Source organism: Schistocerca americana, chromosome 8, assembly GCF_021461395.2.
Source record: "Schistocerca americana isolate TAMUIC-IGC-003095 chromosome 8, iqSchAmer2.1, whole genome shotgun sequence".
Classification (NCBI taxonomy): Eukaryota; Metazoa; Arthropoda; class Insecta; order Orthoptera; family Acrididae; genus Schistocerca; species Schistocerca americana.
In genome coordinates, this window is record NC_060126.1 from 436,592,765 (window position 1) to 436,653,712 (window position 60,948).

The 60,948-nt window shown below is 42.8% G+C and overlaps 1 protein-coding gene across 1 annotated transcript; it reads left to right on the forward strand.

Annotated features, from left to right (window-relative positions):
• The first annotated feature begins 18,081 nt into the window (after nucleotides 1–18,081).
• On the forward strand, nucleotides 18,082–60,118 carry LOC124545032 (serine protease inhibitor 3-like). Its single transcript, XM_047123812.1, has 3 exons — nucleotides 18,082–18,232; nucleotides 43,744–43,848; nucleotides 59,608–60,118. Exons 1-3 carry the CDS (start codon nucleotides 18,106–18,108, stop codon nucleotides 59,640–59,642), a joined length of 267 nt encoding a protein of 88 aa, XP_046979768.1. The 5' UTR covers nucleotides 18,082–18,105; the 3' UTR covers nucleotides 59,643–60,118.
• The last annotated feature ends 830 nt before the right edge of the window (nucleotides 60,119–60,948 follow it).

The window sequence follows — 60,948 nt, forward strand, 5'->3', positions numbered from 1 at the left end:
TTCATCATTTCGATTAATGAATCGTTCAAATGATCAGTGGAACATGCGGCTATCTAAGTAACTAACATGCATCTTCCAATCGGGGAATCGTAATGTGATAGACTATTGTTTATGACAACGGGACTGATTTGATGATTGTTGAAGGATGACTGAATGCTCGCTGGTATCTGTCAAGACTGGTACTCCTTGGTGCGATATCCATCATGACTAGGGTACCATGGGTGGACCATCATTCCATCCTCATAATCGGCTGCAAGTCGTCACCACCGACACGCAAGCCGCCCAATGTGGCGCCACTTGAAGTAAGACTTGTAACCCGGCTGCCGAACTTCCCCCGATGTGGCCTTCCGGCAAACGATGCCACACGATCATTTCATTGTAAACAGAAACAATTTTAAGTTACACTTTGTGACAACATATTGGCGGGGCAGAGCTTCCTGTTTAAAAGTTCAGGCTCACATAGGTGTAGCACAGGAGTGACGAATTCTCACGTTCGTGGCTCTTCAACAATCACCATTTATATTTACATCAACACTGATACTCAAGAAATGTGCACAGTTGTCTTGGCTGCTCCGAAGCGCACGTTTTTCAGCTATATCTGTAGAAAGTTGCAGTAGTCTTTGTAAATAATTGAATATTAGCTCATGGCACTGACAGTCACTTTGCATTCACTACTAAGGAAACGCTCCCCAAAAATAACCAACATTTCGCTTGGAGCCACCTAGTTCGACGCATTCACATGTTACAAAATGTCGGCATCTCAACCTCGTATTTATTTACTGTCAAGTAGTTGAAGTTTTTATAAAGTACAATGTCATTGAGATCTTACAATGAGTTCAATTTAAGATACAACTACAGGAGTAAATGATTTATACACGCCGGCCTGCGTGGCCGAGCGGTTCTAGGCGCTACAGTCTGGAACCGCGTGACCGCTACGGTCGCAGCTTCGAATCCTGCCTCGGGCATGGATGTGTGTGATGTCTTTAGGTTAGTTAGGTTTAAGTAGTTCTAAGTTCTAGGGGACTGACGACCTCAGAAGTTAAATCCCATAGTGCTCAGAGCCATTTGAACCATTTTGATTAATACACGAACTTCCTCTACATCGGGACCAACAACCTACATTACACTCTCTCTCTCTCTCTCTCTCTCTCTCTGAAGCTCTTTGCATTGATACAGAGAAATATTGACATCTATAATAATCTCAATCTTCTTCACAAAGTAAATCAAGCCTTATAAGTTGCTAATGCAATTTGAATAAAATGAACATTTCAGTTTCTCGTGACTCGATTAGCTAGAAATTTGGTGCTGTGCTGTGTTGGGCACAAATGAATCGTCCTCCACCTGAAGGTTGTCTGGAAAACTCGGTTCTCCGCTAGGCCTGGCACTGTTTCAGGCGGCGTTTCCTGCCTCCCGTTGATCGTTGAACTCAGTTGTCTCGTTCTTCATAGATTAGTAACGAAGGGTTCCGATCCATTGTAAAATGGAGAAAGTCATTTCCGTTTTCAAGGGCAGACGCACATTATTATAGGCCTGCATTTCTGAAGACAGTCTGTTGTAGAATTGTGGAACATGTTTTATGCTTGCGTATTACGAACCTTTTGGAGAAAGAAAGCCGTTTCTACATGAATCAACGTCGATCTTATGAAACTCAACTCGACCGCTGTGTTCATGAGATGCACAGCGCCGTTGTGAGTTGCGCATAGGTTGATTACGTGTTCCTTGGCTGCCGGAAGGCATTCGATACAGTTACGCAATGTCACTTAGTGACCGTAACACGAACTTAACGAGTAACGGACCAGCTTTGTTTAAAGGGTCAAAACAACCCAGAGCAGTTTTCTGTACAACAGATCATGAGTGTTAGGGGCAGTACTATTGTTCAGATTGTTGACGGGTATGGAACGTTGTCCTAGTTCGAATCTACTGTGCCAGCAATTATATATTTTAATGACCGCATGAAATTAGGAGAAAAAAGAAATATGCACTTGAAAATGGCGTTTTGCCTGCGTCTGCTTACTGTGAGAAATAAATGAATGACATAACCATACAGCCAAGTGGGAAAACGAAAGTGTCGACCCCTGAACATTACAAATGGCGGAACTTGGTTGTTAACGGCTTGGGTGATCACCACGGACGGCAATGCATGGTCTGCAGCGTGCAGCGTGCTCACATTCTGGCTACAAGGTTGGTAAGGAGTTGTGGTCGGGCGTTCCATTCCACTACCAGCGCGGTTGCCAAATGCTGTATCGTATTGGTAAACGTGCTGCAATGCAGACGCAGACGTGCATGATTGAGAGTTGACCCTATGCTGGTGGCGAAGTATTAGCGCCTCTAGGGCGCTTCTCTTTCTAGCTTCGTGTGGTGGGAGGGGAGATGACATCGTGGTACTGATTGTGGCTTGGATTTGTGCGTTTTTTTTTTGGATGATAGAATAGTCAGAGGGATAGTAGAAGAAGCAGGAAAATGAACGGCCCAGCTGACTGGCCGGCGTGGTATTTAAAAATGATAGATGACAGGATAGTAGAAGGGACAGTAGGAGAGTGAGGAAAATGAACGGCCCATTGGCTAGGCGGTAAATTACAATTAAATGACAGATTAAAGGAAAGGAGAAGGGACAGTAAGAGTGGAATGAAAACGAAAGGCCATTATCCTGGCCTCATCTTCATGGCGGCGTCGGTGACGGCGGTGGCAGACAGTCTTGAGGCAGTGAAGTAGGGAGGGGGGAGGAGGGGGAAGAGAAAGAAGTCGGAAAGTGACAGATGGAGAAGTGAAAAGGGGAAGGGCCTGTAAGGATTAGGCCGACATTGGGGGGGGGGGGGGGGGGGGGAAGGGGCGTGGGGCGGTGGGGGTGGTGTGAGGGGGGGCTGAATGTCATGACGTGGTGATGAGATGGAGCGATGATATGAGGAAGATAAAGTGACATGAAATGAAAGTGGTTAGTGAATGGGGAGTCATGGGGGGGGGGGGGGGGGAAGAGAAGGTTAGGCCATCGGGTGGTGGCCAGATGGTCGACATGGGTGCCCAGGGATAGGATTAAAGGATTGGGAGAGTGGCGGGTTTGCTGGTAGAAGGAAGCGGCTGCGGAAAGGATGCGGGCGTGAAGGAGTGGCACCTCGGCCAGAATGTGGAGTTCTTGGGTAGGGAAGTCGAAAGGGAGGTGGAGGGCACGCCGGAGGGCCCGATTTTGGACGGTTTGTAGTCGGTGGAGGTGGGTGGGGGCAGCATTGCCCCACACCACCGCCGCGTATTCAAGGATGGGACGAACAAGGGAGGTGTACAATCCGACAGCAAGGTATGTAGGGAGCGAAGAAGTGGGATTGATGAGGAGGTAGAGCAGGCATAGCCACCCTATCGCCTTTCGACGCACGTCATCGATTTGGGGGCGCCAGGTGAGGCGCTGGTCCAGGGTAACGCCCAAGTACTTCGCAGTACGAGTCCAAGGGACTGGGGTACCAAGGACCAACACCTGTGGGAGCCGAATGGGAATATGGCGCCGGCAGATGATAAGGGCTTCGGGTTTGGGTGCTGCAATGCGTCTACCCAACGTATTGCACACGTGCTCCATTGGATTTCACTCCGGTGGAAGGGGTGGTGGGGAGTGGGGGGGGGGGGGCAGTTCATTCACCGAATCTCCTCTCTTTGCGACATCTCCTCTATCTGCGCTTTTCGATACGGTCGCGCTTTGGCAGGGCCGAATGCACCCCTGGAAAGTCGCACTCAGGGACTTAGTACAGTGTCACAATAACGTTCACTGGCGAGTGGTCCGTGTTAAAGATCTGGAGGGCAGTGTGTCCTTGCAATATGACGCCTCCCCACACAATAACAGGTGGACCACCAAAAAAATAATGTTCTAGAGTGCATAACGCATCCTCGTTAGGCGAGAGGTGGGAACTCGGCCGTCATAAAGCGTCGTGACTTGAGCGTAATTACAGCCTCTGAATAAAAGTGTCATTTCTGTTCGTCTTATTGCATATTTCTTTCAGTTACCTTCCGTACAGTACTGTACTGTGCCAGTTCATTCTATAGATGGGTCACGTTTCATCGAGCTGTCATACCTGGCAATGACGTATCATGCGAAAGCTACATTCGTATATGTCCAGGGTAAGTCACCTAACATTACCACTCGAAACACCTCCCAAACCACACTTACTAACCAATTCCGCAGACCGAAAGCGAGGAGAGGGGCTGGAGTAATTGGTTAATACAAACCATTGAGAAATGCACTGAAGTATGATTTTCAACACATACTTTTGTTTTTTTTTTTTTAATGGAAACCTGTTATTATTTTTCAGCACAGCATTGTAAAACGTTAATTACATCCAGAGTAACTTGTAATGTAAGGTTGACGATTGAGTAACTCCTCAGCAGTTCGATCGTGTGCATCAGAGAGAACCGAATTATGTAGGGATACAAAAAGAACAGTGATGTAACGTAGGTACAGAAGAGACATGAACAGCACGTTACGTCCACATGCTAACATTTTTATTAGTCTTTTTCTCTGAAGAATACTGTACGGAACTGATTTCTCAGAAGAAAATGTACGTTAACATGAGAATGTAGCTAAACTTACAAATTTACTATCTTATTTTCAATTACAGAATGTAAAAGACTGTGTCCTGACATTTCAGGCCAGTATATGTTCAGAGTGGTGCCCTTCATGTGCTACACACATTTGCAGTCTACCGCGTAATGAATGTCTTACATGACGCAGTCCGCCTGGTGTAATGTTGCCACTGGATGCCTCAATACGACGTTTCGTATCCTCTGGGGTTGTGGGCACATCACGGTACACATTCTCCATTAACGTACCCCACAGAAAGTAATCTAAACGTGTAAGAGCAGAAGAACGGGCTGGCTAATTTATGCATCCGCCATGTCCTATGAAACGCGCGTCGAACATTCTATCAAGGGTCAGCCTAGTGTTCGCTCCAGAATGTGCAGGAGCACCGTCATGTTGTTACCACATACGTCTACGTGTTTCCAGCGGGACATTTTCTGGTAATGTTGGCAGATCATTTTGTACAAACTCGATGTATTTTGCAGCTTTTTGGGTGCCTTCAATGAAGTGAGGACCAATGAGATCGTCGCCAATTACTCAGCACCGTACATTTACATTCCACGGTCGCTGTCGCTCTGCCTGTCGAAGCCAGCGAGGATTTTCCACGGACCAGTAATGCATGTTTCACAACTTCACTGCACAGTGGTTTGTGAAACCTGCTTCATCGGTAAACAGTTGGATCTGCAACTCATTCTCTGTTAATGCCCATTGTCATAAATTCACTCTATTATTAAAGTCATCTCCATGTAATTGCTGATATAGCGACACGTGATACGGGTGAAATTTGTGACGATGAAGTATGCGCATCACACTACTTTGACTCATTGCACTGCCTCTAGTGATATCATTGGAACTCGTGTGTGGGTTTACGGCAACAGCAGCACCCACCAACTGCACCTGCTTCTCTTGTGATGGGTTTGTTACGGACCCGTTTGCGTGTTATACGACCATACCTGTTGCATACAATTGTTTGTAGATGTTTTCAAATGTGCGGCGCTTTGAATGATCTCTGTCCGGGTACCTATCTGCATAGAATCTTCAGGCAGTAGCTGCATTTTGTCTACACTCACCATAGATGAGTATCATCTCTGTCTTTTCAGAGTTCTGGGAATAAACCATTTTCACAGATTTTTCAAGTCCGTCCCCGGTAGCTAAGTGGTCAGCGCGACAGGATGTCAGTCCTAAACACCCAGGTTCGATTCCCGGCTCGGTCGGACATTTTTCTCCGCTCAGGGACGAGGTGTTGTGTTGTCCTAATCATCATCATTTCATCCCCATCGATGTGCAAGTCGCCGAAGTGGCATCAAATCGAAAGACTCGCACACGGCGAACGGTCTACCCGACTGGAGGCCCTAGTCACACGACATTTTACAGTTCTTACAACAATGTACACTGTTGTACTTGCGACCTTCTCACATTCCTACTGTGCGTACTTATGTTCTTACTTGTGTACAGTACACTATCACAGACGTCCGGTAACAGAGTGTTCTACAGTTATTCTGAGTACAAGGACTAATTCAGCAAACCCTGCGTGCAGACACGGAGACAGCTAAACTCGTAAACATCGTAGTCTTCGTAAACATACCCCTACAGATCTTGTTTGTTACAACACGCGATTGAACGTCTGAGGTTTTAAGCGTCAACTTTAAGTTACAAATTACTCCGTCAGTACTTAACATTTTACAGTGTAACAAACGGCTTTGACTAAGTATTTCTTTCTATTTTCAGTTGTGCTAAAAATGATAACAGGTTTCCATTTTATAAAACGTAAGTACGTGCTGGAATTCATACATCCGTAGATTTCTCAGTGGTTTGTATTAACCATTTCCACCAGCCCCTCTCCTCACTTTCGGTCTGTGGGATTGATTATTCAGTGTTGTGGTTTGGGAGGTGGTAATGTTAGGTGACTCACCCTGCAGTAGCCAGCATCCAGAGCGCCTTAAAGTGAAACGTCAGCATAAAACTAGTTGTCGAAAAAGCGGTTATCAGGCTGAAATTATTAGAAGAAGTCTAAGAAAATCTATTCCAACCATTTAAAACCTACTTAGACCAATTGGTGAACTTCCCTTTTCACTTTTTGACCCTTAGTATAAAAAAGTGTTTTTCGGCCTCTTAGAATACGCGACCCCTTTCCCAGTAAAAAAAAGAAAATATTTGGCGACCCCCCCCCCCTCCCTCTCCCCCGTATGTCATTGGTTTCAGAGGCAACGTATTTAATTTACTTTTTGTTGACACTAGACCAACGAGAAATCAAGCGCTCTGTGCAAGGTAGTCGCATAGCTCTGCAGGCAGTTACAGCCTATATTTTTTTGCCGTCGTGGAGGCGTGGAAGCGAGAAGGGGTCGCAAGTCGCACAGCCGCGTGTTTTCGCTAGTTTGTCCGAGTGTACGCCAGCGAGTATCACTGTCACTATTGTGTCTTTGCCTTTCGCTCCGAGAGAGCATAAAATGACGAAGTTTCTCCAGTGATCTGCGCAGTTCTCCACGTCTGGTACAAGTGTCAGTGGCGAAAGCGAATCAAAATCGAAAAAAATAGAGTTCATGACGACAATTTTTCGAAGTATTCAAAATTTTTGGTAACGTTTTTGCGAAACAGCGATCTTGTAAGATAAACAAATTAGTGAAAAAACAGTCTAGGTCACGATGGTTATTTCATTTAAAACGACCGGTTGCGCCCTAGTTTTAGGTCATTTTCAGAATAGCACCATCTACTGAAGTTGACGATGTCCAGAACAGTGACTGAAGTAGCTCATATCTAATTTGAGCTACTTCAGTCAGTGAGGTCTACTGACTGTTCTGGACATTATCAACTTCAGTTGATGGTGCTATTCTGAAGATGACCTAAGGCTAGGCTGAAACAGCTCATTTGAAGTAAAATAACCAACACGGTCTAGACATTTTGCACTAACTTTATTTTTGAAGTATGTTTTACTATCATGAATAATAAACCGCAATGTATAATTTGCGGTGAAATAGTGTCACGTGCAGGCATGAAAGCATCAGATCCTATGCGTCACTTCTCAAATAAACATTCCAAGGAAGCCGATAAACCGTTTGATTTCTACGAAAGGAAACTGAGAACCCTTAAACAGCAGCAAATTTCTATGATTCAGGTAATAACATAGTACTGTTATTCGTTCGTTAAATATAATATTGCGTTAGTGATTATTTATTTGCTTTTATGATTTAACGATATTTATTATTTTATTTTAGGTATCAACTGTGTACGAAAAAGCGTTATTAGGTAGTTACCGAGTTGCTAAAGTAGTCATGCACAGATGTCAGGAATTTTATTTTACCAGCAGCGCTGGATATGTTTGAAATTAAGAGCAAGCTAAAAAGCACACCGCTTTCTGATAATATCATTGAACACAGAATTAATGAAATGGCTGGTGACATTCTAGAACAATTAATCGAGAAATTAAAGAAGAGTCCACATTTTGCTTTGCAATTTGATGACTCTGCTGATGTTTCTGATGCGTGCAATTTATGATGTTTTTCTTCTCTGAAGCGGATGAAAGTATCATGCCCGATATTTTATTTTGCAAAGTAAGCACTTCCTGCGAACGCTGCTGACCAGTGTTTGTACGACACGTTTTTAGAAAGCACCCGCAACTATGGGATTGATTAGACAAAATGTATCGCCATTGGGTGTAGTGAGTGTGCTAAACTCATGACTGGCAATAACATTGGACTTTTTTGCAAGATTAAAATCAATAATGCAAAATGTTTCGTGGGCACATGCTTTCTTCATCAACAAGTTCTGGCAGCCATGGTTTTACTTTCTGATTTAAATGATGTGCTTCAAGAGGTGATGAAAGTAGTGAACTCTATTAAAGGCGAACCGTTGCAAACTCGACCGTTTAGAGTCATCTGTGAAGACATGGGTTCGCTCCATCAAAATCTCCTTTATCACACAAACGTAAGGTGGTATTCCAAAAGAAAAGAACTGAAAGCTGAATTGTTGATGTTCTTCTAAGATTCTAAATCTGGATATGCGAATTAATTTTGTGGCCGTGTTATGGTTATTAAAATTAACAGTTCTCGCCTATTTTTTTCTGCACCTAAATATTTTAAACAGGAGCCTCCCAGGAGAAGAAAACGTTATAACGCCCAAGGATAAAATTTAAGGATTCCTCGCAAAACTTCGTTTGTGGTCAACGTCTTTACAGAAGATGATATTTGTCTCATTCCCTTGCGTTCATGAGACCGTCGAAGAAATTGCAATGGAGGAGTCGGTTGTAGAAATTCTCGCATTCCTTGAACGACGTAATGTTTCCATATTTTGGAGGAGAAATTATTAAGTTACTTTCCTGACCTAAACTCTGGCGTTGACAACTGGCACAGATGAACACTAAATACTCTTTTGGATATATCAGTACGGCTGGCTGAGCAGAGGACGAGGTCGAAAGAAACATATAGACTTTGTTGCTGACGACATTCTTAAAACAGACATCCTCTGGATGAAACAAAAATAAGAATATCCGCAGCTGGCAAGGGAAGCTTTATAATTATTAGTTCCCTTCGTCATTTCCTGTCTATGTGATCTAGCCCTCTCTGCAATGGTGAACATAAAAACTAAGAAGAGAGATAGGCACCTGTTAGAAAATGATTTAGTTATTTGTGACTCAAAAGTATAACCAAGATTTCACAAATTATTAAAAATAGGCACCACCATCTCATGGAAACAGTTGTATTTTTATGTAGTGTAGGACCTACAAACCTTGCTTACTTTTATCTGGCTAAGTGGCACCAGTGACGGCTTTCACTGCTGTCACACAGTGAATAAAAACTGTTAAGAAATAGTAAATTCCTAATACGTTTCATGTATGAATTTAAATAGTACAAATGAGAGACTTTAGTCCTTAATGGTCAAAGAGCAGTTGTACCGATAAAGGGTTGTGCATTTGTGTATAATCGCTGAATCTTACCATTATTGCTATTGACTTTCCTCTCGATGGTATGGCTTATGCTCCACGGGAGAGAAATGACGATGAGATAACAGAAAAAGCGGGAGAATAAATAGCGTAATGTTTACATTAGTATTATTATTACAGCGAACGAAGTACAGTGAAGCTTCGCTTAACAGGCACCTTCTATAAACAGTAGTTCGTATAACGAGCCATACACAACGTAATTTTGTAAAAGGTGGAATCGCTTCAAGAGCGCATAACGAGTTTGATCACTGCTTTATTTTTTTATTTTTTGGAACCAATTCGAAAACCGCTTCTGAGAAGACAGACCTCTTCAGCTGCTTACGAGTAGTTGGGCAACAAGTCACTCACTGTTGTATGACCTTCCGCCTTTTATAACAGAGGCTCCAACAAATGACAATGCCGCCGACAATGCAGTATTCGGCTGTACTGTTAGCGACACTGCTCACGTTGCAATTGTTGTCTCCGGTACCTCCGCACCCACCTGCTCGACGACGTTGCAAAAAATGAAATGAAATGATCGTATGGTACTGATGTTCGGAGTCTCCACCCGTGGAAGTTCGGCCGGCAGGTTGCAGGAGTTTTCATTTGGCGCCACAGTGGATGACTTGCGTGTCGGTCATCAAAATGATAATGAGGACAATGCGACACCCAGTTGCAGAGCGGAGAAAATCTCTGGCCGGACCGGGAATCGAACCCGGGCCGTGTTCATGGCAGCTAGACGCGTTCAAAAATGGTTCAAATGGCTCTGAACACTATGGGACTTAACATCTATGGTCATCAGTCCCCTAGAACTTAGAACTACTTAAACCTAACTAACCTAAGGACATCACACAACACCCAGCCATCACGAGGCAGAGAAAATCCCTGACCCCGCCGGGAATCGAACCCGGGAACCCGGGCGTGGGAAGCGAGAACGCTACCGCACGACCACGAGATGCGGGCAGCTAGACGCGTTGACCACTTTTTTTTTCATTTTGTTTGTTAGTGTTCGAGACATCTAATCTGGGCGATCGGGCCATAACACTCGTTCCAGTTCATTGTACATCCTTTCACTCAGTTTTTTGGTTACAGAGGGCAGGCAGCCCACTCATTGAATACGCTGAGCTACCGAGCCGGCAACCCCTTAGATAACGAGAAGGACCTACGACGTTCCGAATTCTCTGTGACTTCTAAACACTCGTGTTAATTTATGGCCTTGAAATGCCTATTTATGAACTCCATTTTAGATTTGTCGTCTTCAGCCAGCATGAATTCAATAAAGCTGTCCATTAATCAACATGTACAGAGATGTTTCGTTTAACTAGACGTCTTCTGCATTTAGCACTCATTTTGAGGAGTAAGTAAAAACAAATATATTTAGACATGTAAAAAAGAATGTACAGTATTATACGTAATATTGCTATTTTATATAAAATGTGTTTCGGTATTTTTTGGGAATGGAAAGCTTCACGCTATTTTTACGTGATTTCCCACAGAGAAATATGTTTCGCATAACAGTTTTTTGCATTGCGGACATCACTCACAAGCGAATTATGCTCATTAAGCAAAGTCCCAAGGTATAGTCAATTTGTAAAGAGTGAGATCTATTTTCGGATTCCTCAAACTTACATAGGATATTGTTCATTTAATTATGTATCGATTACTGAAAACTGTTTTCAGGTTTTGCGTTTATTCATCGCAAAGACGGTGTATTTATTCTAAAAATCTACATTCTGTTCAATTCAGAATTAATGTTAAACATGGAATTACGTAATGTCAGTAAAAATTGTTTCACTTTTCTTAGACCTATTTGTGTATTACAGAATGCCTAGTCTTCTGACATGCAGTGGGCTGGTTGTTTCATTCACTTTCATCCAGTTTCAAAAGAAAACAGCATTTCTTTTTAATTAATTGCGACAATATTTAGTACATTTTGTTACAAACTATTGTACCACTTTTTATACGATATTTTACAACTCTTTCATAACGCGCTATCAAAATAACAGTGATTCGCTACATGGAAATCACAATTAACAACAAGAAAGAAATGAGAAATGAAACATAGGACAAGCATCGATGATTTTGTGGGAATCTCGATCGATCAACAGAGCTACGAAAAGAGATGCAACGTCAACACAGTGTGTCAATTACTGTGTGAGGTGAGCTGACGCGTCCTGGATCAGCTGTACTTCGTGCCTTCTCTCACTGCTGCCAATCCTGGCGAGATATTGTTTTGTTCGAAGAACATTTACTGAAATGCATTCCAGTAACTGTGGTCCGATGCACATGAGATGTGTGTGTGTGTGTGTGTGTGTGGTGTGTGTGTGTGTGTGTGTGTGTGTGTGTGTGTGTGTGTGTGTGTGTGCGTGTTGCTGCAGCCATTTTGTATCACATTTCAACGTGGGCACCTTGTAAATGCCCTTTTACGATTTCTCTAGTTACCTGAGATGTTTTTACCACAGCGGGTGATCGGCACGAAAACTTAGTTGTCAGTACTGCTCAAGACGCTGCCCCTGCGCCACCGTTCCCACCCGGAAGTTAATTTGGTTCTTCCCCTCTCTCCGTAAACGTAACAGAGGTTAACTTGCCCATTTAGTGACCCTCGCAGCACTAGTTCCGTTCCGCAGATGTCGGCAGTGTTCAATACACATCGTGTCACTTCTTTCCGCTGCAAGTCTTTGGGAATTTGAGGTGTTCCACAGGCTTAAATTAAATAAATATTCATCACTACAAATAAGTTCTACATCTGTAAGTGTGTTTTCACGAAACCCTGTCTCTTTCGTGTTACTTTTCTATCACAGCAGATGATTGTTACGAAACGCACGTTAGAGACCATGCTGCAAATTCTGGTTGATCCATTTGAAGTCATTAAATTGAAGTCATGTTGCAACCACGACAAGGTCACTACCCAGAAGTTGAAAACCACTGGTATACACGAGCGCGTAGCCAAAAAAAAAGGGGGGGGGGCTCCAGGTAGTCGAATCCTCCCTATCACTTAAATGAGATTACACACAATCTTGTTGCCATGTAGTGAAATTGATTTTCAATCATACGACGAAAAAGAGGTACCTACTATCGGTAGTCAGCAAGGCCAACGATAGATTTAAACTGTCTATACATCCAGAGCACAATCGGCTATCGCCCATCCCTATTTTAACCAAGACCAGTTGTTGACCTTGCTTGAGCTCAGTTAGTGTTTTCTTAATCAGTTCAGTTCTCACTTGCAGTTGAATTTAATGTAAGTGCTACCATTTATTGTTTTTTTACAGTGTGCTGTTGTGATGGTTTCTAATTTGTGCATATGTTTGTAACAAGAAAGAAGAGGAAAATCGATTATTGGTAAGTTCCTATGGGACCGAACTGTTGAGGTCATCGATCCCTAAGTTTACACACTACTTAATTTAAGTTAAACTAACTTATGCTAAGGACAACACACATACCCGTGACCGAGGGAGGACTCGAATCTCCGACGAGGGAAACCACACGAACCGCGGCAAGGTGCCTCATACCGCGCGGCAACCACCCGCGCCAAAACCGATTTTGATTCGCCCACTAGTGTTATGGGAAGTTAAAAGTATGTATGCACTATTGTAAGAGCTTAATCCATCTATAGGAGGGCTGGAGTCGTTATTCGGAGGCCGCCAGAACTTTGGGGTTGCAATATTTCAGTATTTCACAAGGCCGTGTAGCGGTAAATATCATTGCAAATAACATTAAATTAAGAGCAGTGCATGCGAATACACTTGGGTCTGTCCGTGTCGGGCAAGAAATACCTTGATCAACAAAAATATCACCCAAATGGCGATGGTTGCATTTCTTTCAAATATTTTCATCATTCTCTATCATTAGTAGCGCAAATGACAAAATATCGCCCGATCTGGTCATCCGTGGGATACTCAGTGATGAAAAACAGTTCCGGTACGGAACGATGAGGAGGGGTTTGTGGAAAGTGAAAGGAGTGTGTCATGACAGTACATTCTATAGTTCATTCGTTTCTAAACTATTTTTACGGTGTACTGCGTGAAACCATCCGAACCACCTGCGCCCTGCATCCCTCCCTCCCCGTTCCTTCCAAAATTTATTTATGCTCTTGCAATACAATAACAACTGAAGCAAGCGTTTGACTTTCGGTTCTTTCTTTAACTCAGATAGTGATATTACATTGTAATAAATGGCAGATTCATTCATAAATGAGAAAAAAATATACACTACTGGCCATTAAAATTGCTATACCACAAAGATGACGTGCTAAAGACGCTAAATTTAACCGACAGGAAGAACATGCTGTGATACGCAAATGATTAGCTTTTCAGAGCATTCACACAAGGTTGGCGCCGGTGGCGACACCTACAACGTGTTGACATGACGAAAGTTTCCAATCGATTTCTCATACACAAACAGCAATTGACCGGCGTTGCCTGGTGAAACGTTGTTGTGATGCCTCGTGGAAGGAGGAGAAATGCGTACCATCACGTTTCCGACTTTGATAAAGGTCAGATTGTAGCCTATCGCGAATGCCGTTTATCGCATCGCGACATTGCAGCTCGCGTTGGTCGAGATCCAATGACTGTTAGCAGAATATGGAATCGGTGTGTCCAGGAGGGTAATACGGAACGCCGTGCTGGATCCCAACGGCCTCGTATCACTAGCAGTGGAGATGACAGGCATCTTATCCGCATGGCTGTAACGGATCGTGCAGCCACATCTCGATCCTTGAGTCAACAGATGGGGACGTTTGCAAGACGACAACCATCTGCACGAACAGTGCGACGACGTTTGCAGCAGCATGGACTATCAGCTCGGAGACCATGGCTGCGGTTACCCTTGACGCTGCATCACAGACAGGAGCTGCTGCGATAGTGTACTCAATGACGAACCTGGCTGCACGAACGGCAAAACGTCATTTTTTCGGATGAATCCAGGTTCTGTTTACAGCATCATGATGGTCGCATCCGTGTATGGTGACATCGCGGTGAACGCACATTGGAAGCGTGTATTCGTCATCGCCATACTGGCGTATCACCCGGCGTGATTGTGTTGGGTGCCATTGGTTACACGTCTCGGTCACCTGTTGTTCACATTGACGGGACTTTGAACAGTGGACGTTACATTTCAGATGTGTTACGACCCGTGGCTCTACCCTTCCATCGATCCCTGCGAAACCCTACATTTCAGCAGGATAATGCACGATCGCATGTTGTAGGTCCTGTACTGGCCTTTCTGGATACAGAAAATGTTCGACTGCTGCCCTGGCTAGCACATTCTCCAGATCTCTCACTAACTTAAAACGTCTGGTCAATGGTGGCCACAATACGCCAGTCACTAGTCTTGATGAACTGTGGTATCGTGTTGAAGCTGCATGGGCAGCTGTACCTGTACACGCCATCCAAGCTCTGTTGGACTCAATGCGCACCCGTATCAAGGTCGTTATTGCGGCCAGAGGCGGTTGTTCTGGGGACTGATTTCTCAGGATCTATGCACCCAAATTGCGTGAATATGTAATCACATGTCTGTTCTAGTATACTATATTTGTCCAATTAATGCCCGTTTATCAACTGCTTTTCTTCTTGGTGTAACAATTTTAATGGCCTGTAAAATACATTAAATGAGGAAATTTGGTAAAATGTTGTTTTGGGCTTCAGTCCAAAGTCTGGTTTGATGCAGCCCTCAGTGCTATTCTATCCTGAGCGAGCCTATTCGCCTCCGAGTAACTACTGAATCTGCTTAATGTATTCATCTCTTGGACTTTCTCTACGATCTTTACCGCCCAAGTGTCCCTCCAATACTAAGTTGGGGATCCCATGATGTCTCATAATGTGCCCTACCAAACCTACACTTCTTCTCGTCAGTTGTGCCACAAATTTCTCTTCTCTCCAACTCTATTCAGCACATCCTCGTTAGTTATTCTTCTGTTGGTTCAAATGACTCTGAGTACTATGGGACTTAACTTCTGAGGTCATCAGTCCCCTAGAACTTAGAACTACTTAAACGTAACTAAGGACATCACATACATCCATGCCCGAAGCAGGATTCGAACCTGCGACCGTAGCTGCCGCATGGTTCCAGACTGTAGCGCCTAGAACCGTTCGGCTACTCCGGCCGGCCATTCTTCTGTGTCACCACGTTTCAAAAGCTTCTGTTCTTTTCTTGTCTTAACTATTCATGTTTCACTTCCATACATGGCTACACTACATACAAATACTTTCAGAAAGTACGTCCTGACACTTAAATCTATACTCGATGTTAAGAAATTTCTCTTCTTCAGAAACGCTTTTTGTACCATTGCTAGTCTACATTTTATAGCCTCTCTACTTCAGTCATCATCAGTTTTATTGCTTCCCAAACGGCAAAACTCATCTACTACTTTAAGTGTTCAGTTCCTAGAAGTCAGAAATCCGCTCTTTGGTCACTGAGCCATTTGAGAACCGCTGAGTCAATATATATATATATACACACACTCCTGGAAATGGAAAAAAGAACACATTGACACCGGTGTGTCAGACCCACCATACTTGCTCCGGACACTGCGAGAGGGCTGTACAAGCAATGATCACACGCACGGCACAGCGGACACACCAGGAACCGCGGTGTTGGCCGTCGAATGGCGCTAGCTGCGCAGCATTTGTGCACCGCCGCCGTCAGTGTCAGCCAGTTTGCCGTGGCATACGGAGCTCCATCGCAGTCTTTAACACTGGTAGCATGCCGCGACAGCGTGGACGTGAACCGTATGTGCAGTTGACGGACTTTGAGCGAGGGCGTATAGTGGGCATGCGGGAGGCCGGGTGGACGTACCGCCGAATTGCTCAACACGTGGGGCGTGAGGTCTCCACAGTACATCGATGTTGTCGCCAGTGGTCGGCGGAAGGTGCACGTGCCCGTCGACCTGGGACCGGACCGCAGCGACGTACGGATGCACGCCAAGACCGTAGGATCCTACGCAGTGCCGTAGGGGACCGCACCGCCACTTCCCAGCAAATTAGGGACACTGTTGCTCCTGGGGTATCGGCGAGGACCATTCGCAACCGTCTCCATGAAGCTGGGCTACGGTCCCGCACACCGTTAGGCCGTCTTCCGCTCACATCCCAACATCGTGCAGCCCGCCTCCAGTGGTGTCGCGACAGGCGTGAATGGAGGGACGAATGGAGACGTGTCGTCTTCAGCGATGAGAGTAGCTTCTGCCTTGGTGCCAATGATGGTCGTATGCGTGTTTGGCGCCGTGCAGGTGAGCGCCACAATCAGGACTGCATACGACTGAGGCACACAGGGCCAACACCCGGCATCATGGAGTGGGGAGCGATCTCCTACACTGGCCGTACACCACTGGTGATCATCGAGGGGACACTGAATAGTGCACGGTACATCCAAACCGTCATCGAACCCATCGTTCTACCATTCCTAGACCGGCAAGGGAACTTGCTGTTCCAACAGGACAATGCACGTCCGCATGTATTCCGTGCCACCCAACGTGCTCTAGAAGGTGTAAGTCAACTACCCTGACCTGCAAGATCTCCGGATCTGTCCCCCATTGAGCATGTTTGGGACTGGATGAAGCGTCGTCTCGCGCGGTCTGCACGTCCAGCACGAACGCTGGTCCAACTGAGGCGCCAGGTGGAAATGGCATGGCAAGCCGTTCCACAGGACTACATCCAGCATCTCTACGATCGTCTCCATGGGAGAATAGCAGCCTGCATTGCTGCGAAAGGTGGATATACACTGTACTAGTGCCGACATTGTGCATGCCCTGTTGCCTGTGTCTATGTGCCTGTGGTTCTGTCAGTGTGATCATGTGATGTATCTGACCGCAGGAATGTGTCAATAAAGTTTCCCCTTCCTGGGACAATGAATTCACGGTGTTCTTATTTCAATTTCCAGGAGTGTATATAAAAGAAAGTGGGCGTAGGTTCCGTATGAGACCGTGTGACATGAATTACATATAAACTGTGTTTTAAGGTGTAATAATGTGACAGATCGTTCTTGATTATGTGTAAAAGTAACGCGTTGCACTGCTCAGTTTCCTCCCAATGGAGTCAGAAACATCACAGTAAATTTAGAAGTGGAATGTATGCCGTAAATGACACCAGATTTAAGAAATTAACGTGAAAGGAATTCAACAGAGACATTTCAAAGTAAAACTTGAATAATTATTTTGGAACATTCAAAGAAATTCATTTTTATTAATCTGCAACAGAATATTTCATACGTAAAGTAATAATCACAGATGAAAAATTTATTGCAACCTTTCACTTCTCGTGTCCATCTATGTATATGTTAAGTTCAATCTCAAAGGTTTCCCAATCAAATTAAACGCAAAAAAGCAAGGAAAGTTCAAAACCAGACGGTCAACTCCCGAATAATTAAAACAGACAGAATCGCATTGAAGATACCGCAGACACGAACAACAGTTGCGTCCCTGAGTCTGGACAGTTAATGACGACCTCTGCTCCTCGTCGTTCTCTCTTTTTTCTCCCTTTGCCAAAGACGAGCACGAACTATCGGCGAGAAGTCTGCGGGTAGAGACAGGCAGACGTTCGTGGGCGGCCGCAGCCGATGACACGAGGTCATATGACGAGGCGATGGCTCACGCACTGATACCGCTGCAGGCCGCTACTGGAGCGCGCCGTAGGGCAATATATATATGAGGCGAGGGACTCGGCGAGCCGATGACGCACCTCCGTCCCACTCGGCGGGGGGGACGCTGTCTGCGATGAGGCCGCTGCCGGCGCTGCTTCTCGCCCTCGCCGCTCTCTTCTGCACAGCAGCAGGTGAGCACTCGCACTGGCTCCTCCAGCACTACAGCCGTCGTTTCAGAAACTACTCGCACACTTCCGATTATATTCGTGTGGGCTAGCATACCAGTGGTACGTGTCGCGAAAGCTGAGTACATCTACATCTACATGATTACTCTGCAATTCACATTTAAGTGTTTGGCAGAGGGTTCATCGAACCACAATCATACTATCTCTCTACCATTCCACTCCCGAACAGCGCGCGGGAAAAACGAACACCTAAGCCTTTCTGTTCGAGTTCTGATTTCTCTTATTTTATTTTGATGATCATTCCTACCTATGTAGGTTGGGCTCAACAAAATATTTTCCCATTCGGAAGAGAAAGTTGGCGACTGAAATTTTGTAAATACACCTCGCCGCGACGAAAAACGTCTTTGCTTTAATGACTTCCATCCCAACTCGCGTATCATATCTGCCACACTCTCTCCCCTATTACGTGACAATACAAAACGAGCTGCCCTTTTTTGCACCCTCTCGATGTCCTCCGTCAGTCCCACCTGGTAAGGATCCCACACCGCGCAGCAGTATTCTAACAGAGGACGAACGACTGTAGTGTAAGCTGTCTCTTTAGTGGACTTGTTGCATCTTCTAAGTGTCCTGCCAATGAAACGCAACCTTTGGCTCGCCTTCCCCACAATATTATCTATGTGGTCTTTCTAACTGAAGTACTTAGTTGAATTGACAGCCTTCAGAATTGTACTATTTATCGAGTAATCGAATTCCAACGGATTTCTTTTGGAACTCATGTGGATCACCTCACACTTTTCGTTATTTAGCGTCAACTGCCACCTGCCACACCATGCAGCAATCTTTTCTAAATCGCTTTGTAACTGATACTAGTCTTCGGATGACCTTACTAGACCGTAAATTACAGCATCATCTCCGAACAACCTAAGAGGACTACTCAGATTGTCACCCAGGTCATTTATATAGATCAGGAACAGCAGAGGTCCCAGGACGCATCCCTGGGGAACACCTGATATCACTTCAGTTTTACTCGATGATTTGCCGTCTATTACTACGAACTGCGACCTTCCTGGCAGGAAATCACGAATCCAGTCGCACGACTGAGACGATACCCCATAGGCCCGCAGCTTGATTAGAAGTCGCTTGTGAGGAACGGAAAACTAGAAATACGGAATCAACTTGAGATCCCCTGTCGATAGCGGCCATTACTTCGTGCGAATAAAGAGCTAGCTGCGTTGCACGAGAACGATGTTTTCTGAAACCATGCTGATTACGTATCAATAGATCGTTCCCTTAGAAGTGATTCATAATGTTTAAATACAGTATATGCTTCAAAACGCTACTGCAAGCCGACGTCAATGATATAGGTCTGTAGTTCGATGGATTACTCCTACTAACCTTCTTAAACACTGGTACGACCTGCGCAATTTTCCAATCTGTAGGTACAGATCTATCGGTGAGCGAGCGGTTGTATATGATTGCTAAGTAGGGAGATATTGTATCAGCGTAATCTGAATGGAGTACAATGTGAATGAGCCGCATCGTAACTGCGTTAGCACTTTCTCTGTTAAACTGGTAGCGTCCAGTCGCTTTAGTAATGACTCCACATTTCCTGAGCATGTACTGAGTGAAGGTCACTACTACCAGCCAGAGTGCCGGGTCCTTCACTAAGCGAAAAAACAAAATAAAAAAAATAAAAAATGCCAAAAACTCAACCTGCTGGGAGCCCTGAAAGTTAGCAAACATGTAGCTTACAGTCCAGATCTAATCTTATATGACCTGACACAGCGTAACACTTCTCCTCTCCTAAACTTTACATAATCCGCTCTGTTTTTCATTACTTCCCAAACTGTCTGTTCCTACATATTGCCCAATTTTCCTGTATTCACTGTGTTCTTTAACCTTATTAAAATGGTCTGTGTAATCCATATATACTTTAGTAACATCTGTTAAGTCTTTCTTTTAATTTTTACTTCTATTACTTTCCATGTTTAATACCTCTTGTAGTTGTCTCTCAAGTACTGTTTTTATTTTACTTGTATTATTTATTTAATGCAAAGTGTTAAACAGGTACAGGTTTGAGTATAGTGTTAATGTTTTTCCTGTTTGCTCCTTTTGTATTTGGATATTGTTTCAACTTTTTAGTTTTCTAAATGCAGTACCACCACATTCACAAAGATGGCATTTGCTGTATGTTCCCTCAGACTTCTCCATTTTCCTGTACTTATTCACTTCTGTTAATCTTACTGATATTGTTTAAAATGCTCATATATTCTGAGGCTACACTGATAATTCTTTCTTCTTTCAATTGGTTTGTGTATCTCTCTCCATGTTTTATACCACCTGAAGTACTCTTATCAAGTACTAATTTTATGTTAATGCTTTTGTTTATTAATATAAACTGTTATGTAGGCTTAATCTTAGCTAACACTTGGTTCAAGAATCATAAAAGAAGGTTGTATACATGGAAGAATTCTGGAGATACTAAAAGGTATCAGATATATTATATAATGATAAGACAGAGATTTAGGAACCAGGTATTAAATTGTAAGACATTTCCAGTGGCAGATGTGGATTCTGACCACAATCTATTGGTTATGAACTGTAGCTTAAAACTGAAGAAACTGCAAAAAGGTGGGAATTTAAGGGGATGGGACCTGGATAAACTGACTAAACCAGAGGTTGTACAGAGTTTCAGGGAGAGCATAAGGGAACAACTGACAGCAATGGGGGAAAGAAGTACAATAGAAGAAGAATGGGTAGATTTGAGGGATGAAGTAGTGAAGGCAGCAGAGGATCAAGTAGGTAAAAGGCGAAGGCTAGTAGAACTCCTTGGGTAACAGAAGAAATATTGAATTTAATGGATGAAAGGAGAAAATATAAGAATGCAGTAAATGACGCAGGCAAAAAGGAATCCAAACGTCTCAAAAATGAGATTGACAGGAAGTGCAAAATGGCTAAGCAGGGATGGCTAGAGGACAAATGTAGGGATGTAGAGATTTATCTCAATAGGGATTAGATAGATACTGCCTACAGGAAATTTAAAGAGACCTTTGGAGAAAGGAGAACCACTTGTATGAATATCAAGAGCTCAGATGGAAACCCAGTTCTAAGCAAAGAAGGGAAAGTAGAAAGGTGGAAGGAGTATATAGAGGGTCTATACAAGGGCGACGTACTTGAGGACAATATTATGGAAATGGAAGAGGATGTAGATGAAGATGAAATGGGAGATACGATACTGCGTGAAGCGTTTGACAGAGTCGAAACAAGGCCCCGGGAGTAGACAACATTCCATTGGAACTACTGACGAGCTTGGGAGAGCCAGTCCTGACAAAACTCTACCATCTGGTGAGCAAGATGTATGAGACAGGCGAAATAATTACCGAACTATCAGTTTAATAAGTCACAGCTGCAAAATACTAACGCGAATTCTTTACAGACGAATGGAAAAAGTGCTAGAAGCCGTCCTCGGGGAAGATCAGTTTGGACTCCGTAGAAATATTGGAACACGTGAGGCAATACTGACCTTACGACTTACCTTAGAAGAAAGATTAAGTAAAGGCAAACCTACGTTTCTAGCATTTGTAGACTTAGAGAAAGCTTTTGACAATGTCGACTGGAATACTCTTTTTCAAATTCTAAAGGTGGTAAGGGTAAAATACAGGGAGCGAAAGGCTACATACAATTTGTACAGAAACCAGATGGCAGTTATAAGAGTCGAGGGGCATGAAAGGGAAGCAGTGGTTGGGAAGGGAGTGAGACAGGGTTGCAGCCTCTCCCCGATGTTATTCAATCTGTATATTGAGCAAGCAGTAAAGGAAACAAAAGAAAAATTCGGATTAGGTATTAAAATCCATGGAGAAGAAATAAAAACTTTGAGATTCGCCGATGACATTGTAATTCTATCAGAGACAGTAAAGGACTTGGAAGAGCAGTTGAACGGAATGGACAGTCTCTTGAAAGGAAGATATAAGATGAACATCAACAAAAGCAAAATAAGGATAATGGAATGTAGTCGAATTAAGTCGGGCGATGCTGAGGGAATTAGATTAGGAAATGAGACACTTAAAGTAGTAAAGGAGTTTTGCTATTTGGGGAGCAAAATAACTGATGATGGTCGAAGTAGAGAAGATATAAACTGTAGACTGGCAGTGGCAAGGAAAACGTTCCTTAAGAAGATAAATTTGTTAACATCGAGTATAGATTTAAGTGTCAGGAAGTCGTTTCTGAAAGTATTCGTATGGAGTGTAGCCATGAATGGAAGTGAAACATGGACGATAAGTAGTTTGGACAAGAAGAGAATAGAAGCTTTCGGAATGTGGTGCTACAGAAGAATGCTGAAGATTAGATGGGTAGGTCACATAACTAATGAGAAGGTATTGAATAGAATTGGGGAGAAGAGGAGCTTGTGGCACAATTTGACGAGAAGAAGGGACCGGTTGGTAGGACATGTTCTGAGGCATCAAGGGATCACAAATTTAGCATTGGAGGGCAGCGTGGAGGGCAAAAATCGTAGAGGGAGACCAAGAGATGAATACACTAAGCAGATTCAGAAGAATGTAGGTTGCAGTATGTACTAGGAGATGAAGAAACTTGCACAGGATAGGGTAGCATGGAGAGCTGCATCAAACCAGTCTCAGCACTGATGACCACAAAACAACAACAATGTAGGCTTACTGTTCCAGTTTTGTGTTGAAGTTTTCCTGTTTGCTCCATTTATGTTGTTTTACTGTTCAATTTTTTACTTTTTACATGCATTACCACCACACTGTCAAAGATATTATTTACTGTACGTTTCTGGTTCAATCTAGATGTGTAACTTATTTTCTAATATCATTTACAAAATGAGATTTTCACTCTGCAGCGGCAGATTAAAACTGTGTGCCGGACCGAGACTCGAACTCGGGACCTTTGCCTTCCGGGGGGCACGTGCTCTACAATCTGAGCTACGCAAGCACGACTCACACTCCGTCCTCACAGGTTTACTTTGGCAGTATCTCGTCTCCTACCATCCAAACTTTAGAGAAGGTTCGCAGGAGAGCTTCTGCAAAGTTTGGAAGGTAGGAGACGAGATACGGGCAGAAGTAAACCTTCGAGAACGGGGCGTGAGTCGTGCTTGGGTAGCTCAGATTGTAGAGCACTTGCCCGCGAAAGGCAAAAGTCCCGACTTCGAGTCTCGGGCCGGTACACAGTTTTAATCCGCCAGGAAGTATCATTTACAAACATTGTAACTTCTTTGGGGACAATAGTAAATGCCTCAAGATGGCCTTGAAAGCCGAAGACTAGCGCTTTTCGTTTACCGTTTGAATAACATTTGCTCTAGTCTTCATCGATCTCGTCGTTGTTACGGTCTTCAGTCCAAAAACTGGCTTGACGGACGTCGGAACGCCCTATCTCGCCAATGTTAAATTAGCTAAATTTATGTACTTTTTTTTTCTCTGAAATTGTTATATCTAGAATTTGAAATTTTGACAACTGTTCTCAACATGTATTATATCTCACTTAACTACAATCGATGCTCCTTTTGATATAATACTTTTCAATTTTTTACCCTTTAGGCATTGTTAGTTTGGGTGAATTTCATATAAATCTCCCTTATTCAGAGAAAAAGCCGGTCGTTGTCATGATTCTAGTCCAGTGGCACCTTTTAACTATTTTATAGCACTTCCGAAAATTTGAATGTCGTTGGTTTTGTAATTTGTGAGATAAAGGTACATATTTCAAAAGTTTGAAAATGAGGTTAACATTATGTGTTGTGAAGATTCACAAACAACTTTCATTTCAATATCAGAATTGTCCAGGGCAGTTATCAGCGTCATATTACGGTTCTTCTTCTTCTTCGTCCAGAAGCTCTCTTCTCCTATCTGCCCTTGATTTCTTTATATTATATTCAGCTCCATACTGATCCGTCCGCTGCTCGTTGTCTCGCGGTCGCGTTCTCGCTTCCCCAGCACGGGATCGATTCCTGGCGGGGTCAGGAATGACTGGGTGTTTGTGGTGTCCTCATTATTTCATCATCATTCATGAAAGTGGCGAGTTTGGAGTGAGCAAAGGTTGGGAATTTGTACGGGCGCTGGTAACCGCGCAGTTGAGCGCCCCACAAACCAAACATCATCATCCATACTGATCCCTGCTTACTCGCACTTTGGCCAGAAGTTGAAGACCTTCGTTGGTGTTAACATCATGTACGATGTCAAGCCTTTCCACGACCTTTAATCCACCTAGACGAAATAACAGCATCAGTGAACCCCCCCCGCCCCGTTTTAAATTCTTAGGCACACGAGTTCACAAATTATGAGGTTTTTGCACAACTTCTAGGATGATGAGGCTGTCCGAAGCCTCTACACATTAGCTGGATTGCTTCCATAGCAGCCACTGGGATAGAATTTTATGGTGACAAGGAACTCGCTGTGGGCTGTTGTTAAGAAGTCGTGTCTATAGTGCGAGAGCGATAAGATATCTCAGCAGAATCACTTACACAGAAGGTGTCCGTAAATCAGTTCCCACAGAACTTACGCTTTTTAAATAAATATACACTCCAAGGCGTCGTAGAAAGTAAGTCGCTCAGGCAATGAAAGTAGTAAGAAGACACGTAACAAACTCCGAACGAGGTGCAAAAAGAAGCTCTAGACTTAAAACATTAATTCACAGATCGAAAACTGTACAGCAAACACAGCTAGTTTCTATGACAATGGCACCAAACGAAATGTCAAAGTTTCTACAACAGAAGAGTGAATTGCATTTGTATCTCCCGAAGTAAGAGTACTTTCAGGTGTGCCGCAGGGGAGTGTCGTAGGACCGTTGCTATTCACAATATACATAAATGACCTTGTGGATAACATCGGAAGTTCACTGAGGCTTTTTGCGGATGATGCTGTAGTATATCGAGAGGTTGTAACAATGGAAAATTGTAGGAGGATCTGCAACGAATTGAAGCATGGTGCAGAGAGTGGCAATTGAATCTCAATGTAGACAAGTGTAATGTGCTTCGAATACATAGAAAGAAAGATCCTTTACCATTTAGCTACAATATAGCAGGTCAGCAACTGAAAACAGTTAATTCCATAAATTATCTGGGAGCAGGCATTAGGAGTGATTTAAAATGGAATGATCATATAAAGTTGATCGTTGGTAAAGCAGATGCCAGACTGAGATTCATTGGAAGAATCGTAAGGAAATGCAATCCGAAAACAAAGGAAGTGGATTACAGTACACTTGTTCGCCCACTGCTTGAATATCGCTCACCAGTGTGGGATCCGTACCAGATACGGTTGATAGAAGAGATACAGAAGATCCAACGGAGAGCAGCGCGCTTCGTTACAGGATCATTTAGAAATCGCGAAAACGTTACGGAGATGATAGATAAACTCCAGTGGAATACTCTGCAGGAGAGACGCTCACTAGCTCGGTACGGGCTTTTGTTGAAGTTTCGAGAACATACATTCACCGAGGAGCCAAGTAGTATATTGCTCCCTCCTACGTATATCTCACGAAGAGACCATGAGGATAAAATCAGAGAGATTAGAGCCCACACAGAAGCATACCGACAATCTTTCATTCCATGAACAATACGAACAATAGAAGGGAGAACCGATAGAGGTACTCAAGGTACCCTCCGCCACACCCCGTCAGGTGGCTTGCGCAGTATGGATGTATATGTAGATGCATACCTTTTATACCTAATGTTTTCGGAAATGTGAATGTTTGAGTGCGTACACATCACAAGTTGGGTAATTTTCCTGGGCGCACATACCATTTTGGAAAAGGAAATAAAAATATTTCTAATTACAGTTTATTAAGAAAGTCTGCACCATTTTAAGCAGAAAATTCCAAATTATTTTATAGACTTAAAAACTGAAAATGTAACTTTTTGCCGCTTTTCGGTATTCCAGCCCCCCTTGAAGCAGCGCTCCACGTTGGACTGTCCTCTGCAAGCTGCCTCATGTCCCAATAACTTCTGCAACCAACATCCATTTGGACACGCTTACTGTATTTATTCCTTCGTTTTCTTCTACGATTTTTATCTCCTAAATTCTTTAATGCCTCAGGATGTGCACTATCAACTTTTCCCTTTCTTTTAATCAACTTGTATCATCTCTTTTCTCCAATCCGACTGAGCACTTTCTCATTAGTTACTCTATCTACCCATATAATCTTCAACATTCTTCTGCAGGACCGCATTTCAAAACCTCTTATTCTCCTCTTTTCTTAACTGCTTACGGTCCACATTTCACTTCCGTAAATTTATATTAGATGGTCATAAATTCCTCTTTAGCGGAAATACCTGTGTTGCAATTACTACTCTGCGATTTATAGACTGTCTGTCTGGTCTGTCATCATTTACTACGTTGCCGAAATAGCAAATACCATTTACTAATTTTAGAATCTCATTTCCTAGTCTAATTCCCTTAACGTAGCCCGATTTAACTCGACTACATTCCATTACATTGTATTAATTTGTTGATGTTCGTCTCATAACCTCTTTTCAAGACACCATCCATTCCGATCTACTGCTCTTCCAGGTTCGTGCTGTCTCTTACACAGTTCTGCTGGCATCGTCAAAACTCGAAGTTTTTATTTCTTCTCCCTGTATTTCATTTCCCCTCCAAAACTTCTAACTGATTGCGTTTGCTACTTCCATAATGTGTAGATTGAATAACATCCTGTCTCGCTCTGTTCTCAATCACTGGTTCTCTGTCATGTCCTTCGATCCATATGACTAGTCTGGTTTCTGAAAGTTGCAGATAATCCTTATCTACCTCTATCTTACTCCTGCTGCTTCCATACTTTCAAAGAGTGTATCCCAGTCAAAATTGGCAAAAGCCTTTTCCAAAGCTGCAAATTCTATAAAAGTTGGTTTTCCTATCTTTAACTTATCTTCTTTGGTAATTCGTAGAGTCACTATTTCCTCGTGTATTCCCATTTATACCATTTTTTCTCCATTATTCTGTAAATACCTCTTGTCAGTGTTTTGCAGCCATGGCATATTCTGATATTGTGATATTTTGGTAATGTTCACACCTGTCAGCACTGCCTTCTGTCGAGATGGAATTATTAGATTCTTCTTGACGCCTGATCAACAATTTTACTGCTGGAGTCCTATCAGCAATGTTACTGCCTTGTAAGAGGGAGTCAGTGTTCAATTCATGGAAATACGAGTATTTACCGGTCGCTTACTAGTAATATAAGAACTTTTGTTAAACTTTTAGAAAATGCTCTGACAGCATCCAAGTACGTATTTTGTTGCATTTACACTTTCGATATACAAGATCATCATAAGGCAACAAAGCATCACTTCGTCATACTTTTTTACAATCCAGTATGAAACGAATAATGACAAATTTACCTAAAACTCAAAATATTTCACGCTCAGAGCTGCTTCAAATTTATTATCTTGATGTGTCAGATACGTAAAAACTTAACAGGTTGAACGTATGTCGTGGATATGACCAAGCAGCTAAATTTGAAAAGTCAACACGTACTCAAACACTTCTCTATTATCATCAAATGCCAGGGGCTGTTGATGGGCAAGATGTACAGTGTATGTCACCTCTGTCGTTATTTGGAATGTCCCGCATGCAAAACTGTCAGTACCAGAATTCGCAGGATTACATTTTCACATACAAATTCCCATCCCAAATAAAAATAAAAATAGAACAATACTTGTTACACAGTTAAGACCGATAATCATCAAAATCGTGATGGATTATATATTTACGTGCTAAGGAGATTTTAATGGTTTGACAGTGATCCTGTAGCTCGAAACTGACATCCTAACAAAAAAAATTCGACACTAGTTTCACAAGATACATTCCAAAAATGAATAAAATCATTTGCAAACTCATGACTTTTAAAAAGATTTTATTTGCAAAACCCGACTAAAATGAACACATTATCTAGATATGTCTAGCTGTTTCTGTCCTTATGGTTTTGTTTCGACCGTGGTAGCTCCATTCGGCATGGATTTTTTTTTAGTTTATTTTGTTATCATTGATCCATTTAATCGATACTGCGAATGGGAAGTGTACTCAATAGTTCAGTCTCAGAAATATAACTCATGCCACAATTCAACAATTTAGACCAATGATTCTTAAGCTTTCTTAATGGTGGACCACATTTAACCATAAAAACGAAATGCCTAGCCCATCAAAATGTAAACGTTTCTAAATTTTCGGCACAACATACAGTTTACAGATGCAATTCACTGTTTAACTGTTCATGATAGCGTTACGTATTATGGATTGATATGTGTACTTGAGGAAGGCATGTTAGCAATTAGTAGGACAGAAAATAGAGCAGATGGCTCTGGAAGTGTAATACGTGACTAGAAGCGTAATGAAAATGATATGGTGGTAAATGGGACGTATAGGTAGGCGAATCGATAGTGGATGGAGCATGGAAGCTCTGTTGGATTCCAAGAGAGGCAGACAAAAGAACCAGCTGAAAGAGAGCAGATAAAACACGCAGCAGTCTTATGAATGCGTACAGGTGATGAAGCTTTGCATGAGTACAGCATTAGATGTCGGGTGGCTGCTGCTGCTGATGGTGAGAATGACGATGATGATATGATGATGATGATGATGATTATGATGGTGATGATGATGAAGTAAGCCGCAAATAATACAATATCTTCTTCGTCTCAGCGATCACAGGCCCTGTAGACCACGCGCTGCATCAACAATCTGCTTCCATCGCCTTCTATCTCTCGCAGCCTCTCTCCACCCTGTGCAAATTCCTAACGCTGCGATGTCCTCCTCTATGTCATCTTTCCAACTTGTACGGAGTCGGCCCAATGGTCTTGTTGCCTGAAGAGTTCCTTCAAATGCTTTCTTGGTTCAAAAAAATGGTTCAAATGGCTCTGAGCACTATGCGACTTAACTTCTGAGGTCAACAGTAGCCTAGTACTCAGAACTAATTAAACCTAACTAACCTAAGGACATCTCACGCATCCATGCCCGAGGCAGGACTCGAACCTGCGACCGTAGCGGTCGCTCGGTTCCAGACTGTAGCGCCTAGAACCGCACGGGCACTCCGGCCGGCGTCGCTTTCTTGGTGACTGTGTTGTTTTCCATTCTAGCCACATGTCCAGCCCATCGCAGTCTCCTACTTTTTAATTTCTGGATGATAGTGGGTTACTCCATTAACTGATAAATTTCGTTGATCTTTCGAATTCTCCATACACCATTCTCCAACACAGGTCCTCATATTTTTCTCATTACTTTTCTTTCGAAAACATTCAGTTTTTCTCTTTCATTCTTTGTATCTGTCCACCCTTCTGAAACGTACAGTACTATGGGGCAGATAATAGTGTTGTATATCTTCATCTTTGTGGTGGCTGACAAAGCTTTACTTTTTAGTGGATTGCCTAGTGAGTACAGACATCTTGAACCTGAGACTATTCTTTCATTTATATCCATTGTTATGATATTTTTACTGTTGAAACGTGATCCAAGGTATTTAAACTGGAGAGCTTTCCTGAATTTAGAATGCTGGTCAATTTCAAAGGAAGTATTTGGGTTTATGACTCGACCTATTTCCATATATTCGGTTTTCTCTTGGTTAATCAAAAGCCCCATTTTGCTGGCACTGTGCCTGAGAGATCTGTACATGTCTTTCAGTTCTTCTTCAGTTTAACTCAGCAACACCATATCATCTGCATAGACCAGGAGTTTTACTTCACTGTGTTCGAATCGGAGACCATTGCATAAATGTAAATCACTCTCCCGAACCATTTCTCTAATGCAAGGTTGAAGAGGACACATGAAAGAACGTCTCCCTGTCGTAAGCCTGTTTTAATTGGAAAGGTGGGGCATATGGATCATCTGAACTTCACAATACAATATCTAGTAAGATTAATACAGATTTCGATGGCGAAATAAATTGTGTGAAGGTAAAAGAAGAGTGGAAATGCAAACGTTCTAAGTGGAAAATCTCACATTAATTAGGGGAACCAAAAAGAATGAATCGCCTATTTGAATCTAAGTAATTGAGAAGGTATTCAGATACCACAGAATTGTGCTGCTCACCTCTTTACTGAAAGAAATGAGAGGCATTAGAAAATATGTAATTTATTAAGAATTTTGAAAGTGCCTTAATAGCGAAATGACGAGGTCTTAATCTCATACCGGAGAACTGATTCGTTCTAAGTGACAATCAGAATGTTTTAGTTTCACGTACCATTAATACTGAGGCACTACGTTTTATTTGTGGTATAACAAGAACAGAAATACGGCAGTTATGTTTTGAGCAGTAGAACTGTAGAAGACAAAAAACATTTTCCCCATCTTTTAAATTTCTACACGAGGACAAAAAATTAAATTCAAGAAAAAACTTTCAGCACTGACTTCTGTTTCTTACACAAATCCATTCCTGGGATCAGATGTTGCAAAGTTTCCTGTAGAATTCCCTGTGATATTGCGGAAGAAACGGCAATATCATTAACTGGACTTTCTATTCTGCAGCTGAGGAACATGACTGCTCTTTCAGACGAAGTACGGCATGGCCTTCGAGTATATCAGCCTGTTTTGAAGACGTTGGAGTTTATGCTTTCTTTTGTTTCAGAGTAAACATTTTTAATTGCTGTTTGAGATGGATGAGTATGAGACACTTGGATCATATTGCGCTTAGAGATATTAGGCCCTACCATCGATAACAATGTTCCAGCAACATCTTTAAAACCAAAGAAGCCGTTTGTATGCATTTGGATTATGTGGAATGGCTTCATAGTTTCAGCTCACTCAACAGTCTTGTAAATCTTTCGAAACAAAGTCCTTACTTACCTTTCTTCTACCATGCGCTATCTAGAAACGAATGTTTTAAACATTTTCTCCGGTAATTGGCACTCTGAATAAGTCTAAGGACACGCAACAGAGTAAGGAGAACATAACAGCACTGAAAACACACTGTGTTATAAAACGACACTTGCGTTTGACATTTCCGCTCTTTATAGACTCTTGCCTCATGAGCCATAGTGGTGAAACATTTGAGCCATAACTTGGGACAGATTGCTGTCTAAATTTCCTGGTTATTTTAAAGTAGTAAGTGGACGTAGTCCACTCCTGCTAGCTGAGTGGTGAGCGCGAGGCAATGTCATACCTAACGGCCCGGGTTCGATTCTCGCCTGGGTCGGAAATTTTCTCCGCTCGGGGACTGGGTGTTGTGTTGTCCTTATCATCATCATTTCATCCCCATCGACACGCAAGTAGCCGAAGTGGCGTCAACTCGAAAGACTTGCACCAGGCGAGCGGTCTGCCCGACGGGGGCCCTAGCCACACGGTAATTATTTAGGTTGACGTTTTAACTTTTCAGATATAGACTAGAAAGGAAGGAAGGAGGATTAGGGTTTCCGACCGTCCACATCGAGGTCATTAGATATGGAGCACAAGCTCGGACTGTTTTAGGGATGGGAAAGGACATCAGCCGCGCCATTTCAAAGGAAACATCCCGGTATTTTCCTGGAGCGATTTAGGGAAATCACAGAAAAGCCAAATCAGGATGGCCGGTAACGAGTTTGAACCGTCATCTTACTGAACGCGAGTCCAGTGTTTTAACCACCTCGCTCGGTGTAGACGAAGAGATTTAAGTCATTAGGAAGAGCTGAAGGGACAGGGAACAGTATGAAATTGTTATAAATGTCTTATCCGGAAATTTCCTACTACTACTATTTAGAGAGTAGGCCCTTGAAGTCTCCTGCTCACAAACGGGCCTGAACGTTTCAATTCAGTGAACGATGAAAAGGGAATCAGTGATAGTTAGGCTTTTATAGCATCATTTCATACGGCTGCAAATAGAAATGCCAAGAAGTGAAGGAAGATATTTCCGCTTAGGAAGTGCGACAAGAAACAGGACCGCGCGAAGTAGCCGCGTGGTCTTGGTCGGCTTGCTACGGTTCGCGCGGCTACCACCGTCAGAGGTTCGAGTCCTTCCTTGGGCATGGTTGTGTGTGTGTTGCCCTTTGCGTAAGTTAGTTTAAGTTAGATTAAGTACTGTGTAGGCCTAGGGGCCAGTTTGGTCCTATAGGAACTTACCACAAAAATTCTAAGAAACAGGTGGTTTCAGATACCTGAGAAGTCAGAATGAAACATTCATCTCTGAGAATAGCGATCAAAGACTGAAACGCCATATTTTTATTCATCTCTGAGACTGAAAATGTTGACTATAAATGTACAAAGTTCAAGAGTATTGTACAACGCTTCTTAGTTATGTTCCGACTGAAGTTGCGAGGGATGGGAAGACCGCAGTGGCCGAGCGGTTCTAGGCGTTTCAGTCCGGAACCGCGCGACTACTACGGTAGCAGGTCCAAATCTGCCTCGGGCATGGATGTGTGTGATGTCCTTAGGTTAGTTAGGTTTAAGTAGTTCTCAGTTCTAGGGGACTGATGACCTCAGATGTTAAGTCCCATAGTACTCAGAGCCATTACAACCTCCTTTTTTAATTTTTATTTTTTATTTTTGGAGACCCGCACCTGTTCGGCAGCAGTGTTAGAAAAAGAAGAGAGCTTCACTAGTGATTAAAATGTAGGCAAAGCCTCTTAGACAAACAAAACTAATGAAGCGAAAATTAGCTTCAGGAGAGCCAAATGAGAATCGTTCAACGAATTCGAAAGAAAAATTCTGTCTATCGATCCAACAAAAAATCCTAATAAGTTTTGATATTGTCTTAAATCAGTAAACGGATCAAAGTCCATATGATTCGCGAGCTTACTCGTATCGAAACCAAGGATGACAGAGTGAAGTCCGAAATGCTAAATTCCTTGTTCCAAAATTGTCATACTGAGTAATAACGCACTGCGATTCCTCTTTTAAATAGTCGCACCAACGTCAGAATGACAGATACAGAAATAAGGGACCTTCGAGACATTAACGAAAATCTCTGAACAGAGAAAAAGACTACTGGACTGATGGGGTGCCAGGTCGGCTCCATATTAATTATCCGAAAGAACTAGTTCCTCTTCTAGGAGCTACGTAACTTACGTCGCTGGAGGACGCAGTGATCGGAAAAATGCATAAGTCATTCCCATTTCCGATAAGCGTCGTCGAAGAAATTTGCAAAACCATAGGCCTATATCGCTGACGTTGTAGATCTTGGGAACCCACTTTATTTCGCATACTACAAGGTTACCGGAGCTCAAAATCTCCTTTGCAGGGATCACCACAGGTTCCGAAAACAACGATCGTGTGGAACACGCGTCGTTCTCTTCGTCCACGAGACGCAGGCCACTGCCATGTTCCTCGACTTCCAGAAGGCGTTCCATGCAGTTCCGCACTGAAACTGCCTGAAAGATTACAGCTGTGTACCGGATCGGGACTCGAACCCAGCGACTTGGACTTCAGGGACAAGTGCTCTGCCCATTGAGCTAACCGAACATGCCTCAGGACACGTCCTCGCAGGTTTACTCCCCTAATAATTCATCTCCTGCCTTCCAGACTTCACCGAAGTTCTGCGAAACTTGTGGGACTAGCATTCCTGGAGGAAAGGACGTTCCTGAGACATGGCTTAGCCACAGCCTGAGCGACTGTTTCCAGAATGAATTTGCACACTGCAGTGGAGTGCGTGCTGCTGTAAAACGTTTGGCTAAATTAAAACTGCGCGCTAGAGCAGGACTCGAAATCGGGAGATTTGACTTTCGCAGGCAAATGCTCTACCAGCTGAGCCATCAGTGACCTGTTGAAACGTCCCCTTAGACAAATTATGAATTACTGTGCTGGTAAACTTCTACGTTATATGATACAAAGACAGCTGAATAAAACTGAACGTACTCAGACATTTCTCTCTTTACTTATTCTGATCATCACTAAACTGACATACAATATTTTTCGCGCAACGCAGTCTAACTTTCAATAGTACCTACAAAAGAATGGCCCTGACTAACAATAACCTATACCTTTCATGAATCACTTACCTCACAAAAATATTCTTTACTCGAACTACTACAATACAGCGAACGCCAATACTGCCAGCTAAATAAAAGATTCTAACTAACTGAAGGCACTAACTGCTGATAGGCGTAGTTAGCAAATGACAGATTTTGATAGAGAACAAATATGTATTTACCTTAATAGCGTTCAAAAGTCATTATATATATAATATTGTGACATCCAATTAAACAAATTTCCTTTTTCTGACGGACACACGTCTAGATCGTCCGCTCAAAACACTGGCTTCTCTATCTCCATATCCACCACTGCTGGCGGCTCACCTCCAACTGCGCAACGCTACGCGCTGTTACCATCCAACTCCCAACACTGCAATAGCGAATATTCCAACAATGCCAACCAGCCACAGACTGCACACAGCACAGTCGGTGTTTTTCATACAGAGCGCTACGTGGCGTTACCAACATAAAAACCTAAACAGCCTACTTACTCTGTTAATGGATGATAACAAGATTGCTAAACAATTATTGTAAGTATTTACATCAGTAAAATATCTGGAAGTATGCGCACGAAGCGCTTAAAAGTGGAATGACGGCGTAAAAGTAATCGCAGGCTCGGCAAATGCCAGAAAGAGGTTCGTCGCAAGAATCCTCGGGAACTGCACTCCATCCACGAAGAAGGAAGCTTACAAAATGTAGTTCGACGAATACTTGAATATTACTCGTGAGGCTAGGATCGACCAACAGGAGTGATCGAGAGAAGAGAGAAGATCCAAAGACGAGCAGCACGTTTCGTCACAGGTTCGCTTAGTAAACTCGAAAGCGTCACGGAGATGCTAGTGCAACTCATTGGCAGACGGTACATGAGTCGCGCATTACGTTGTAGTTTACTGTCCCATTTCCGGGTGTGTACGTTCCTAGAAGAGGCAACCGATGTATAGCTTCCTCCTACGCATATATCGCAAAAAGACTATGAGATAATTAGAATGGTAAGCCCTCACGCGGGGCCGGCCGGTGTGGCCAAGCGGTTCTAGGCACTTTAGTCTGGAACCGCGCGACCGCCACGGTCGCAGGTTCGAATCCTGCCTCGGGCATGGATGTGTGTGATGTCCTTCGGTTAGTTAGGTTTAAGTAGTTCTAAATTCTAGGGGACTGATGATCTGAGAAGTTAAGTCCCATAGTACTCAGAGCCATTTGAACCATTTTTTGAACCCTCATGCGGGATGTCATCAACAATTATTCTTCACGGAATCATTCGTGATTGGAATAGGAAAGATAGGAAGTGACAGCTGTACACGAACATCACTCCGCCACACTCCATAAAATGGCTTGCGGTGTATAGATGTAGATCTAGACGAAGCGTATAGGAGGCTGAGACGGGACAGTAAGGCCAACTTCCATACTAGTCTGTGTTTTATGGGGGAAGAAACCCAAAAGAGAGGCTAATTTATCATCTATATAACTACATTATAAAAATATATTAATTAACAGGATTACAGCCGGAGACTTAAGATCACGATAACAAATTTTAAATACCTGTGAGAAAGAAAACTGCAAGCAGCTACAATATATCTGGATGAATCATTTTAATGCTTAACAAGTAGTTCCGGGAGTTGGCCCATCATTAGACAACAGCGACGATTTCTCGAACACAACCATACACTATTATATTGATAAAAATGTGTTCATCCGAAATTGCGACGTCCTTTGATGTGTGTCATGACAGACTTCAGAGAATTTGACCTCGTTGTTGTAATTGAAACAGAACATCTCGGTCTCACGATATAAATGTGAAATTTTTGTCTAGATCCTAACTGCCGTTTGACGGGGGACCTGGATTCGAAACACTTTATGTAGAAAGAAGAATTATTATTTCAAAAATGATGTTGCTGGTTACAGCTTTCTTCACGGCTCATATTCTCAAAAACAGCCGCGGTTTTATGGAGTCACCAAGGGTAAAATAACCTACAGAACAAATTAGTGAGAACCCTGGATTTTTCATCAAGGTATCAACATTGTAAACAGCAGATTAAATTATTGACAGCTGTAACTTCAGATCATGCCTGGACATTTTATATTCCGTTTCTTTGTTTATTACTGTTGTAAACTAATTCGGAGAACGCTGTTTCACAGAACTATGCAGTGACAAATTGCGTCACAACTTATAATGCACAATAATCATCATGTAGAGGAACTCGAAACTACGCAATGTTTTGGTCATTGAACGTACATTTTACATCCGCGTCTGTTGGTAATTCTAACGAGCTCTGTTAACGTACAGATGTCAATTCTTCACTCACGTCGACAGAAATCTGATCACTAATAGAAACGTTACATGAATAACGATCTGGGTTTTCTTGAAAACTTTTGCGTTTGTAGCGACATTTCTACGCAGACTATCTATTAACAGGGTTGATGTTGAACATTATTGTGTTCGTGTACACTAGTAAATTATGGAGACTGGTACTTGACAAAAAATAGTTCCTTCAGATCTAATTTTATCAGTGCTTCAGTTTTTTCTTCCACTTCCAGCGCTGTTACTTATTCTCCATTTAGATGTCGGTTTTAAAGTGAGGACATGTGCGAGGAATAGAAACAGGATGAGATTATACGCATGAACATTTATATTATAGATGCAGGCTCTTTCGTTATACAGACCACTATTACTTATCTCAAGAAAAAGTAATGAGTTAGCACGTTAGTCTCTGATAGCCAACTGACTTCACACTGAAATAATAATTATTGATGTGTTTGTTTATGCCCTTACAAAGACGTTCAAATAATTTTGAGTTAAAAATAGAATTTTAATAAACTTTAGGATTCTGACTACTTACTAGTCTTTGTCTTAATATTTCTTTAATTACTTAGCTGTGAAAGGTTTTTTGTATATAAAGCTGTTGTATTAAGTTGTCGAATTTACTTAGAGATCTTTCGTTCGGCGAGTACAACTCGGAGAGCTGGGGATATTAAGAAAATTTCTGAGACGGCGGCAAAGGCATAGTATGAAAATTTTCCTCCATCTGGTATCAGCATGAAAAAAAAAAATTACATTTTTTTCTGGGGACTGTGGCAGTGCAACCTCAGCTTCCGAGTACGCCAATCCACTGAGGCAGCTCCTAATTGTGTTAAAGGAAGGAGGCACCTTAAATGTGACAGAGGGGCAAATGTACGGCTCTGAATAAAGCTTGGCTCAAAAAAGTCCTAGGGCTGAGCTGTACGCATTCTCCTTTACGTCCTGTTGCTGTATTAGCAAATAATGTATAAGAAAGTGGTACTGCAGTCGAATAATTCAGGGTAGACTAGTTACACGAATCATACATTAATGAACATAAACAAACAGGGAAACATTTGTAACAAATATTGGCAACACCAAAGATTTAACTTTTAAGAACAGATGATTTTTCAGTTACTTCTAAACTCTTACCGAATGGTAGTTCTACAAGCAGTCTTACGTGTAAATAAAGTTAATTATTGAAATATTTCAGCAGCCCCTGAATTATCTAATGTGACACGAAGGATGACAGAATCCCCTCTAAGACCCAGCCGCGACGTGTTCTCAATACATTCGCTTCACCCTTATTCTTAGATGCTCTTAACCAAGACCCGATAAGAAACCCGGAGTGTTTCTACACAAATAAAATCGCGCCACTCAGCCTTACTCTTCGATGGCTCAAATCTAGAGTCTCTCTATCTCGATCGACATCCTGTTCTTACTTTTTCTCCGTCCCTCCTGCTCCCAAGAGTACCTCTGCCACCACCAGCTTCCCCCAACATCGTGACACATCAGCCAATGAGAACTCGGGCTGCTCCCCAGCAAACTGTCGACTTTGTACAACATTTTGACTTTTATGCAGATTGACCGTCATTCCTACGCTAATGATTCTATAACTAATACATATTCCAATTGACATGTTACATCATGAGGTGTCTCCTGACATCATTTTTTTCTCATTTCCAATCACATATGTCATTGGCATCGACGTATTTGTGCTTCTAGCGCACCGTCATACATATTAAATCAACGTTGATCCTAGATTAATAAATCGATTCACGATTAACTACACACGCTTCATTTGTCAGTGTAAGTGTGGAGAACTGTATAGTTCGACCCCCTTAAACACATAAACTTAATATTATAGAATGTTTAACAGTAATACAATGCTGGTTGTTCCTCGCAATGATGACTACTGTGCAATGCTATTACGGGCATGTGGTTTATTGTGATTCCTACAATTATTTATTACTCAGTAAAAGTGAGCATTTGCGGTGGGGCCGGACGGAGTGACCGAGCGGTTCTAGGCGCTACAGTATGGAACAGCGCGACCGCTGCGGTCGCAGGTTCGAATCTTGCCTCGGGCATGGATGTGTGTCATGTCCTTAGGTTAGTTAGGTTTAAGTAGTTCTAAGTTCTGGGGGACTGACGACCTCAGATGTTAAGTCCCATAGTGCTCAGAGCTATTTGAACCATTTGTGGTGGAGTGAAGGGGTTGATTGTAAATATGTTTCTGTTTACAGTTGGTAATTTCTTGTATAATGTATTGCATTCTGTTTGTGAGTTGAGCATAGCTGCTCTAAATGCTGAGCATTGCTTTCTCGCAATACAATTTTACAGTTTCTCAAAATTTCATTCCGATTAAGACACCCTTAGTAGGTGTCGAAACTTAAGTCAATCGTACCAAACAGTTGCCGGCCGTTGTGGTCGAGCCGTTATAGGCGCTTCAGTCCGGAACCTCGCTGCTGCTACGGTCGCAGGTTGGAATCCTGCCTCGGGCATGGATGTGTGTGATTTCCTTAGGTTAGTTAGGTATAAGTAGTTCTAAGTCTAGGGACTGATGACTTCAGATGTTAAGTCCCATAGTACTTAGAGCCATTTGAACCAAACGATTACTGGCAAACGGTTGCTGTATAATTCCTATGTTTTCAAAATTGTATACCGTTGCTGAGAAACAGCCGTGTCTAAAACTGTCTGTTTATTGACTTAATGCTCTTCCATTTACTGCACCAGTCTTCCTGGCCTCATGTCGGGTTATTAAAGAGTGTGCCATTTCTGTCGTTGTTGTTGTTGCGGTCTTCAGTCCTGAGACTGGTTTGATGCAGATCTCCATACAACTCTATCCTGTGCAAGCCTCTTCATCTCCGAGTAACTACTGCAACCTACATCCGTCTGAATCTGCTTACTGTATTCATCTCTTGGTCTCCCTCTACGATTTTTACCGTCCACGCTTCCCTTCAATACTAAATCGGTGATCCCTTGATATTTCAGAATGTCTGGTACCAACTGATCTCTTCATCCAGTCAGGTTGTGCCACAGATTTCTTTTCTCATCAATTCTATTCAGTAGCTGCTCATTTGCTACGTGATCTAATCTTCAGCATTCTTCTCTGGCACCACATTTCAAAATCTTCTATTCTCTTCTTGTCTAAACTGCTAATGTTTCCCTTCCACACATGGCTAAACTCCACAAATACTTCCTTACACTTAAATCTATACTCGATGTTAAAATATTTCTCTTCTTCAGAAACGCTTGTCTTGCCATTGCCAGTCTATAATTCATATCATCTCTACTTCTATCGTCATCAGTTATTTTTAGTTAGCCATCCACACACGCTACTTACGGCTCACCTCTCTTCAGTCCAGCGCGGCTGCCCTGCGGCCGCCTGTACATGCCCTGCCGGTAAAACTCGGCCACTCTAATCTTCTCATTCTCCGTAGGCCCTCTCCGTACCTGCTCAGCGGAAACCATTTCCAACCTTGTACATGCCTGTTCATATTTACTTGCATTCAAACCCCACTTGAACTTCATAATGAATGGAAGTAAAGTGAACTCCAAGACAGCTGTAATTGGTGATTTCCTAACTGTCACAACTGGTTTCGCTGCATTGAAACAACATACACAGGTGAACAACATAAGGAGGAAAGAATCCCATGTAACATATATGATCAAAATACTATAAGAATCTTTTAAAATCCTTGCAACCGCCACACGGTATGTATAGATTCACGTTTCAAAAAATGGCTCTGAGCACTATGGGACTTAACATCTGTGGTCATCAGTCCCCTAGAACTAGAACTAACCTAAGGACATCACACACATCCATGTCCGAGGCAGGATTCGAACTTGCGAGCGTAGCAGTCGCGCGGTTCCGTACTGGGCGCCTAGAACCGCGAGACCTCCGCGGCCGGCAGATTCACGTTTCATGTTATTTCAAGTTGCCTTTATCCTTTGCTATCTTATTATCTTAAAATTCTGTCATGGTTAGGTGACCTTTCATTTACTATGGTACGCTTGCCTAAAAGTTTTTAACGTGTCAATAACTGTATCAGTATGTTGTGGTTTTAATTTTGTGTCCTGCATTTCATGATTCGAAGAGGGTACGCTTATCGGCTTTTCGCTCAATGAAGCTTAGTCTTGACATTTATTCATAGTGATATGAGGATGAGTGAAGAGGGAAGGGGGCGGTGTGAGAAAGCGTCAAGGTGGGGGGGGGGGGGGGGGGGGAGGGAGGGTGGTTATTTAGGTCGGCTGGAGGCCCCAATTTTTGTCTTTCCGTATTTGTGTTTTTTGTTTTCACTCATTTTTCCCGTAGTGCATCCTCGCACTATTTCGCCCCGATGTCCTGTTTTATTTATTCTGATAACTTCCCATTTTCAGGGATATGATTTTTGACTACGGACTTTGGGGGCTTCTTGGTGTGCTAATGTGACCTTGTTGCAAGCGCGTCTTAATTTTTATTTTTACTGCCTGTTTAAATGCTTTACATAGGATCTATAAAAATATTAAATGATCTACTTTCTTAAAATTCTCAATAATTTTAGTTCAAAAAAATTAAAAGATTCTCTCTACATACCCTGTGGCCATTGCAAGGGTTTTTAAAAGATTCTTGTAGTATGTTGATCATATGTATTACATGGGGTGCTTTCTTTCTTATGTAATTCACCTGACGATGCTGTTTTAATGCAGCGAAACCAGTTGTGACAGTTAGGAAATTACCAATTACAGTTGTCATTTGGTTCATTTTACTTCCATTGATTATGAAGTTTAACAGGCTGCCACATTACAAAGTTCTGTGTCCACTTTATGTTCCTCTGCGGCCTCGGTATTGTCCCACCACTCGTTAAGTTGCTCCCTTCTATTATAAGCGTGTCCTGGTCGCAGTTGCCAGGCGGAAACTATACGGCGATCGCTCAACAGACATTAACGACTTTCGATATTGCAGTGCGTGTGTTCGTAAGGAGGACCAAACAATGCTCCCTCGGTGCATGCACGAATGTCCGAAGGAACAGGCACTGCAGTGATTAGAGGGGTTATGAAATATATGAAATGTATTCGCAGTGACGGATATGAACAGCCATAGGGCAATGATGACAGTGAAGATTTGTGCCGGACTGGGACTCAAATCCGGATTTCCCACTTAACGCCAGTGGTCGCTTTATCTGCTTTGGCTAAACGTGCACGACTCACTACCTGCTCCAAACTTCCGTATGTCATGCATGTCTGAAGGAACAATGCACCGTTCTTTTCAACAACATGGGCATTGCAACATCGTATTTATTAAAATGTTTTCTCCTGTGCGGGAATTAAATCATGTTTGTACGAGCACCGGTTGCGACACAGGAACGACGGCATGTGGAAGTTCGTGTCTGGCCGTGAGTTGTGACCAAAGCGGTTGAGGCGTAAAGCGGGATATCTGGGTTGGAGCCCTGGTCTGCTACAAATTTTCACTGAATTTACTCATCATGAGGGTATCTCAGAAAATGTTTCTTATTAATGAAAACCGTTTCAACACTTTTAGCTCTCATCTTTAGGTCGTAAACTTTTTTTGTAGGAAAACAAGATGTTGAGTGGGTAATACTTGTCTTGTGCGTGACGTTCAGCGTAAAATGAACATGATTTACCACAGAAAAAGTTTCACATCTGAATATGACAGCAAAGACTGTTGATACCGGTTGTCTTGAATAAAAAATACTTCGTACGATTTTGGCTTATGGTTTTTATCAAATTTTTATTGTCGTCATTCCCTTATACAGCTGATGGTTGTTCCCATTGTTGTTGTTGTCGTGGTCTTCAGTCCTGAGACTGGTTTGATGCATCTCTCCATGCTACTCTATCCTGTGCAAGCTGCTTCATCTCCCAGTACGTACTGGAGCCTACATCCTGAATCTGCTTAGCGTATTCATCTCTTGGTCTCCTTCTACGATTTTTACCCCCAACACTGCCCTCCAATACTAAATTGGTGATCCCTTGATGTCTCAGAACATGTCCTACCAACCGATCCCTTCTTCTAGTCAAGTTGTGCCACAAACTCCTCTTCTCCCCAATTCTATTCAATACCTCCTCATTAGTTATGTGATCTACCCATATAATCTTCAGCATTCTTCTGTAGCACCACATTTCGAAAGCTTCTATTCTCTTCTTGTCCGAAATATTTATCGTCCATGTTTCACTTCCATACATGGCTACAACCCATACAAATACTTTCAGAAACGACTTCCTGACACTTAAATCTATACTCGATGTTAACAAATTTCTCTTCTTCATAAACGCTTTCCTTGCCATTGCCAGTCTACATTTTATATCCTCTCTACTTCGACCATCATCAGTTTTTTGCTCCCATTAGCAACTGCGAATACATTTCATGCCTTAACTGCTTGTTACGATCAGTTCGAGCCAAGCATTTCTCCCTCCCATCATTATGGTTCTTTTTTTATTTTTTTATTTCAGTGACTATCTTGGGCGGGCTGGCAGGAGCATATGCGCTGTTTATCATCCGAAAGACATACATCATACAATAGAAGACATTCAAAATAACATAAAGGAGACGATATGGGGTACACAGACATAAAAAAAGGTAAACATCATGGACGAGAACAGAAAAAAAGGGGGCGACTGTATAAAGGAGATAAAAACCGTAATAAATGAGCGCACACAAAACAAAACCACACACTGGATCATAAAAGTATCGACAAACGGAAGAGCACATAACAGTCACTGACAATAACGCTATGTACAAGTCCAGCACACAATTAAAATCATAGCTCTTGACGTACAGGAGAACAGCACCAGACACAACACTGACGTAGTACACTGAGAGCAAACAGAGAGGATCTGCCAGGGGTATACAGACAAGGGAGGAGGAGAAGAAGGAGGGGCGGAGAGGGGGGAGGAGGGAATAAAGGAGGGTGGGTAGGAGAGGGGGTTGAGACACTCGGGGGGGGGGGGGGGGGCGCGGAAGAGGGTCCGGGAGGGAAGGACATGGGAGGGAAACGGTCGTGGAGGGGGGGGGGGGGGGAGGTGCAGCGACTCAGGGAATGGGGCGTTTTAACAAAAGCTGTATTATATATGACCACTTCTAACAACCCAGAGGCAGTTCTAAATTTAGAATTTCTCTGCCTCGTGATGAGTGGGTGTTGTGTGATGTCCTTAGGTTAGTTAGGTTTAAGTAGTTCTAAGTTCCAGGGGACTGATGACCATAGCTGTTAAGTCTCATAGTGCTCAGAGCCATTTGAACCATTTTTTTTTAAATTTAGAAATAAATGCAATACCCGGATTTATCAAAATACAGACGATCTCCCTGCCATATCCTGCTGTAGCTCCAGAAGCCCGCCACGAGCAATATAACATTCTTCTCGTATTGCCGTGTTGCAGCTTGTTCACCCGCAGACGCCACGTTCGACGGCTGCAGCTGGTGCATCTGCAACCCCGAGGGCGAGTGGTCTTGCAGCGAGAAGCAGTGCTCCACCCCGCCGCCAGGTGAGAAACCATTGGCCGGCCCGCCCCCTGCCTGGTCCTCTCCGCTGCTTGGCACCTGACCTCGGCGCTATCCCTCCGGGCCTTCCATTCCACCTGCCATCATTTCCCTTACTTCCCCCCTACTCTCCACAGTCCCTCCTCTGTTAACCTCACCAACTCAACATGCTACCCCAAGATGCTTTTTTCATTGGTTTCAGGCACAGCTCATTTCACCATCTCGTATACTACATGCTGATCTGTATTTGTATTTGTTTATCAACAACTTCCTGTTACCAGTTCTGACGTCCCCTCTCCGCCGCGTGCTGGTGTTGTCGACGCCGTGGAGCTGTTACTGCTACAGCACGGTCGGTGGAGTCGAGACGCGATGCGCGATGATGGATGTCTCTGTCGGTTAACGAGAGACAAGATCTTAAAAATGCTCTGAAGAAATCGTTCCTCGCGTAATGATTAAAGTTTGATTGCGAGTCCGCACAGTTTCCTTATTAATGAGAACTGCGCACTCTGATTGTCTCTTATGGTTTGAAGTTGAATTATTATGTGCCCGGTGAACACTTTAGTGCAGTAATTGATGAATCTTCCCTCATGCGCATCGTCCACATCACCAAAAGCGAGGAAAAAGTTCAACTGCAGATCGTATTGGTCGTTGTTTGTTCGTTGCTAAGTAAAATTGTTCGCTCTATATGGCGCGACATCCACAGATACTCTTTAACAATGTCTTAATTATCTTTCGTCGTAATATTATTATGTCCAAACCTTCCTTGTCACAACTAACAGTCCATGAATTTACTTCCAAGTTAAATAGTCACTGTTCATTAACTTTCGATGAGCATTTACCAAACATTCATAGAATGATGGAGGACACACGTTGAATTTCCACTTTTGATGAACAATTTTATTGTTCCTTTTCGCTAAATACTTTATAAACATCGCGCTACACGCACACACGGTTAATTAGCACTGGCAGTTCTGTTAGTTTCAAGTATCGTGACAATTACGACAGCTTTAACCCTCGGCGTAATTGTATCTTCTTCATGTATTCGTGTCAATGTCTCCTACTCGAGATTAAACGTGTATCATAGTCTTTTGAAACTTCGTCCATTCCTTTCTATAAGTTCACTTATATGAAGCACGATAGCTAGCAAGCGACTTACTTTTTCCGTAAATGAGTATTTTCGACGCATTGAATTTCTTCGTTGCGTTTACAATTCTCTTCCACATAAAAGTTATCTCTGATCGACATTTGTCAACCCCCGGTAGCTGTTGCCGGCACGGTAGCTCAGCGTGTTCGGGCAGAGGGTTACGTACCCTCTGTAATAAAAAAACTGAGTTAATCGATCATCAACGAACTTCATCGGATGTCTTACGACGTCCGCCCCGAGCAGATAACAACCAACGAAAGCGAACAAAATCAGATTAAAAAAAAAAAGACTGGTCAGCGCGACAGGCTGTCAATCCTAAGGGCCCGGGTTCGATTCCCGGCTGGGACGGAGATTTTTCCGCTCAGGGACTGGGTTTTGTGTTGTCCTAATCATCATTTCATCCCCAATCGACGCGCAGGTCGCCGCAGTGGCGTCAAATCAAAAGACTTGCACCAGGCGAGCGGTATACCCGACGGGAGGCCCTAGAAACACGACATTATTGTACCGACATTTATTTGGACTTAACATTCATGGTATTAATTTGCAATTATTACTTAGATGTTTGGCAAATAACTAAAGATGACCATTCTTTCTTCTTCCTTTCTACCAAAACACACTCTGTAATGCTTAATGTTGGTGTTTATCAAGACTTTCTGGTATTACATCATCGGCAAAGTTGTCGTACCTGTCAGGATAACTTTTCCCTACTTTACATCATGATGGTCTTTCCTAATTGGGTTTTGGGGGTTCATTAGGTTGTTACACAGTCACGATTTTCTATTATTTACTTTTTACACGACGTGGAAGAACATGTACTTGCAGTTTTCTTATGGTCCATTTGTGCAGAGTCTCACACATGTTAAACATCACTCACAACGTTCAGTGCACAGTTACACATCGAGAGTAACTTACATAACAAACAGTTACAAAGACATTTTTAGCTGTAGTTGACAGAGATAATTGTTACAGGTCCTCCACAGATATGCTTCTGTACAGAAGGCATTTACCTTAACAAAATGGATTAGTTTGCTTACATCTATTTTACAATGATGTTTATCCTATGTGTCAGTACTTTTATTTACGTATATTGTCGAAGCGTCTGAAGAAATTCACCGACTCACTTTCAAGTTTTTCCTTTAGCACTTTGTCTTCGTATGTTTGGTAATCTGTTTATATCTCCAGTTCTTCTAAAAACTCAATTTCATACCCTCTATTTAGTCAGTGGAGTACTTTGATATTTTGCTTTACTTATTTTGTATGTGTGTAGCAACTGTTGATTTATGTCTCTTTTGCGTGTGTAGGCTTTAATGTGCTCTGTTTAGCTGGTGTTGAAATGGATAATGGGCGTGAAATGGATAAAAGACACGAACTGAATTTGTTGAAAGAACTGGAGGTGTATACACATTACAGAAAATACGAAGACGAAATACTAAATGAAAAACTTGAAAGTCAATCGATGAATTTCTTCAGATGCGTCGACAATATACTTAAATAAAAGCAGTAACACACAGAAATAAATAACATTGTAAAATAGATGCAAGGAAATTGTTATCCATATTATTAAGATAAATACCTTCGGCACACAATCATATCTGTGGAGGATCTGTAATATTATATCTCTCAGCTACAACTAAAAACATCTTTGTAGCTGTTTGTTTATGTAAGTTATTCTCGATGTGTACTGTGCACTGAAAGTTGTGAGTGATATTTAACATGTATGAGACTCTGCACAAATGGACCATAATAAAACTGTAGGTCTTCCAAATTTCGCCACTAACTTCATAAAAGTCGATAACTAGTAAAAATTGGGCGCTTTTTATATGTTGCAGCAAAGTCAACAAAAGAAAGCAGAACCTCACAGATCGAAACATGACGATAAAATGGCATAATACAAAGAAATACACAACTGGAAGGTAGCAAATGAGGTACTGACGGAATTAAAGCTGTGAGGACGGATCGTGAGTCGTGCTTGGGTAGTTCATATGGTAGAGCACTTGCTCGCGAAAGGCAAAGGTCCCGAGTTCGAGTCTCGGTCCGGCACATAGTTTTAATCTGCCAGGAAGTTTCAAAAACGCAACTGAAAATAGGAATCATTTCCTGAAACGCATAGTATAAAGCATAAATAAAATAAAATCGTGGCTGGTAGCAGAAAGTTATTTGTAAGGAAACCGACTGTTTTCACAATCTCAGGGTTTCAAAAAACCATCTATAATGGACAACATCAGATTAACGTATCTGTATTTCCTCCTCAGAAATGGAATGCAGTTATGTAGTTTCAAGGTTAAAACAAGACATTTGACTGAGAACATAAGACACAATTCGTAATATAGACGCTAGTGATATGCAGAGGGTTTCAGGTAATCGTTTTTCTCTGTGACTTACACAGTAACATGTTTAAAGAATATTAATGCTGACAGATATACATATAATTCTTTACTCTTTCTGCGGATTGATCAGCATAGTTTATTCAGTTTCATTTCAGAGAGTGACAGCAAAGAGGTGTAATATTTTAAATTATTCTGTCACGTAGCTGTAGCATTTAAACCAACTGTGTACAAATCAGTTTAAATCAAATGTGTGTCAATAGTAGCTAGGGAGCCGGTAACTTTCAAAGTAGTATGGGGTGGGGTCGTATGCAACATGCTCACATTGCCATTTGACGCAGCAAGAAACTCGTGAAGATTTTATTGAACTGACAAGGCACGAAACCTTTCATTGATACAGCCTATGGCTACCACGTGGCTAGCTTCAGACTCGAAATGCTGAAGCCGTGCGAGCAGAAGTTAGGTCGTGACTCCGTCAACAAAGTCAATCATTCTGCAGTGACGGTATTAACAAACTGGTCTTTCTTTGGTAGAAATATGTTCGTCTCCAGGGTGAGTATGTTCAGAAATAAATACGTAGACATGAAGAATGAATGTGCAGAATGTTAATAATGTTTGTTTTATTTAAAGAGCCTTAAGAAATTTCACATAAAAATTCGGAGACATTGCTTTTCAGCTTGACCTCGTATGTATATAGGGAGTAAGAACTGGGCCACCGATGACGATACCCTTGTCTCTGATGAACACTCGCCGTCGAGGACAACGTACCGGGTCCTAGAAGTATTCGAGCCACTCACCTGGAAACCTATTCCGTGTGCTCCTACCTTCGTCAACAGCCTTCAGTAGGGCATCGAGTCAGATGTACCCTGGAAATTAAGGAACATGGAATCTGACTGTTGCCCTTCATCAATGGTTTGCAGGATATCATGTGAGAAAAGCGCAAGCTGAGTTTTGCACAAGTGACGTTCTCTAAATCCGTGCTAATTTGTGGACATAAGTTTTTTCCGTCGGAAGGAAATTTATTATATTCGAAGTGAGAATATGACGAAGAATTCTACGGCAAACCAATGTTAATAATATTGGTCTGTAATCTTACGGGTCTGTTCTTTTACTCTTCTTGCATATAGGAGTCACCTGTGCTTTTTTCCAGTTGTTTGGGCTTTGCGTAGGGCGAGAGATTCGCAATAAATACAAATTCAGCATAGTTTGTAATTCACCTTTGATGCAGTCCGTATGACTACGAAAAATATCTGTAACAACTAGCTTAATGACACTTGTAATGTGTTCTAATGAACAACTGTGGATGCCGAATCAAATTTTTATTTGCCACGACAACGGACCACCGCCAATTACAGATGGCCAAATGTTTAAAACCGTTGTTGAGTACCAGTTATGGGAACATAAGGACTTGCTTAACGATAACGATAACCGTTAAAAATACTCGTCGACATGCCGCCACTTCTTCTCATGGGCCAAGCTCTTCATGTCAGAGTAGACTTTCACTCTGCGTCCTCAATTATTTGCTGGATGAATTTCAATATCTGTCTTCCCAAACAGATTTTACCTTTTACTTTTTCAACTCCCTACAGTACCATAGAAATACTACCACTCTATCACCTCTTCCTGTCAGTGTTTTCCATACGTTCCTTCCTCCGCCGGTTTTGCGGAGAACCTCCTCATTTGTTATCGCATCAGTTCACCTGATTTTTAACATCTTTCTATAGAGCCGCATCTGAAATGCATCATTTCTCTTCTTTCCCGATTTTCCCACAATTCACGAGTCATTTCCATGCATTATTCTGCTCCAAACGTACACTGTCAGCAATTTATTCCTGAAACTTAGACTTCTGTTTGAAACTACTTGAGTTCTTTTTCCGACGAATACCCTCTTTGCCTGTGCTAGTCAGCTTCCCGTATCCTCCTCGCTTCGGCCGACGTGTCTCCTTTTGCTTCCAATTTAGCAGAGTTCCTTTCCTGAGTGTGCTACATGGTCCCTAATTTCGACGACAAATTTACCCTTAATCTCATTTCTGCAATTTCTCATTAATTTTTTCTTAGTTCGTAATGCTTCATTATGAAAATTCTTGTAAAATGACTCAGTGGTCCCTCTGTTTCAAAAATAAGTGCCCCATAATTGCCACCTCGTAGGTAGAGTTCCAGTTCAGTAACTCAGAAAATCACCGAAAAAACTTGGCCTCTAGCGTGCTACCAAAATCCCCTTTGGCACAGCGGCTGCCACTTCAGTCACTGTCTACCTAGCAAACGGGAGAGGAGCAAACTCTAACGAGCTCCTCCGAGCGTCTGGGCCAATGTTATTTCCCACGCTCCTACTGAACGCTTTCGTGTGTCATCGCTTTGACCAACTACTGCTGATAATCCAGGCAACAAAGCAGCATCATAAAACAGACCCAAGACAGAAAGTCTCTGCTTCTTTTCGAATTAAAAACATCACTTGCAATAATGTGGTTTTTGGTAGAAGATATGTGATATATGTGGCTTATCAGGTTGACGTCTTGCGGCACTATGAAAATATCTATATAATGTGGTTATTTTATCAGCAAGCAAGTACGCCAACTTTTTCACCAATGGATCTCTGCATTACGTACTGCTTATACCAACATGGTTCGGTAACTACTGTAGGTGAATTATTTCCGAAGTTGCTTTGTTCATTTAAGACATCTCAGTGTCTGTATACCAAGGGCTTTACTATTCTTTTCGATTTTACTTGTAAGGAACTAGACTACTCATCGAACCCATACATACTAGAGTTCTGTAGACTTGTTTATATCGTTATTGTAATAGGTACCGAGGAGGGTTGTCCTTATTCTGTTCAGTCAGAAAAATAGTCGAATCCTTCTGAGACATACTAAATTTTGGGACCGTACGAGAACAACCTATGGCCAGAGCGACCCAGTTTTGATAGCGTAGAAAGTATTGATCCTTTACTAATTTGTCCATGATACAGTGAATTACGTAGGTTGGAACTTAAATAGTGGCAACACTGCTGTGGAGACACAATGCAATGGAATCTACTATTGTCGCTGATGGCACACGTTATTGACATACCTACCTTACCTCCGAGCAAATGGACTCTCCCGTCCCAAGTCACCGACGTGCGCACAATCGAGGGAAACACAGTCACTTGTGAGCGAGCTGTCTAACTTAACGGTGTCACTATGTTTTCGATACAGGAACAACGGAATTGGATCAAGACAGTGGCATCAAGGTCTTCAAGGGGCGGGCGGAGAATCGTCATTGCCGTCCAGGACAGTGGCACGTTGGGTAAAAGCCTTCAACGAAGGTCAGCAAACTGTGACAGACATGCATCGGGCAGGTCGTCCTAGCGTCTCTGAAGAAGAAGTGCATGCTGTTGCCGCGTTAGTGGACAGTGACCGACGTCATACGATTCGTGAGCTCGCACACGAAACCGGATTAACCCATACGACTGCGCTTCGTATCCTGAAGGAACGCCTGGGCATGCAAAAAATTGCATCATGTTGGGTTCCGCATGGCTTGACGGAAATGCAGAAATAGATGCGTTACGACGCTGCTCAGACGCCCTTGGAGCGCTATGAGCGCGAAGGAGAGGCTGTCTCACGCGGTATCGTAGTACTGGATGAGACATGGGCCACATCATACGAGCCAAAACTGAAACTCCAATCCAACGAATGGCGCCATTATGGGTCGCCGCGAAAGTCTAAAAGTGCGTCAGAGCCCCAGGATCGTGAAAATTATGGTGATTCTCGTGTACGACTGTGACGGTGTTATTCTAACGCATTACGGCAGACCGTCAATGCACAGTATTACTACCTGCGGCCAGCTTTGCGAAAGAATCGACGACCCTTTCTGCGCAACCCACCCATCCTTTTGCACTATAGTGCGCGGGCGCACACAGTGCAAGCTGTGGCTGCTCTGTTCGGTCGATTGGACTGGGAAGTACTGTACCATCCACCGTACTCCCCGGACTTACGTCCTTGTAACTTTGATTTGATTCCGAAGATGAAGGAACCACTTCGTGGGATTCGCTTCAGAACTGTGCCAGAGATTCGACAGGCAGTAGACCGCTCCATTCGCACCATCAACAGAACAGGCTCTGCTAACGGTAGCTGTAACTGATCTGAGTACAGCTTGTCTTCATATTAAATGCGCAACTGAAGTAAAACGATTCTCTGGTCTTAATCAAAATATCCACTTACCTAGCGCCTTGACAATATTGTTGCAGATTTCTCGAAAGCGTAACAGCAAACAGCTGATAAGCCATAAAATCTCCAAGCAACATTCAAACTCTTACATACCACATTGTGGAATGCGGTAGTGCGTAATGATAAATCTTCTTTAAAAATTGTGATTGGGGGGGAGTAACTCACAAAAATCAAAGTGACATAGCCACGTTACACCGTGAATGACAGTACACTATGCTCAGTGAAGCGAACTTTCTTACCATGGATTACACGTTCTCACACTCCAGTGGAAGGATCCCTCTAATCTATGATGCCTGTGGTGCAAAAATAACTGAACACTACACTTTAACTGCTGCATCTTACTTTTTGATGAGAGGACAGAAGCAAATGTAAGGTGGAATCTGCCCTCTATTTTTCATTGATGACGAATGTGGTAAAAAATTTAAAATTTATGTAGTATCTGAACTCCAGCCTAAGCTTTTAGGCTGGAGGTTTTGGTGTGTTGCAGAACAGCTGGAGCCTCCAATTTTAATTCAAACATCAGCCAACTGCACTTACCTATAGCACAATATTAGATCGTTCCAATGAATTTCTCTTTCAGAACTCATTATAAACATGATTCTAGTATTTTTGTGTGGAATGTGCGTGTGTGTGCGTGTTTGTGTGTGGCTGTGTGAGTGTGTGTGTGTGTGTGTGTGTGTGTGTGTGTGTGTGTGTGTGAGATTGATAGTTGTTTTTGGGGTATTGTTACATTTTAATTTTTGTTGTTTTACGACTTAATCACTCTCGTTTCACAAAAAATTTCATTGCTACTCTTACAACCCTGGCTGCCATGTGCTCAAATAAACATCATTATCATCATCAAAAACGTAGACGAAACCAATTAGATAAGCTTGTTAATGAATCTCCTGGACTAGATTAATTTTTCGAGTTTGGTGCCCTCTTATCAGCCGTATTTTCGCTTCCACTTTTCCAGGCATCTCTTTCTTGCTAGGTATCTCCTTACATTCCTCTCACTTCCGTTAGTAGGATTACTTCTTTTGTCAAATCTTTGTCTCTGTCTATCGGCTGATGACAGTTTGTAGATAATAACATACAAAGAAGGATAAAAAATCTGTCCTAAAAGGATATTCGATTGTTGATACCTTTTTATTTTCATGAGTGACTTTCGGATTGCTTGTCTTAAAGGTGTTGCTTTCGAAACTTAGTATACTCTTCGGATCTGTGTATGTTTGCTAGCCACAAGTATTCCATTGCAATGCTGTGCATTATGTACATTTTTATTTATTTTTTCATGATAAAGATATTGAAAGAAACATGTGGTGCAGCGTACCACAGCATTTCTACCAAAGTAAAAACCTAATTTCATGTTTATGCTCATTTTAAGTCCCTTCAAACAACGTTTTAGATTCCTACAGAGAGGAATTCCTTAAGTCAACTACGTCAATTTATAACCATGTTGGTTGCTACTCGACTGAGTGACCTCGCTAAAATTTATAAACTGGTTTTTCAGAGACCACCATAAGCCGTTATTTTTTGTTAAATTGCTTAAAGTGATTTCATATTGGGACTTAATTTGACCTATGACCTCATCAGCAGGAAAAGTACGATAGTACAGAAACGTTTAAGATGAATACACATAGATACGACGGCTTTTCGGGTGCGAAATGGAAACGACAGTGAAAATCCGATGAAGCGTGAGTCTTCTTGTTCTTCTTTCTGCAATTTCTTCTTCTTGTCACTAAGTGTCTGTCGAAGTGCTAATGTCCATGTATGCTTTAGTTATAGCCTTCTTTCTGTTAGCTGTTTGGACACGAACTTGTGAAATCTGACCTTCTGTCTGTATCTCATCCATGTTGTTGCCAGTGGGCTAAAGGTGACTTCCTGTTGACCCTCTTGGGAGTCGACTAGCCGACGTACTTCAGTTTCTTGGATTTCGTTTGTGACGTTGGAGACATTCTTGATTAACAGTCAGTAGCCCATTCATGCTAAATGTCCATAAAACTTCAGCTTTCTTTTCTCTGCAATGAAACTAAATCATTCTGTCAGGGTAAACAATTATTCTGAAATTTTGAGTCTTCAAATACCGTCTTGAACATTTGATTGAAATACTTTCCACAGTATCTGTTGTACCATTTTTCCGATGTGATTGACATTCGTGGTTAATGATGTCACAACTGCGTAGAGTGCTTCTGGAAGGATTGGTTACTAGTGGCGATGTTTTGGGGAAAGTGATATCTACATCTACACCAACAAGATAGCTCTCCAGTTCACACATTCGTGCTTGGCTGAGCTTGCGAACACTTCCTAACATCTTCTCTGCTATTCCACTGTCGAATATCATATGAGAAAAATGAACACCTTTCTGTTAGAGCTCTGAAGTCTTTTATTTCATTTGGATGGTCATTTCTGCCCATGTAAGTGGCTATCTACTACATACAAGGGCCATTTGGAAAGTGAGGAACTATCAGTCGCTAAAAGGAAACCACTGTGAAAATCCGACAAGACTTTTCACAGATATTTTGGGCAGTGTCTCTAGTATGTCCGTCGATCGCATCAAGATGCTCTTTTCAGTTGTGACCGCAGTGTGGGCGAGTAAAGGTGCCTAGAACAACAATGTCTCCCGCCAAGTAGGAGGGCCCGCTGAGAGGCTTCGCCTTAATGAATGCAGCCCACCTAACACAACTGCCACGCACTTCCTTCTTCATGGCAATTCTCAGCCGCACTCTGCAGGCGCAGTGAAGACGCTCCTGCAGCCTTTTCGATGGGAAGTGTTCGATCACCCACAACCCAGCCCTAATTGGCTTGTCCTGAGTATCATCTCTCTTTACATGAAACGCTGGATACGAAGACAACACTTGGGCACAGGCTACGCGCTATAGATCAGCGTAGAGAATTATCGGAGAGCACAGGCGGCTGCCTTCTATGACGATGGTGTTGGTAATTTGGTGTAGCGCTCAGACAAGTGTCTAAGTCGGAGCGGCGACTACGTAGAGAAGTACCTGGAAGGTGTAGCTAAGTGTATAAAGAAAACAGTTTCGATTTTCACTGTGGTTTCTATTTCACTACCGATCGTTCCTTACTTTCAGAACAATCTTCGTATTTTATCATTTTCAGGAAGAGTTGATGAATTTAATTGCGTAAAAAAGATCTCGCTGCAAAAAAAAAAAAAAAAAAAAAAAAAAAAAAAAAAAAAAAAAAAAAAAAAAAAAAAAAAAAAACATTTTCTTTCAGTGATTACCACCTCAACTTCGTATTGTATCGTTGCCAATCTCTATCCCGTTTAATGATCTACCATTCTATGAACTTTTTTGATGTCCTCTGTCAATCCTCAATAGCAGTACACCAGAAGAGGACAGACAAGTGTAGTCTCTTTAATGTGTTTGTTATACATTCTACAGGATCCAGTCACATTAATGCGACCATCGTCTATGTTCGACGTAAAGTGTCGCCTATTGTAGCCTATCGCGATTGCGGTTTATCGCATCGCGACATTGCTGCTCGCGTTGGTCAAGATCCAATGACTGTTAGCAGACGGCACAGACGGCAGGTGCCAGCACTGGCTGTGGACGGTATATAAAGCATGGCTGGAGAATCTGGAAAACAGCGCAGTCACGGTCGTAATGCGGAAACAGAGATGTATCTGACGTCCAGAAGGACCAATGGTGAAATCGTCTCCGAAACGGCTAATTATGTAAATTGTTCGCGTGCCACTGCGGTTAAAGTATATCGTGTATAGCAAAATAGCGCTATCCAAAAGCGACTCAGAGGCAACTGTAATGCATCACAAGCCATAGATGACAGGGGTGAATGGCGGCTGCGGATATGCGTACAGGCATATAACTGTTAAGCAACTGACCCTTCCAACTGGGCTACTAAGAATGTCTCTCAACGAGTGTTGAGCAAACGTTGCTGCGTATGGGCCTTCGCAACAGACGCCTGGTTCACGAGCCCATGATACACTACTGGCTATTATAAGTGCTACACCAAGAAGACGACGTGCTACAGACGCGAAATTTAGCCTACAGGAAGAAGATGCCGTGATATGCAAATGATTAGCTATTCAGAGTATTCACACAAGGTTGGCGCCGGTGGCGACACCTACAACGTGCTGACATGAGGAAAGTTTACAACCGATTACTCATACACAAAAAGCAGTTGACCGGCGATGCCTGGTAAGACGTTGTTGTGATGCCTCGTGTAAAGAGAAGAAAGTCGTACCATCACGTTTCCGACTTTGATAAAGGACGGATCGTAGCCTATCGCGATTACGATTTATCGTATCGCGACATTGCTGCTCGCGTTGGACCAGATCCAATGACTGTTAGCAGAATATGGAATCGGTGGGTTCAGGAGGGCAATACGGAACTCCGTGCTGGATCCCAACGGCCTCGTATCACTAGCAGTCGAGATGACAGGCATCTTATCCGAATGGCTGTAACGGATCGTGCTGCCACGTCTCGATCCCTGAGTCAAGACAAAACCATCCGCACGAACAGTTCGACGACGTTTGCAGCAGCATGGACTATCAGCTCGGAGACCACGGCTGCGGTTACTCTTGACGCTGCATCAGAGACAGGAACGCCTGCGATGGTATACTCAACGACTAACCTGGGTGACAAATGGCAAAAGGTCGTTTTTTCGGATGAATCCAGGTTCTGTTTACAGCATCATCGTGGTCGCAACCGTGTTTGGCGACATCGCGGTGAACGCACATTGAAAGCGTGTATTCGTCGTCGCCATACTGGCGTATCACCCAGCGTGATGGTATGGGGTGCCATTGGTTACACGTCTCGGTCACCTCTTGTTCGCATTGACGGCACTTTGAACAGTGGATGTTACATTTCAGATGTGTTACGACCCGTGGCTCTACCCTTCATTCGATCCCTGCGAAACCCTACATTTCAGCAGGATAATGCACAACGGCATGCTGCAGGTCCTGTACGGGCCTTTCTGGATACAGTAAATGTTCGACTGCTGCCCTGACCAGCACATTCTCCAGATATCTCACCAATTCAAAACGTCTGGTCAATGGTGGCCGAACAACTGGCTCGTCACAATTCGCCAGTCACTACTCATGATGAACTGTGTTGAAGCTGCATGGGCAGCTGTACCTGTACACGCCATCCAAGCTCTGTTTGACTCAATGCGCAGGCGTATCAAGGCCGTTATTAGGGCCATAGGTGGTTGTTCTGGGTAATGATTTCTCAGGATCTATGCACCCACATTGCGTGAAAACGTAATCACACGTCAGTTCTAGTATAGTATATTTGTCCAATGGACACCCGTTTATCATCTGCATTTCTTCTTGGTGTGGCAATTTTAATGGCCAGTAGTGTAATTGCTGTTCATTGGCAATGAAGCCTGAAATTTTCGGGCCAGTACCGGAACCGGCGGTCCACTGAGTGGCGACAGGTATCCTTATCAGACGGCAGATTACCATTGGTGTGTACGGCGTGAAACGTCTGAAAACAAGCACCCTGCAACAATCGTCGGAAGGGTCCAGGCTGGAGAAGGGAGCGTTATCGTCTGGGAAATGTTTTCTTGGCATGCCCTGGGTGTTGTTGTTGTTGTGGTCTGCAGTCCTCAGACTGGTTTGATGCAGCTCTCCATGCTACTCTATCCTGTGCAAGCTTCTTCGTCTCCCAGTACATCCTTCTGAATCTGCTTAGTGTATTCGTCTCTTGGTCTCCCTCTACGATTTTTACCCTCCACGCTGCCCTCCAACGCTAAATTTGTGATCCCTCGATGCCTCAGAACATGCCCTACCAACCGATCCCTTCTTCTAGTCAAGTTGTGCCACAACTTCCTCTTCTCCCCAATTCTATTCCATACCCCCTCGTCAGTTATGTGATCTACCCATCTAATCTTCAGCATTCTTCTGTAGCACCACATTTCGAAAGCTTCTATTCTCTTCTTGTCCAAACTATCTATCGTCCATGTTTCACTTCCATACAAGGCTACACTCCATACAAATACTTTCAGAAACGACTTTCTGACACTTAATTCTATACTCGATGTTAACAAATTTCTCTTCTTCAGAAACGCTTTCCTTGCCATTGCCAGTCTACATTTTATATCCTCTCTACTTCGACCATCATCAGTTATTTTGCTCCCCAAATAGCAAAACTCCTTTACTACTTTAAGTGCCTCATTTCCTAATCTAATTCCCTCAGCATCACCCGACTTAATTCGACTACATTCCATTATCCTCGTTTTGCTTTTGTTAATGTTCATCTTATATCCTCCTTTCAAGACACTGTCCATTCCGTTCAACTGCGCTTCCAAGTCCATGGATGTCTCTGACAGAATTACAATGTCAATGGCGAACCTCAAAGTTTTTATTTCTTCTCCATGGATTTTAATTCCAACTCCGAACTTTTCTTTTGTTTCCTTTACTGCTTGCTCAATATACAGATTGAATAACATCGGGGATAGGTTACAACCCTGTCTCACTCCCTTCCCAACCACTGCTTCTCTTTTATGCCCCTCGACTCTTGTAACTGCCATCTGGTTTCTGTACAAATTGTAAATAGCCTTTCGCTTCCTGTATTTTACCCCTGCCACCTTCAGAATTTTAAAGACAGTATTCCAGTCAACATTGTCAAAAGCTTTCTCTGAGTCTACAAATGCTACAAACGTAGGTTTGCCTTTCGTTAATCTTTCTTCTAAGATAAGTCGTAGGGTCAGTATTGCCTCGCGTGTTCAAACATTTATACTGAATCCAAACTGATCTTCCCCGAGGTCGGCTTCTACCAATTTTTCCATTCGTCTATAAAGAATTCGCGTTAGTATTTTGCAGCTGTGACTTATTAAACTGATAGTTCGGTAATTTTCACACCTGTCAACACCTGCTTTCTTTGGGATTGGAATTATTATATTCTTCTGGAAATCTGAGGGTATTTCGCCTGTCTCATACATCTTACTCACTAGATGGTAGAGTTTTGTCATGACTGGCTCTCCCAAGGCCGTCAGTAGTTCTAATGGAATGATGTCTACTCCGGGGGCCTTCTTTCGACTCAGGCTTTCAGTGCTCTGTCAAACTCTTCGCGCAGTATCGTATCTCCTATATCATCTTCATCTACATCCTCTTCCACTTCCATAATATTGTCCTCAAGTACATCGCCCTTGTATAGACCCTCTATATACTCCTTCCACCTGGGTGGCTTCATGATTTTGGAAGGCACAATGGATCAAGACGATGTCCACCCGTTTTCCCCAGCACGATGGCATCTACCAGCAGGACCATGCAACATGCCACACAGCTCACAGTGTACATACGTAGTCTGAAGAGCACGGGAATGAGTTTACTGTACTTCACTGGCCACCAGTCTCCCCGGACTTAAATCCAATCGAGAATCTGTGGGGCCATTTGGATCGGGGCACGGCTGCACATCCCTGACGGCGCCTTCCAGAACATCACTGACTCTCTTTCTGAACGTCTCTCTGTGGCGCTGCAAAAGGTGATTATTCAGTCTTTTGACAAGTGGTCACGTTAAAGTGTACAGACAGTGTAAGTCTTCTGTCAGTAGAACACAGTTTTTGTTTCCCCTTCCCCAAAACATTTTCTATGTGGCGATTTCAATTAAAATTGTACGTAACTGTAATTTTTAGGTACCTACCTGAAGCCGGCCGCGGTGGCCGTGCGGTTCTAGGCACTTCAGTCCGGAACCGCGTGACTGCTACGGTCGCAGGTTCGAATCATGCCTCGGGGATGGTTGTGTGTGATGTCCTTGGGTTAGTTAGGTTTAAGTAGTTCTAAGTTCTAGGGGACTGATGACCTCAGATGTTAAGTCCCACAGTGCTCAAGAGCCATTTGAACTTATCTGAAACCGACAACCTTTATATTTCCTGATTTTTAGTAGCAGCTGATTTAAACAGAATTTGTTTTAGTACTAGCGTGGAGAAACTTACACCTTTAATTGGTCACGGCGAATTACCACTTTTTGAAGATTGTTTTGTAATTGTTTTTGATCTAATTTTACTAGACAGTAAACGATAGCGTCATCTTGTTATAAATATTTCAGATTATTGTTAAGGCTTTTGGCAAGTTTTATCGACTGTTTATAAACTGTTATAATGCTGGGTAAAACTCTATTTTTTCTCCTGTTTCAGATGATACAAGAAACAACGACAGCGGCGCACGATAGAGTGACGTAACGAACCACCACAGAGATGATTCTGCGAGAGCTCGGCCGGGAGGGATTACTGGAAAATAAAATCCGGGACAGACCCGGAGTGCCCACTCGTTTCAAAAAACGCGGCAGGGGAGACGTCGGCGGACGCAAATAGGAGGAGACGGCGCGACTGCCCTTCGGGCGTGGCCTCCGCCGGGCGGGGAGCAACAAGCCGTTCCCAGGTCTGCGTCACTTCCGGTTGCCACCACCCGGCGTAGGACACGGGCGCGGGGCAGCCGCGCCGTACGCTTTTATTTGTGTTTGCCGACCTCGCCTGTGCTGTGCTTTCTGGACCGAGCGCGGAACACCGGATCTCTCCCGGATTTTATTTTCCAGTAATCGATTCGCACCACTGATGTACTCTTCGTATCGACCGCACAGCACTGTAATGTTTTTCTGTTGGTCTGAAGTGTCTCACAAGTAAAGATTGTCTGATGGGAAAAAATCTTGACATGAAGTTTACGTAATTACACCGTTACCTTCAACTCCTTCCTCAAGAAACATATGATGTTCAAAATGGTTCAAATGGCTCTGAGCACTATGGGACTTAACTTCTGAGGTCATCAGTCCCCTGGAACTTAGAACTACTTAAACCTAACTAACCTAAGGACATCACACACATCCATGCCCGAGGCAGAATTCGAACCTGCGACCGTAGCGGTCGCGCGGTTCCAGACTGTAGTGCCTAGAACCGCTCGGCCACTCCGGCCGGCCAAACATATGAAGTCAGAGTAGGACGCATCTAGTAGATGACCTAAGAAAATTCGTAATACGACAAATTAGAAAATAATGCGTGATCATGGTGCCTCATCCCTGCGAATTCAAATATGCATATAAATAATTCATTTGAAAATGTAAAATCTCAAAAAAATATTTTCTTTTGAACCAGCATTGATCCAATTTAGAAATTTGCTATTGGAAATAGGACCATTGGTTGTTTAAAATTTTACAATAGTGTGAATGAGGAAAACATTAAAACTCAGAGTGCCGGCGGGAGTGGCCGAGCGGTTAAAGGCGCTACAGTCTGGAACCGCACGACCGCTACGGTCGCAGGTTCGAATCCTGCCTCGGGCATGGACGTGTGTGATGTCCTTAGGTTAGTTAGGTTTAAGTAGTTCTACGTTCTAGGGGACTTATGACCACAGCAGTTGAGTCCCATAGTGCTCAGAGCCATTTGAACCAAAACTCAGAGTAAGAATACCTAGCAACATTTAACACTGCAATACTTCTTTCTTCATTGGCACCATCTTGAAGAGACATTTTCCAACCACACCATGAC

Bases quoted from the DNA above. Each gene is read 5' to 3' on its own strand.
- LOC124545032 (XM_047123812.1), top strand. From the start codon at position 18,106: ATGAGGCGAGGGACTCGGCGAGCCGATGACGCACCTCCGTCCCACTCG. The intron at 18,233-43,743 runs GTGAGCACTCGC...GCCGTGTTGCAG, and splicing joins TCTCTTCTGCACAGCAGCAG to CTTGTTCACCCGCAGACGCC. The intron at 43,849-59,607 runs GTGAGAAACCAT...CTCCTGTTTCAG, and splicing joins GTGCTCCACCCCGCCGCCAG to ATGATACAAGAAACAACGAC.